This window comes from Sciurus vulgaris, assembly GCF_902686455.1.
Source record: "Sciurus vulgaris genome assembly, chromosome: 9".
In the NCBI taxonomy this organism is placed as follows: Eukaryota; Metazoa; Chordata; class Mammalia; order Rodentia; family Sciuridae; genus Sciurus; species Sciurus vulgaris.
This window is the reverse complement of record NC_136469.1, coordinates 36,348,612-36,420,700: the sequence shown is the minus strand read 5'-3', so window position 1 is coordinate 36,420,700 and position 72,089 is coordinate 36,348,612. Positions and strand designations below refer to the sequence as shown.

General features: G+C 36.6%; 1 protein-coding gene across 1 annotated transcript; it reads right to left on the bottom strand.

Annotated features, from left to right (window-relative positions):
• Nucleotides 1-13,669: 13,669 nt before the first annotated feature.
• On the bottom strand, nt 13,670-47,481 carry TMEM144 (transmembrane protein 144). Its single transcript, XM_079154586.1, has 12 exons — nt 47,210-47,481; nt 44,330-44,499; nt 41,920-42,042; nt 39,870-39,969; nt 37,655-37,735; nt 31,711-31,792; nt 28,213-28,289; nt 25,751-25,869; nt 23,329-23,448; nt 22,477-22,574; nt 19,391-19,444; nt 13,670-14,664 (listed from the first exon to the last, which is right to left on the bottom strand). The coding sequence occupies exons 2-12, from the start codon at nt 44,436-44,438 to the stop codon at nt 14,581-14,583; spliced, it is 1,047 nt and encodes a 348-aa protein (XP_079010712.1). The 5' UTR covers nt 44,439-44,499; nt 47,210-47,481; the 3' UTR covers nt 13,670-14,580.
• Nucleotides 47,482-72,089: the final 24,608 nt, after the last annotated feature.

Sequence of the window (72,089 nt, the reverse complement as noted above, 5' to 3'; positions counted from 1 at the left end):
AAGTTATATTTCTTTTAAAATGTCCTGTAGAAGAGGGTTAGCAATGTGGTAAAGAAGTGATAGGGGTTGAAACTGGGTTTAAAACTTCCTAAGATTCTGCAAGACTTCAGAATTTTTAATTTATATTTAAAATTTTAAAAAGTCATGTAACCCTGTATTTCCATTGCTGTGTAACAAATGATCACAAATTTAATGGATTTTAAACAGCACAAATGTATCATCTTAAAATGTAGGGCAGAGTTTGACACAGCTAAAATCAGGGCCTTGTCATGGCTGTGTTCCTTTCTGGATTGCTCCTAGAGATGGCCATGTCCCTTGGCCATGTGGTTGCTTCCTCCATCTTCTCAAAGTCCACAGGGGGCTTTAGTCCTTGTTGCACTGCATGTCTCTGGCCTGTTTCCATCATTATATCTCCTTCGTGAAATCTCAGTTCTCTTCTACTTGAGACACTTGAGATTACATTGTGACCACCTGGATAATCCCCATCCCCAAAGCCTTGATAACATGCTCAAGTCCCTTTTGCATGTTAAGATCAGTCTTCACTTTGCACATACACCCATGTGGAGATATATATGTATATATATATATACATATGCATCTCTAAATATCTACCATATATTATATAGGTGTATACAGATACACATACACACACCTGGGTCAGCATGTGACTTGTGAGTTCCCTCAATCAATATTTTGTGGACTTTTTTCCTGTGGTGTTCTTCAACATGTTCCTGTTTTCCACAAGGCCTAGTTTGCAGTACCTGGCTGTCTTTTCTCTTCCAACATTCACTTACACAGCCCACTTGTTGAGCTCTTTAGTATGTGACTGAGAGGAATGAAGGCACATAACCACAAAAAGTCCTATAAAGGATTATTAATAGAAGCGGAAAACTGGAAGTAACCTTATGTCCATGAATAGCAGAAAAGATAAAATTATGATATATTCATAAAATACAATTGAATACTACTAATTAATGACAAGGAACAAAGGATTAAAACATGCAACAAAATATTTGAACCTCAAAAAAATTATAACTTGAAGAGAAAATGTCAAACACCAGACATATAATATTTACCTCATATGAACAATCAGGATTTACCTATATGAACAATCAGGATAGGCAAAATGTATGATGATGGAAATAGGAACAGTGTTTTCCTGGAGGGGGGTGTGTGTGTATGTGTGTGTGTGTGTGTGTGTGTGTGTGTGTGTCAGGGGTAGGATGGGATGTCGGATGGTAACTTGACTACAGAGGTTTATGAGGGAAGTTTCTTGGGTGATTGAAGCCAGATCTTATAACTTGCTTGTGTTTTGGTAACATAAACACAAATCTGTAGAAATCTATCAAAGTGTCTATTTATTCTATACAAATTGTGTCTTTTACAGAAAATGCAATATTCAACTAAAACGTTTCTCTTTGTTGGAAAATTGTCATTGTCTTCCTGGTGTCTGTTCTTGGGTGAGGCAAGAACTGCACATACCTAGAGCTCCAGACCTGCACTAATAACAAAAACTCTGTCTTCTCTATTTCAATAATTTGAAGTGGGAGGTCTAATCAAAGTGGTTTTACAAGTCTTGACTTTCCCAGATGTGAATGTATTGTTGTCCCAATTGCTTCTAAGGGAAACAGGACTGACTCTAGCATCTAAGATCTGGAAAAAGGAGAGCTCTGATTGGTACCAGAGACCAATACTGTGAGAAGGAAGGTGGAGAATGAAGAGATCCCAGTACAACATGTAAAATGGGTTGTAAACAGGAAAGACAGCCTTATGTAACCAAAAGGAATGGCCAAACCAAAGGGGGAGAAGTGAAGAAGGGACTAAATGTCTATGCTACTCTGATTGAGGGTGATGCTGTGGAAGAATATTGATGGACATAAAAATATGTCCATAATGCATTCAATAACAAAATGATATACCAAAATAATATAGGTAGTGCAATGCAGGTTTTGCCACCAAAGTGTTTTTATATATCTGAGTAGAAAAATTCTGGAAGGATTTATATCAATATATTACAGTCATCTTAGATGAGCTTCTTTGAACAGCAGTTCTAAAATTTTCTGACTTGAAACTTTAAAATAAAGAGGTATTAAATTATTTGTCCCAGGTTTCACTGATGGTGAGTGTAGGTGTCTTAACCCAGTGATTTTCCTACTGTTTACTGACTATGGTAAATTAGCCATTACTCACAAAAATATTCTTTGAACCTGATTTACGTTAGAACCTCCTATTGCAGCTTGCTCTTGGTCTTCTCAGATGTTTGTCCCTTGGGGTGAGTACACAGGTATTTGACCAGTGCCTTTAGGGACTCTCAGAATTATTCCTGTTTGATGGCAGATGAAACAGTCTCAGTGAAGATATTCACTTGCACACGTAACATGTTGAGCACACTGCCTGGCATTTGGTGAGCCTTTTGTGAATGTTAATATATTATCCTAGAACTCTTCTATAAAATAGGACCAGTAATGGAGCATGTCTCGAAGTTGCTGTGAGAATTCAGTAAGATAATGAAAGCAATGTTCTTAACACACCAGGAATCCACCACGTACAAAATAAAATATGGTTATTATTCCTATCAACCCATTTAGTTTTCATAACAACTCTATGAAGAAGGGTAACATTATATTCTACATTTTATAGATGAGCAAGGCAAGGCTAAGAGAGGACTTGCCCAATAAATCTGTAGAAAGAAAAAGATAGTAAAATATTTTCCTGCCTGCCTTTTCCCTGGCACATTACTGGAGCCATTGACAGATTTCCACTCTGTTCATTGGCTCCAATATGGAGATGAAGAAACTTTCCTGTGGCTGTCTATATGCCGAAAAGGAATTCAAAACTAATTAAGAGCGGTTTGCATGATTATACAAGATCAACTTTCCATGTGTTCTTTGCCTGCCTTCCTTTTCTACATCAACAGAAATTTCTAGTAGTTGTTGAAGAGGTTTCACTTCAACTTACATAAAACAGTGCTTCTCTAATCCATGTTCTATCAACATGCAAATTTCACAAAAAGCCTCAATAAACATAATCTTCAAAGTTTTTCCCAAAGTCTCTCTCTTACGATAGAAATTTTTGCACCAAATATTTTTTTTCAACATGTCTTACTATGGGATTTGTCTCAAAATTTATGAAAATCTAATTTATATTATAGCAAAACATTATATATATTTAAAATTTATCATGGATAAATTGACCAGTAATCTCATAACACTGTGCTCAGTCAAGTAAATGCCAACTGACCCGACTTTTTTATCTTTCAGGAACTACATATTATGTTTCAGTTAAGAAACACATTATTGTATATGGAGAGAATATTATTTTTTTTCATACTGGACACAAGTTTCTTAAAAAGTCTAACCATGTTTTCTTGTGTGCATATGCTGGGATAGAACCCAGGGCTCTGCACATGCTAAGCACATTCTACCACAGAGTCACACCCACACATTTTATTTATCAGGCCCCTTTCTACCCATACTTCTCCACGTCTTAAATTGCCTTTGAGATAAGTGAGCAAATTTCTAATTTATCTCAGGTCAGCTGTGATCCAGGGAAAAACTTTCAAAGAACTGAATGTTCCTTTGTTTATAAAAAAGATTTCATTTTTACTATAGGCTTAAACAGAAAAACATTCCCACAGAATTATATTAAAAAACAATGTATTTATGTGTTTAAGCTCAAAATATTTTTATGGCTCAAGAAATGACGACTATAAAATGGCTTATTATGTGAATGTTCACCACCAGGTTCCCTCAAACATTTGTAGTACAATAGAGAAACAGATAAAGAAGATTCTTGGGATAGAGCAATATCTGCTAAGAGCAGTTACAGATGAAGATCAGTATTTTCTTGTTTTACATGGAGTTATCTTTAACAGCGCTAGGGAGGCTACGTTTACCCCAGAATCAATGTAAGTGAAAGAAGGGCAAGTCATAGCACACATAATATAATACTATTTTAAACAAATTTTCACTATTCTTGGGATCCTTAAAAGATAGGAATGTAACTGCCTTTCAAAAAGGTAGCTTGTCTTCAATAAGGAAAAACATGACATGAATTCCCATACACAGACTTTAATAGTAGAAAAAACAAAAGCACCAAGTCCACCTGTATGTCTTATTTGCTAGAAAAATCTGATTGTCAATATTAGGAAACTTAAACAAAACCCAAAAAGACCCACAATATTTTTCTTATCTAATTTCAGCCACAAATTTTTCTACTCAGATATCTGCCAAACCTGTTTTACACAACACTCCAGGTCATCTAGATTCTTTCTTTCTTAGAAAATTAATATGAACCAGGCACTTGTGGCACACACCTGTAATTCCAGTGGCTTGGGAAGCTGAGGCAGGAGAATCGTGAGTTCAAAGTCAGCCTCAGCAAAAGCAAGGTGCTAAGCAACTCATTGAGACCCTGTTTTTAAATAAAATACAAAAACAGGGCTGCAGATGTGGCTCAGTGGTCAAGTGCCCCTGAGTTCAATTCCTGGCACCAAAAATAAATAAATAAATATTTAAATAAAAAAAAAATTGACATTCTATTTCATTGCATAGAGGAAAAGATTATGCCCCATCCTGTCCTATTTAAAAATAAAATGCCCAGTTATGTTAAGACAAAAAAGTCATTTATTTGAAATCATTTTAACATGTAGCTTTTTCTACTTATTGTTTACCCTGCGGTGTGGTCAACCTCTTTATCTTGGCAGGGGCTGCATCTGTGCGCCTGATAGTTTCTTAGAGATGTCACCACCAATCTCCACACATTTATTCTCACATAGTTCTGGAGTCCAAGAGACAAAAGTCAATGTGTTGGAAAGGTCAGTTCCTTCTGGAGGCTCCGAGGCAGAATCTATTTGGTGCTTCTCTCCTTGATTTTGGTAGCTGTAGCCATCCCCGGCATTCCTTGGCTTGTTGCCGGGTACCTCCAATTTCTGCCCCCGTCTTTATGTTTCCTTCTTCTCTGTCTCTCTGAGTGTTTCCAATCTCCTTCTTTCTCTGATAGAGACATCAGCTACTGCATTTAGAGCCTACTGTAAATTCAGGGGTTCTAATGATACCGCTCTTTACCGGTGACGAGTCCTGCTTCCTCAGGTGTTGAAATATAATGTCAGAGAAGCACGCCGAGGCTAATGTAGAGTGGAAATGCAGCTTTATTAAAGAAAAGTAAAGGCAGACTTCTCCCGGGTGGAAGAAGGGGACCCAAAGGCAGAATCCATGGGATGAGCAAATCCTGTCCTTTTTATGGGTTTTGAAAGAATGGACATTTTTTAAAGCTGTCTGTTTTATCTCAACTCCCTAAGGTCTCCCTCCCAGTAATGGGAACAAAGCCCTTAAAGCTGTTCCAGGAAACAGCCCCAAACAGAGAGTAAAAGAGTAATTGGAGCAAGATAGTATTCAGGCAGTTAAGACACCAGAATCTACACCGTGTTGTAAAACATTGTGAAACATGTTGTATGTTATCAGCAAACCCAGACCCCTTTGAAATTTCCTGGCAGCTTTGTTCCCCATTTTTCCTTTTTTTTCCCCCCCTTTTCCCCCTTTCATGTGCGACCCCTCCCGATGTGTGGTTACTGCCTTTATAAACCTACAAGATTTTCTGCTAGGGACTCGACTGGAGTTGGGTCCCAGCGCGCTGGAATAAACACCTCTTGCGGTTTGCGTCAAGTGACGCCTCCGGGGGTTGATTGGGGTTGCCGTCGATCCATGGGACAGAGTTGGGGTTTCCTTTTTGGGGGCCTTACAGTTTTATTCTCCCATTCTTTTCCCCTTATCTCTTTCCTTCCTGCCTGCAGGATTAGGCCTGGTTTTGCAGGTGAGATGTAAAAAGTGAAAAGCGGATGGGGCAGGGGGAGGGCCAAAGTGATTCCGGCGGGTAAGGGCCCAGGGGGCATTCATCAGCATCTTCCTGCCTGTAGTCTCTGACAAGGGCAGGTAAATTTGGTTATCAATGGGTTCTGCAGGTCCTTGACATCCCACGGCAGTCTCCAACCTCCAGAGGCAGATGGCTTTCATGACCTCCATTTCCTAGATCTGACCGCATTCCCTATTTCTACACTAACTGCCTGTCTCCAATTCTGGCTTCACTAATCTCAAGATCCTTAATTACATCTGCAGTGATCCTATTTCCAAATAAAGTCACACTCACAGGCACCAGGAGTTAGACCAGGATATATTTGGGGAAGGGATATTATTTGACTTGTTATAATGCCTAATTATTTTTTGATGTTGTTGATGAAAATGTGACCAAAGAGATACCGGAATGAAAATATAGCAGAACGCTAATTGCAGGACTTCTGCCTTTGTTCAAGAAGGAGTTTAATACAAACCAGACTTCTTCTATTACCTTGAAGAAATTTTAAGAATGAGTAAAATAAGCAAGATTTTACATTAAAACCTCTTATATAAGTACAACAAGAAAGACCACAAAGAGAACTGCGTGAGTTGAGAATTTGGGAAGGCCAAAGCAGGTAGAGAACATAAGTACCAATGCCCGTCTTGGAGATCAGGGCTGGGTTCTTGTTCCCTGGTGTTGAAGATAAAACACCTGAGAAATGCTGAGGCAAGTGTAGAAAGCAAGTTTTATTAAGAAAAGGACAAAGAACAGACTTCTCTGAAGAAAAGGGGACTCAGAGCTGGGTGTGGAAGGGGGTGCATCTTGCTTTTTTATAGACCCCAGAACCCCTCTTTTAATTATTGCCTTCTCTTTCACATCTGTATTACCCAGGGCAGGGACAAGGAGTTAATTGTTAGCAACCCAGAGTGCCTGGGGACACAATCATGGAGGTTAACAACCCATTGTTTTCTCTTTAATAACCTGTCCTCCTCCTCTCTAGACCCCCATCATTCATTACCTACTGACTGCCTGACCTTTGTACCTGCCTAGGCCAGGTGTTGCTGCAGGCAGATTGCTTTTTGGCAAAGAAAGCATGTGGAGGGTCAGTACAGTGAGCCTATTTTATAGAATTATTCTCTTAACTTTGTGGTCCCACCTTCCTCATCTATCTGTCCCCTAGCAGTACTAGAATGAGGGTGGGGAGAGAGAAGAAGAGCAAGGAGGGTGGAGAGAGAGAGCTCCAGAGATTTGCAGGGGGCTTCTCAAATCTTCAGCTGACTAATTATCAGCCATGTTTGGGAGGGAAATGCTGGAAACGGTATAAACAACTCCCTGGGAAAGGAACAGGTGGAAATGGTCCCCTCAATGGCCTCGAGCTTAGAAGAATTCAGACTTACTACAGCAAAAGTAAAATGAAAGCAAAGCAAAACAAAAAAGCCCCCAAAACAAAACAAAACAAAACAAAAAAACCAAACACCGAACTAAACAAAGTCACTCATTCTACATAAGGCATCTGAGTTCCTGGGTATATAGCAGGGTAAACCATAGTGGTACCAATTAGCACTTTACTGATTGCTACCCACATTGCACATGATAAAGCTCAAGAGCAAACCCTGAAAGGATCAAATTATTTTTATATTAACTATATTGGGTCCAAGAACAAAGCTCAAAAATACACATACGAAAAACAATTAGCATTCCAACAACAAAATTCAAAATATCTTGCACAAACAATAGTTATTTGTATACAAAAAGGCAGGAAAATACACCCATTATGAGGAGAAAAATCAGCTTGTAGAAACTGACCCAGAAATGGCATAAATGATAAAGTTAATAAATGACATTAAAGCAGCATTATAAATATACTCCATATTTTCAAGAAGATAGCAGAAAGCATAAACATCAGGAAGAAACACTGAAGATATAAAAAAGACCTAAGTAAATTTCTAGGAGTGAGTAGACAGTGTCTAAGATAAAAAACACGAATGGGATTAATGACGTGTTGTACTGTTAAGAACAGGGTGATATCTATGCAGCTAACTGTCTTAATCACCAGGATGCAGGTAGTTGCAACTGCACCCTCAAGAGCCAATACAGCACAAACAGGACTGCTGGGTCCCCATGCTTATCGAGGTTGTTAAGAGATATTTGTCTGAGGAATGTGCAGCTGCCTAGAAACCTTATCTATCAAGGACAGGGGGGCCTAACCCCGACTCATCTCCTGCATAGTTCACCCCTTCCCTCCTCCCTTCTTCCTCTAGGACTGTTCAGTTCTGGTGGGACCCAATGAGAATCAAATAGATTGGCAGGACCCAACCAGAGGAGGATAATGTTTAGCTGTTCAAATGTTAACCAATAACGTACAGGTCTTTGTGTGTGAATGCTTGGAAATCTCTTAAATAGAGGGCTTTCTCGCCCCTCGGGGCCGCTCCCTCCCCCTAGCCATTGTATCGGTCTGAGGGGCTGGTTGCGGTCTAGGCTCAAGCTTGCTTTAATAAAACCTCGTTGTGTGATTTGCATTACTGTGTGTTCACTTTGACTCTCTGGGGATTAGTCGGAATGAGACCCTAACAGTGCACTAAAGACAGAGCAATAGATACTGTTCAAGATGAAGCAGAGAGAAAATGACTGAATGAAAACATAAACAGAATCAGAGTTTTGTGAAAAGCTTGGAATGGCCCAGTCCATGTGTACTTGGAGTTCTGGAAGACGGGGTAGAGGGAGAAAAATAGAGCAAGTATTAAAGGAAGCAGAAGAATTAAAAGAGAAGAGCAGAAATCAATGAAATAAAGAGAAAAACACAATAGATAAAACTCAAGGAACCTAATTTGCTAAATATATCACAGACTTCTAACTAACATATTCAGTAAAAAGAGAAACAAATTACCAATATCAGGAATGAGAATGTGGACATCACTAGACAGGAAAAGGATAACAATAAAATATTATGAACATTATGCCAATAATTTTTATGATATACATGAAATAAATTCCTTGAAACGTTAAAACTATGAAAGCTCACTAAAGAAGAAATAGATAACTTTAACCACCCTAGGTTTATTAAGGAAATTGAGGCCTGTGTGGCCTCACAGGTGAATTCTACCAAACACATAAGGAATAAGTTATATCAGTTCTTAGATTCTTTGAAGCCAGTACTACTCTGATATTATAGACAAATAATCCTTGTGAATACACAGGTGAAAAGTTTTAAGTAAATGTAGCAAATTAAATTCAATGATATGTACTAAGGATAGTAAGGATTTTAACATATTATATTCAAAAATAATTTTTTTTGTAGTGGGGATTTAACCCAAGGGCACTTAACCACTGAGCCCTTTTTATTTTTTATTTTGAAATGGGGTCTTGCTAAGTTGCTTAGGGCCATGCTAAATTGCTAAGTCTGGCCTGGAACTTGTGATTCTCCTGCCTCAGACTTTGAGTTATTGGGATTATAGGTACCTGCTACTGAGCCTAGCCAAGTGATATTTTCAATAGAAATAAAAGGTTGATTTAACATTTGAAAATCAATCAATATAATTGATGATATTAAGATATGAGTATTTGTTACAGTTTGGATCTGGAATGTCCTATAAAGGCCCATATAGTAAAGGTTTGGTCCTCAGCTTGATGCTATTGGGAGGTGGTGGAAACTTTAAGAAGCAGGAATTAGTGGGAGGTCTTTAGGTTATTGGTGGGATGTGTCCTTGAAGAGGATAGTGGGACTCTGGCCCCATCCTCCTTTTTGCTTCCGCATCATGAGATGAACAGTTCAGCTCTGCCATAAGTACTCTGCAATTGCCATCTTGTATCCCCAAACAGAGGTCTAAAAGCAATTGGTCCACCTAATCATGGGCTGGAACCTCTAAACTGTGAGCCAAAGTACCTTTTTCTCTTTGTAAGTTAATTATATCAGGTATTTGTTTATAGTAATGGAAAACTGACTAACATAGCATCTCAATGAATGATGAAAATTCACAACATATAACACTCATTCATGATAAAAACTCTCGGTAAACTATAAACAGAAGACAATATCCTTCATCTGATAGAGTACCTTTGAAATCAATCTATAGCTAACATTTTATTTAATGGTGAATAAGTATATGCTTTTCTCCTAATATCAGGAATGAAAAAATGGTGTCCCCTTTTATCATTTTTATTTAAATAGCAGTGAAGGGCATTACCAAGGGAATAAAGCAAGAAAAATGAAAGACCTCAGGATTGGAAACTAAGAAGTGAAGTACATCATAATTGCTTACTATAAATATATTTAAAAAACTATTAGAACTAATAACTGAGTTTAGCAAAGTTGCAAGATACAATCTGTGCTTTGTTTCTCTTGAAATAGAAAACTTTTCTATGCTTCTTTGGCTGCACCATAAGTAACTAATTTGACTAAAGCCTTATTTTATAGATTATCTTTGACCAGTTCCCCTCACAGAGTGCCTCATGGCATTCTGTAATTTTTCTTTATAGTTCTTCACGATGCTAATATGATTTCTTTGGGATTTTCTGATTAAGTTTCATGAGTGCTTTGTTGATGTACATCAATGCCTAGTCTTTTGCATAGCTTCAGAAACAAAACAAACAAAACACCTCCTAAATTCAATAAATATCTAGAGTATGATTCAGTCTATTACTAAGCATCTGATTCACAAAAATCACTGGTGGGAACTCAGTGACAGAATGCATGCTTAGCATGTATGAGGCCCTGGGTTCCATCCCCAGCACCAGAAAAGAATAACAACAACAACAGCAACAACAACAACAAAAACATTGTCAAATAAGTTCTGCACAGTGCATTAGTTTTTTGATGCTATACCAAAATACCTGACATAGGGTATTTATGAAGAAAAGAGATTCAAATAGCTCACAGTTTGGGGATTCAAGTCTAAACAGCATAGCACAGGCTCTGGGATGAGGGATACCCTTTGGCTGTGTCACCTGATGGCAGGTGGCAGAAGGCAATGTGTTCAAGCAGATCTTGAGTTGCAAACAGAGAAGAGGGCAGAGACAGTCTTATACTTTTCTAATAGGCCTCTCCTGAGAACTATCAAGGGAGCCCTCCAAAACTACTTCACATCCTCCATGAACCAAGAACCTCCCATTAGGCCCCATTTCTTAAAGTTTCCCTCACCCCTCATCAGCTCCTCCCTGGGGACCAACTTTCCAGTACATGAACCTTTGGACAGGACACAATTAAACCAAAAACAAACCTTAGCATATAATAACTTTTATATGAACTTTTTAGATGTTTCTTGATGGAAAAATAACAAAAACAACAAAACTTTTTTTCTCTTTTGTCATGCACTGTGCTAGGTTCTTGAGATATAAAGATGAATAAAACAACTTCTCTCAAGGAATTCTCAAGTAATTTAAACTCTCACGTGCATATGGAATTGATATGATGTTCACATATTTTTGGAGAATAGGGAGATGATAAAGACTTCTTTGCTGGAAAAAATATTTGAAATCAGTTTCATACAATCAACATTTAATGAGTGAAAGAAAGAGTTATACATTCTTTAGTTATGTAAATAGGACTGAGTGTTTGTAAGTACCTTGCTGGTAAGAGGTAGACAAAAACATGGTCTGAGTCTTAGGAGGACCTGAGGGTCTTGAACATCCATGTGGCTGTTGCAGTCAGTTAGACTGTCCTGCCCATCTTCTCCACTTGGGAACAGTCTCACCTTCCTTTCTAGTGATTGATTTCTTTAGGTCTTGTTGGAAAATCTCCATTTAGAAATTGGATTTTTTGTTTGCTTTCATGAAATCTTGTCAATATGAACTGTGTTAGAGATCTTATAACTGGAGTAACAAATGATGTATCTTAAACTCTGTGAAAACAGATCTAGTCACCAACCTTCTGGATATGACTTAGCATTGACAAGTTAAGCGCTCTGAGTCAATAAAAGGGAGAAAGCCTAGTTCTTACTATTTTTTGCCAAAAGAAATCCACTTAAATAGATTAATTTAAAGCATTTCCTTTGACCACCCTAAAAAATCATAAAATTCAATGGATATCCATTCTTTTTTTCTCTAGGAATAGAAGATAGAATATTGTCTAATTTTAAAATACAATGTTCCCCCTTTTCAAAAAAAGGATATGTTCTAAGATTTCTAGTGGATGCCTGAAACCATGGACAGTACCCAATACTACATACACTATGTTTTTTTCCTGCACATATATACCAGTGACAAATTTTAATATATTAATTAGGCACAATAAGAGTAATATATGTATATTTTATTTTTTGCATTAGTATGTACTTATATAAAGTATATATTATTTTGATTACTGAGAATTTACCTAAATGGCATCATGCTATTCAAGTTCTGCAGCAACTTGACTTCTTTACTCAACCTGTTTTTCAATATTGACATAGATAGGCTTAGTAGTTAGTAACTCTAGGTACAAATGTATCAGTACCGTAGGAATAAAAGAAGGTTGGTAGCTCAGGGAAGTGCTGTACCATTAATCCTAAAACTTATTAGGATTTTGTTTCTAGAGTTGGAAATTGCTACTGAAAACCTTATTGGGCTGCTACTTCCACTTATTGTAGTACTGTCTGTATACACAACATGGCAGGGGGTATATCATACATATAAGGCTGCCATTTGAGATAAAGTAAGAAAACCAAGCTAGAAAAAGTTCAACACAAGAATCTGGCTATACTAGGCAATGCAAAATAAAACCTCAAAACCTCAAGAGAGTTATTTACTTCCTTAGGTGAACAAACAGTGGGGATTTTGCAATTGTCCATTTAGACCAACTTCTAAAGGGTAAGTCATTTGGCAATCATTTTTAAAAGGGTTTTTTTTTCCTATACAACTCTTTTTTTAAATTATTTTATTTTATTTAGTTGTCAATGGACCTTTATTTTTTACTTATTTATATGTGGTGCCGAGAACTGAACCCAGTGCCTCATGCGTGCTAGACAAGCACTGTACCACTGAGCCACAACTCCAGCCCTCCTATACAATTCTTAATAACAATACAGGTATTGTCTGGCAACAGAATGTACTGTAGTTGATAATAAGTTGCTTTCTTTTTTCCCCATTTTTCTTCTGCAATTATTTCATGCTTAAAATTTAGAATACAAATTCACAATCTTAACTAAAAAAAATTAAAACCATCCAACATAAAGTTCTAAAATATATTTAAAGATGAAAAATAGCTTTGTATTATGTCAATTTATTTAAAAATTATCAGTATAATTTAATGACATTTCAGGTTAAAATTAAAATGGGTTTAAGAAGTTAACAAATATTTATTCGCATTAGCAATTCAATAATTATACAGGGACTCTACTGTCTTTTTTCACATGGAAGAACAAAAAGTAATTCGATGAGGGGTAAAAAGGGTAGTAGCTTTTACAAGGTATTTTCTAATCCGTAGACATTTTCCCTTCAAACAACATTTAATAATAATAGCTAACAATTTTATAGTGCTTGCCAAATACCAGGAACTCACAAACACATTTCAGATTGTAACTGTACAATAGACAGGTACTAGCCTTAAACCCACTTTGCAAATAAGGAATGTGGTAACATGAGCTCAGGAACTTGTCCAAAATCAAATGACTGAAATGAATCAGAGATGGGACTTAAACTGGTACAGGTTGTCTTCAGAGTTTATGCACTCATACAGAAAGTTATTCTGTTTCTTTAGCACAAAAAAGTAGTGTGAGAGCAGGTGGGAGCAGGTGACATTTACATTCGAACAGGAGTTCTATTGTGTTAAGGGTTTGAAAAATCATGTTGATGAACACTGTATTAGCAGTTCTATTTCCAATTTCCTAAGTAAATAAAACCATTGCCATGTCATTTTCTTTTGTCCACTGGAAACCACTAGTTTAAATAGAAATAAAACAGGAAAACCTCCATTTAAATGATTTTGGATTAATATATTTTAGGAAAAAAATTATACATTTAAATGAGTGTTGGTCCCTTTAAATTCCCCCATAAGTTAGAACCTTACTTTACCAGCTCTAGACTCTCCCCCAAATTCAGAACTTGCACATATGCAATAGGTGTGCAGTTAAAAGTGCACCTGTGTGTATACTTGTGTATGTATGCATTAAATTTTATACTTGTCCTTCATGGTGGAAAACTTATTCTCTGAAGATGGATTTTACTTGGAGATAATCAAGGTATTTTAAGCTGAGATGGGCAGATGATGTAGAGGTGAACAATATTAATTTGAACTAAAAATAAGTTTTGGTTAAAATAATAATAGTTACCCTGACATTTACCTTTGCTAGCAAAAGAGCCAAATATTCTTGCAATTTAATTCCATAAGGTGAGTCTTCTCCCTCCCACTTCCCCACAAGGCATTTTTTTTTTTTTCTGTTTCTCTTCATTAGTAAGTTAGAAATTTGAATAATAACTTCTTTGTGTATGAACTCCATGCTGTTTTCTAGATTATGCAACACTAGGCATACTTGTGTTAAAAGAAACAGAACAATAAAAAAATCAGCACTCTTAGATGTAAGGCTACTTGAATATACACATTTCAATCGCTGAGTAAAGTCCTACCTTCATTAACAGTTCATCAGAAGAATTTTTCACTTTTATACTAGACTGAAACCCCGTTTTCCTTCATTTTCACATTTGTGAGGGGGAAAATATCAAGAGTGGTTGAGATTCATTTGTTGTATGAAAGTGAAGCTCTGTTCTCCGCATAATCACTCTCTTGTCCAGTAGGGAAGTTCGCCTAACCACTGCTGCCATCTGCTGGTCTTGTTGTATTTAGGTTTTAGAAAAAGCCGTGCATAAAGTTCCACTCAAGATGATGCAAAATGCAAGTATCATTAATAGATAGTTTCGCAGACCCTGAACAAGAAAAAAGAGTAACAGCAATGAAGTAAACAATCACATGCACACACAAAAAGGCAGAATGCCCCCCAGTGCGCATCCAAGGAATCAGTGAGGAGCATGCACTACTCGAGTTCCTGTTAACAGCCAGGCCACACCACACAAAGGCCTAGGGAGGCTGTGTGCCCTTGCAAAGATCCCAAGGGGTACGGAGATTTTCTGTCTTTACTATTCCTCAGTCAGATCTTCTTCGAGGGAGACCCAGAAATGGCAGCTCTAACTGGGCTATACAGGAAATAATGTCAGGGTGGGATAGGCCAGGCTGACACTATATGCACATCACTTGGAATCCTGGCTGCGCTGGGGAACTCTCACTGCAGAGGGTGGCTTTTGTTTAGTCTCATTCTGCCTCCTTCTCTTCTCTTATGCTTCCTTAGAGGTCTTCAGTTTACTGACAAAATGGGGAGATCAGAGGTAAATTTGTGTACAGACACAGACAAAGCAGAAATGATATCCAGGACGGGTAGGATGTGGACTGCCAAGGAAGCTGTTCTTTACTATTTCTAGCTCTTATTAAACCTAATATTGAGTAATATATAACCCAGAAAACCAAAATTATATGTACCTCTTTTTTCAACTTAACAAAGAATTGGGTCAGAAAGATTTAATTTCCCTCTGTTTCACTGTCAGAAAGAGATCTTTGAAAGCTGGTTGAACCATCGGATTCTCCATGTCATCACTCCCTGAAGTCAGTTTAATCACAACTTATATAAGAGAGAGACAACACACTAAAGCCTTGCTAGGTACAGAGCTGCTAACTTAAACACACATATACACTGGCCAGGCACAGTGGCTTGCATTTGTAACCCCTCAGGAGACTGAGGCAGGAGGATTGCAGGTTTGAGGCCAGTCTCAACATTTTAGTGAGACCCTATCTCAACATACAAAATTAAAGGGTTTGGGATGTAGCTCAGTGGTAAATCGCCCCTGGGTTCAAGTCTCAGTAACAAAAACCAAAACCAAACCAAGCAACCACACACACACAAATATTGTACCGAGGCAAGATGTTTCCCAATATCTTTTTCTTAGCTTTCAAGAGTTTGACTTCTCCTAGATACTAATACAAGAGCAGAATAGGCACTCAATAAACATTTGTTCAAAGAATTAATATATTCAGGTGATTTGCAAACGTACTTTGTGAATTAGAAATTGATGCAATTATTTAACTTCAAAATGGGGCTTCAGTTTTAAGCACTCTACAACCTAATTATGTGAACATTTTGCTAAACTCTATTTTATTATCTACAGAGTTAGAAGAATAATATTCTCAGGAAGAAAAAAAAAATTCACTTAAAGATTAAGAATCAGAATCTACCCAAATTGCCTAGTCTCCTACAGAAAAAGATCAATTATATTTGGGCAATACCAAGTTTTCCTTTATTGAAGTGAATATGAATTCCTGGAAAGTATACACTAAGAACCAAGAAAAAGTTTTTAACTTTAATTTCTGAAGCAGTTGTTACATACTAGATTGTCTCTTTCTTTATCTGAGAGTAGCTACTGATGTATAAATTGTGGAAATAATTCTTTGCATTGGTACTACTGTAAACATATTAACTGAAGTGTTTTAGCAAAAAATGTGATCTATATCTTTCCTAACAATGTAATTTCTGAAATAAACTTCCCAAGAATAACAGAAATCAAATACAAAAGGGCATCAGAAGTGCAGAAATGTCCAACTGATGGCCTTAAGCTAAAGAAAATCATTAAAACTCTTTCACATAGAAGGTGCTCTGACCTTAGCCTAAAGTCCTGGCAGGTGTAGGTGGAATTTCAAATATTTCCTAAGGACTGCTTCAAGATACACAGCTGGCAGGAGCTAAAAACCATGAAGATAAAGGTTTTGCTTTTGGTTTCTTTTACAGTTTAAACAGTTTTGTCTTGTTTCTAACAAAAATACTTTAAAAAAATACTTGAAGGATTTTGGGTCTAGTATTTAGTTGATGAGTTTTTCTTAAATTGCATGTAGAGGGCTGGGGAGATAGCTCAGTCGGTAGAGTGCTTGCCTTACAAGCACAAGGCCCTGGGTTTGATCCCCAGCACCGCCAAAAAAAAAAAAAAAAAAAAAAATGCATGTAGAGTATTTAAAACTTTAAAGATCTGTCAAGAGGTAATTAGACATCTGCATTAATGATAAGTACCATTGGACATTCCTTAAAAAATACTACTTTTAGGGAGTCTTATAAGATTTTTTTTTAACCCAAGAAATATCAATAATGTTCTCTTTGCTTTCAGCGTGGTTCTCTCTCCCTTTTAATACCTATAATTTTATCTTAGTCATTTTTTTATAGACAGAAAAGAGCAGATAGTCATTTCTATATTTAAAAATCCTTATTTTATAAGAAAATTGTCCTTATTAATCTAAATTGCATGTTTTTCAAAATATGTGTGTGTCATTTTTAAAATCTTTATTTTTTGCCTATTTTTATATACATACTAGGCCAAACTTTAAAACCTACTCTGGAAATGCAAGGCAGGGCTCCATTGGGACTTTATAGGATCACATTGAATAGAATTGAAGAGAACTACCTAATTATAACAGTGAATTTTCCCATCAGGAATATGGCAAGTCTCCCATCTGCTTTGATTATCTATGTCCTATTGTAAATTTCTGCAGTAAAATAAAATCCTTTATAAATCTGGCACATTTCTTGCTATTTTTCTTAGATTTTGTGTTTTTTAAAATAGTTACTAATGACATTGATTTTCTTCTTTTTAATTGGTAAGTGGTAGTATATTAGAAAACTATTGATTTTTTTCTATCATAAACCTTACCAAAGTGATCTCATTGGATCTTTAGATTTTAGCTCATTATCTTAATTTAAGAAAAAAAGTTCATATAATCTGCCAGAGATAAAATTTTCCTTTCCTTTCCTGTACCTATTCTTTTATTTCCAATTCTTGTCTTAACAAATTGGCTAGCAAATGCTGAATAATACTGGTAGTGGAGAAATCTTTGACTTATGACTTATAAAGAACTCTTGCTTCATGCGTTAGACATGTATTTTCTGTTGTTTGTGGTGCTGATTATCAAACCCCAGGCCTTGTGAATGCAAGTAAGTACGATACCACTGAGTTACATTCCCAGCCATGTTGTGGCTTTTTGATAGACATTCTATACTAACTAAAGCTCTCTCTGTCTCTCTCTCGGTTATTAGGAAGTTAATATAGTACATATTGTCATATCCTTTTCTCTGCCTATCTGGCATTGTAGCAAATAACATTAATTGATTTGCATATTTTGAATTCTCCTTGCATTCTTAACGTGAACACTAGTCATGGTACAATGGTCTTAAAAATTACTTCTCTATTTAGTCTGAGGCATATTTTTGAAGATGCTTTTAATATTGTTATAGACAATGAATTCCTGGATAAGATGCTAAAAGCATAGGAAACAAAAGCAAGAATTGACAAATGAGATTACATCAAATTAAAAAGCTTCTGTACAGCAAAGGAAACAATTGACAGAGAGAAGAAACAACTTACAGAATGGGGGAAAAATACATGAAAGCTGTTAATCTGACAGAGGATAAATACTCAGGATATATAAAGAACTCAAAAACAAGATAAAAAACAAGTAATATAATAAAAATGGATACATGATCTGGATACTTTTTAAAAGAAGAAATACAAATGACCAATAAATATATGAAAAACACTCAAAACTTCAGCCATCAGGGAAATGTGAATCAAAGTTGAAATGAGATTCCATCCAACCCCAGTTAGCATGACAGTTATTAAAACAAAACAAAACAAAATCAATAATAAAAAAAACCCCATTGACTCAAATGCAAATAATTTTTATTTATACAAGAGGCCATACACAATGTGACTTTAAAACATTTCATTTTAGAATGATCAAAGTGTTTTAAATATAAAATTGAAAAATCATTTAAAAGATGGACTAAGAATTCATTTATTTTATGGTTCCCAGAGATTAGCAAGATCAAATCTTAGTAACAGGATACTATATATTAAACAGAAAATATGGTTTATTATGCCTTGGCAGAGAGTCTTTGGTTTTATATTGTCATTAGTTAAAAATGATCATACAATTTTATTAACAAATAATCCTCAACTGAAGATTCTTTCCACTAATAAAGATAGATGAGAAAAGTTCGAAATTATTTTGTGATGAATCACATACACATTTACTAGAAATATTCTCACTATCACATTTGAAATGAGACTAGCAGCCACCTGTTACCAAGCTGCTTTCCTAAGAAGTGGCTGATTTGAACAGGCCTTTTTGGAGAGGCCTGGGGAACAACTTAAAGAGGCATGACCAAATTCCATTTTCCTCAAGGGACATTTTAACCTTTGGTATAAGAAAACTTTCATCTTGTTTATCTACATTATTTCACACTATGCAAATTTCTCTCTCTCATATTTTATTAGGTTATTTAACTCTAATTTCCTTCAGGGAAATGAAAGCCAACTAAAGAATTTTTCTACTCAGAGTGGAAGTAGAAAGGTGTATGATAATTATTATCAATTAGTATTTTCTTTACTGTTTAGATATTAGAACATTTTAAACAAATGGTCTGTCAATCCGTTCATGTGTTGTCTACCTTAGGCCTTGGCGTCACATGCAGTTTTCAGAAGATAACCCAAACATAATATTACATACCCTTCTTACCTGGTCGTAATCCTAGTATCTAAATCAGTCCTTTCTTATACATACCTGTATTTCCTTAAAAATGAAAACACCCCACAATGCAGCTATAAATCCTGGACCCTTAAATAAAAATAAGAACTTTAATTAAATTGGATATTTTTGTTACACGTGTACTCTATGTAATATAATAAGTTAAGATAATATAAAAATATTTTCATGGAAAACTATAATCTCAATCCTAACTTTATATTAAACTAAACATCAAGTAACATGAAATAAAAAAAAAATCTTTTTCTTCATGGTGTTTTAAAAAATTGTTTTGATGATGCTATATTTTTTATCATAGCATACTTCTTCTTAATGTGATATGTTATTTTAACATGGAAACAGCTTATTCTTATTTTTTCTATTGAAAAATAGATACTAGAAATGGGGTTAACAAGATAAAGTGCACCAACAAACTTCTTTCTTTGCCATAAAATTCTCATAACTCAGAAAAATTTAACATGTTATTTGGACCTGGCAAGCAATGTGCATATGAAAGTAGCATGTACACAAATTAAAAAAAAAAAAAAAGTTACGCCTTTAAAGTCTCACGAATGCCTAATATCAAACACAAATAAGTGCTGTATATAGTTACAAGGAAAGATTTTTTAAAAAATGTAATGAAAAGAGAATGCAAAAGGAGAAGGGAACATTGACCAGGAGACAAAGACAAAAGTGGAATAATATAGGAAAAAGGGAATGAGAAGAAATGAGATGAAAAAGAATGATTCTGCAAAATGAAAACTTGAAGCTATTCAGGTTTGGTTTAATTTGCTTTCAGTCAACAAGGAAAAGGAAAAAGAAGAGGCATTTGGGTTAACCATGGTCTTTGTGGAGAAGATGTGTTGCATCAGCATGCTTATGGTCCTCTTGGAACCCAGCAGGCGCTCTGGAATAGTTTCAAAATAAATGATTCCAAAAAGTTCTCCACCATCATTCCTCCACCTGTCTAAATGACTGTGTCAACAAAGTCTGATTCCATTCTGGCATAGGAGTGAAATACTTTACTCTGTGTTTATCAGCATCTGCAAAGTCAACATCAAAAGGGCTACAGAAATAGGTCAAAGGAACTGCCTTTTGTCAGTGATGCAAAATCCTGAGCCTTAAAATCCAAACCAAATGAGAAGCATATGGGTCTTTCAGGCACCTTCACACTGTCTTGAGACAGGATGGAGGAAACAGTAGAAGAGATGTAATATTACTGCTATGCCAGTCACTCAATAATTTGTATCCTCTTTTTTCCCTAAATTCATTTCCCTTCAGAGAACATAGAAGACAATACCACATGTGTCACTGTCCTTCAAAGCCTTCTGTCTGATAATTTTCTAAATATAAGTTCAGACATGGCCTGAGAGTTCCTGTAAGGAGTAATGTGCTTTGTTAAAAGCATGCAAGCATAGATCAAAGTCAGTACAGACTCTTGCTTCTGGAAAACAGCAGTCAGTTGAATTTTCTACCTAAGAGCATCTTAATTGAACATATGACTATTTTGAAAGTTGGCAGTATATCTTTTCCTTTTGTAAATAAATTCAAATTACATGTCAATTCTGCAAGTAAATAAGGCTCAATCAGCCTTTGACAACAAGGTGGACTTGATTCTATTTTAAGAAGTTGAACCCTGTGAATAAATTGATGTGGCTTTTATCACATAAGACTTAGGGCACAGATAACAGGTCTTCATCCCTGCTAGGTGTTTTCCCTCCCTCCCTTCCTTCCTTTTTGTTTCTTAATTGAATATTAATTGCTTAAAAACAAAAGAGGCGCCACTGTCAAGGAACTTACAATCTAGTCACTCCTGGAAGCATGGATACAGAAAAGTGGAAATACCTATACCTGTGATGCTGGGATTTTAAAAGTATATTCTTGACTAAGTAACACTGACTGTATCCATTATTGTCGAAGTTGTGTGTTGGGTGTATTTGAAATACTATTTTTCAAAAGTTTTTAAAAATCCAGCTTTACCAAAACAAAAAACAAAACCAAAACCAAAACTAAAATCAAACAAGAAAACCAAAGAATATAGACTCCCTAAGGGTAAGAACTGAGCCTTTGCTATAAGCAAATAAGGCTGCCCTTGAACAGAGTGGGAAAGGTAGAACAGGCAGGAACCTAGCAGCAAAATAGAATGGAGATCTAGTCCTTCCTTGGTCCCACATCCTGTTTCAATATGTTTAAAAAATATTCAGCTTCCTAGGTTTTCCCAAGTGTGCTACTACTACATTTTTATGCAAATTGTTTGTGATGACAGAAGCAGGAAGGCAGTTGCATAACTGTTGAGCAATCTAAGATGTCTAGAGGACACATAAGAGCCAACTTTAAGGCATTCCTGTGATCTATCAGTCCTAGCGCCATAATGGACCTGAAGCAAACTCTGGATTGGATTCCATACTCCTGGCAGACAGTGGCACTGTGTACTGGAAACTCTGTACTTAGATGTGTTCAGATTTCCACTAGCCATATGACTTAGGTAATGCTCTTAGTTTTTGCCTCAGTTTTCTCATCTTCAAGATGGGGATCATCCTATCAAAACTTATCCTGACTATGTCTAAGAAAACATTTTTTGTCTTTCTATGATCTAATTATGTTTTACATTAATGGCACCTAGGAAATCAGATGAAGCAAATTGTTTTAAGTATGCCATGATGAATGTCATCATCCAGAGATAATACCTTATCTTAGTATTTTCTGAAATTTGTCCTTAATAATAGTGAAGCACCGAGAAGTGTCTGAAGTGCTTTCAGTTTCAAGGTTATCAGAAGATTTAAGTGGAATGATATACATAAAACCATTAGTTATAAACCTATTATACAAAGAGATTGATATTATAAATAGCAATTTATGATTTATCTAAGATGACAGGTAAAGTGATCAAACAAAAACTGCAAGGATATTAAAGATTAAGCATTAGCAAACCTGTTAAAATGAGATTATAAATGTTCCTTAACAAGGACATGAAGATTAGAGAGAGGAAATCTATCTACCTGAATCTGGACATTTTATTCCAAAAGAGATCAAACTCTATGACAGGCCTTAATGATTCACTAAGAGTGCTCAGAAAAATTAGATTTGATTTCAAAAACAGAAATTTGAACAGTTTGTGTACTTACGGCAGTGATTATTGGAAAACTGACCACAGCACTTAGAGAGTGATTAGCAATGAACCAGCAGCAGGTAGCTATGGCCCAAAGCACTCCTGAAAGGAACCCTGAAACACACACAGACAACACTTATTTGCAAGCCATACTCTGCTCCTGAAAAATTCACTCTTCCGACACAACAGGAGCATCAAAGTGCACAGACAAATGCATTCCTATCAACACTGTTGGTCACTATGGGTTTTTGAGTCATGTTTTATGGGTCAATTTAGAAACCAAATTATTTCTCTGCTCTTGACTGCTGCGGGTATAATGATCAATCCTTTCCCTTTATTGACATTAAATAAAGTACCCAAAGTAGTAGTTCAGGTAGAGATTGGGTAGTAGAGAGAGGCCTAGGGAAGTATTGGATCTTAACATTTCCTGAAAAAACCATTTACTCTGAACCATAAACATAAAGAAGAGGTGAAATTCAGAATAAAGCTAGAGCTAAGGGGAAAAAATCATAGCAGTTAAGTGAAAATACTAGCTGCAATTTTCACAATACTTTGGGTAGTCATTAAATATTCTACCATTTTCTAGAGGGTAGTACACTTTAGCAAAAATCAATTGGGCCTTCAAAATAAACCTTTAATTTTATTAAAAATATTTTATTAAAAATATATCCCCAACAGAATTATAGCAAACTCTGTTAAGTGAGAAATTATTATTATTTTAACAATCAGTGCGCAACGGGTTAAGAACAAAAGTATGTGTATTTTCAATACACATTGTTTTGAACTGTGTAACAATTATTCAAGCTAAATTGAGTAGAGAATGATATTTTCACAGAGTAATAAGATTTTCCATAGTTGATATTCTCACCTGGCAAGACTGCCTCAGGATATAGTTTGGGACTATTTTTCATGGCTACACAGTAGGCCAGAAAGTAGACTGTACTCGTAAGAAAGATGCCGCTGAAGTGTGCGAAAACATAGTCTAAATCTGAAAATACAGATCATAAAACTCTTACACATCATTTTAATCACCCCAGGTATACTTAGCCTGAAAATAAAACAAACTCCCCAAATTGACCTTACAAGTATTAACTATATTTTAATCACCCTCGGGGTTTTACATGTGTTTGTGTGGAACTTTAATGAACATATTCAAAACTTAGAAATATTAAGTAGCAAATTAGTTACTATAATCAAATCTAAATAGCAAGTTTTTTTTTATGATTATCTTGGAAAGCTAAATCAGAAACAACGAATATTATGTAACCGTGATGTTAACACTTCCCTTTTAAGAACAAGTATTTGGACCTCATTTTACTAGTGATTGGCAACTGTAGCAAATCTTCACCTAGACGGCAGTGGGGGTATGGTTAAAAACATCTGGGAGGGGCAAAGTTGATGTGGTCTATTGATCAATCCAGAGACCAGCATCTCTGTGGTGAATGACAGTTACACAGAAAGATAAGCCAGAAGTGGAGCCACACAAAGGGAAGGAGTGATAACACCTGATGGTGCTGATCGCTGAGAAACCCTAATTCCACTGACAGGTTAAACAGATGGCCCTCTGGCCACACAGATGGGTGCACTACATGTTTTTGGCTGACAAAGTTACTTTGGATTCAATGTTTCTGTCACCTAAAATTTTGAAATAGATGAGTGGGCTGTGTTTGTGGACAAATGCTTGAAGGACAGAGTTTGTCTAATTTTTCTTAATCTTAAATTATACTGCTGGGTCATACAAGAATAATACATCCATATATAGACCTCCACAAAAGACAACATAAAATAGCAATTAAAAGCACTGACTACCTGGTGCAAATCCTTCTTCTACATTTAAAGTGAGACTTGGGCAAAATTACTTAATGCCTCTCTGACTTAATTTTTATTGTTGTAAAATGAGGATAACAATGGTATCAATTGCTCTGAGGGCTAACAGAGTTTTTGCAAAGGACTTACAATGGATAATACATATATGTTTGTTAAATAAATAAAATAAAAATAATGCCCCCTAGAATTATTTTTAATAAAGTGCGTTCCCATCAGACTACATGCAAAACTGTTGTAAGGAAGATCTCTAAGGACCCACTGTTCTATTTATGTAAAGAGATTGTCAAGGCATTGTTTATTATGTCCCAGTACCAAGAACAACTTTTATTCTTGAACAATCCGTTCTTTTTATCTTGTGTTCACTGAATCCTGGGACTGATCTAATTTCCCTCATGGCTATAAGAAATCTGAGAGTCACATTTATGGCTCATTTATTGCAAAGGGGTAAGTGTAGTAGAAAATTTTTAGACTCATTCCTGGTTCCATTTATTTCCTCCCTCTTGCTTTTTTCCATTTTCTTCTAGTTTCTCCTCTGTTATCCTGTTTTGATTAGTTTTTATCCTCTAAAAATGAAAAGAATAAAATATGAAAAAGTATTTGTATAATACCTTAGCAAAAGAAAGACAGAAGTCAATAAATGGCTCAGCACTGTATATGAGGCTAAATATAAAAAGGAAGGAAACTGAGGCATCTTCCTAAAGTGCTCTGTTCTAGTCAAGTTCAATTCTCTGCTGCTTCATCAATCTTTCCTTCCTGACTTGTGCTCTCCAAACTTCTCCCCTATCTGAACACAGGTCATGTTAATTTTCTGCACTGTATAATCTAGAATTTTATTTCATTTGTGTTTTAATTCCCTTATCATTTCATAGGTGTAAGGCATATTGTGGCACGATTACAGAACCACATAGTATCTTCTTTCTTCTCCTTCTGAGCCTGAGCCATTGCACGCAGTGTTGAGTTTACCCCTGGGAAATTAGTTTTACCATTAAATAGTGAGATATTATCAGGAAGCATTATGTTGAGCTTTTCAACACACCACCCTGTGCTTGAAAAACAATATCTTCTGACTTAATAGACTGTACTTTGACCTTTACTTGATTTAAAAGTATTATGTACCACACTTTAGCCTTTTCTAAAAAAAGCAAAAGAATACATATTTTCCCAGCGAATGGAAAATATCTCTAAATCTTACTGGAAAGCCAAAAACAATGTGCTAAGATCCCAGGAGTTGAAATGAACCCTGACTACAGCTGATTCTATTTGTATGTGAAAGATCACATGAAAATACTCACAGTCCTTTATTACTTTTAGTCTTTAGTACTTTTTAAAATCACCATTCACAAATGAAAAAGTAAGATCAAATCTATATACTAACATCTATTATATTGAAATGCTTTTCATATTCTTAAGACAAGTAGTATTAATGAGCTTGCTTATAAAGTAAAATAACATTTTACTCTCACCATACTGGCTCGCCCCTGCATATATGCTGTCATTTCTTTTGCTGTGGTCCTTAATATAAATGATTGGCACAAAGGTAGACCCATAGAGTATTCCAGATATCACTGCAAGACTGCAGCCCCTTCAGAAACAAAGATAATTCACCATGAATCTCCGCCCAAAGCAAGATTGCTGTCAAACATACAAATGGGATTATAAGTAAAGCATAATTCAAAATGCAGATCACAAGCACTTCAGCAGAAATCACCCATCTATCTTAAGCTCTGTGATTGGCAGAAGTCAAAGGAATACCCTGCAGTGTTAAGTGGCATGAGCAACCAGGAGTGGAGGCACAGACTGCTGTCTAATTTTGGAAGTACATGAATGGCAGAAGTCAGAGTGGATTATTGCTATAAACTGTCATTCCACTCTATGAGAGCATTGCTTCTGTTGTATTGTGCAGTCTACATAAATAAACTTGACTCTTCAATTAAATTATGAGGCGTTTGTAGACAGACACTATGCCTTATGCCTCTTTTTAAAACACACTATAATATCCAACATAGAAATATGACAGATGAAGTACTAAGTACATTTTTGTTGAAAACAACTCTTGAGACTCACAGACTTGTTTATAAATTCTTTGAATATGGCATGGTCAAGGGGAAATGCCCACTTAATCCAATAATCCAGATATTTCAGGTAAAACATTCCCTTTTTATAAGAAGAAAATGTTTCATATTAAGCATGCTGATTCCTCAGACTTGGGCCCTGTTTCCACAAAAAAGGGATTGCCAGTGATTTTGGGGAGAGGTCATTAATATGTTGTAATAATCCCCTTAACTTAATACAAACAGTAAAAATTATTTCCTCCTAAGGAAATTTAGGTAAAAATTATTTTCTCCTAAGTCTAAAATCAAGGTCTTATTCAATTTTAATACTCCTCAATTAAGGAATCAATGTAATCAATTTCATTAAGGAATAGGAAAAAAAAAGAAAACCAAAAAAATCATTAGATTTTTAGATTTTTTTTCTCACATTGAAATCCCTGAGTCATGTGAGAACTGGTTTTCACGGAGTATCCCCAAAACAAAGAAGACATAAACCAGGCCGGCCTAATTATAAGGTAACTAAAAATCTTTTTTTCTTAACAAATATCCCCTTAAATTGTAGGAGACGATTCATGAAAAAAAAAAGAAAGAAAGAAAGAAAATGAGTTTGGAAATATTTGAAAAAAATCCTTTTATTTGAAAGATTTCATTTTGTGGAAAAATAGCAACATATTTATTTCTTCTACAGCTTGCTTATTTGTTCATTCTTTTATTCATTTTATTTGTCGAAATATTTATTTCTCTGCCTATTTCCCACTATGAAGATATTGTATATACTATCAAAAGAAAAGATTTAGGCTGGGAATACAGCTCAATGTGGGTATATAGCTCAGTGGTAGAAGCTTGGCTAGCATAAACAAGGTCCCTGGGTTTGATCCCCTGACCCTCTTGTGTCTCTCTCTCTCTTCTCTCTCTCTCTCTCTCTCTCTCTCTCTCTCTCTCTCTCTCTCTCTCTCACACACACACACACACACACACACACACACACACACAGATTTATTTATTTATTTATTTTGGTAGTAGGGATGGACTCCAGGAAACTTAACCATTGAACCACATCTCCAGTCCTATTTATATATTATTTAGAAACAGGGTCTTGCTAAGTTGCTTAGGGCCTCACCAAGTTGCTGAGGCTGGCTCTGAACTTGTGATCCTCCTGCCTCAGCCTCCAAGCTGCAGGGATTACAGGCATGAGCCACTGAACTGGGCTATATATTCTTTTGAGTACAAAAAGAGGTGTCACCACACAAATTTCAAAGCAGCCATGAATTGTCAAATGCAAGTTGAATATTGTTATATATTTTCATATATTTTTGTTAGTCCAAAAATAAAAAGTCAAACACAGAACTTAAAAATCCCACCACCATAAAATAAACAGGTTTATGTTGAACCTAACTCTCTGAGTCCTCATGATCAAGACAGTGGAGGTAGGACTCACATAGACACAAAATATTCCATTATATTTGATAACAATATCTTGGTATTTTAAACCTAACACGTGAGTGTGGGGTGGGCATCCTGGGCACAGCAGTGTTAGAGAAGTGTATTGCCTAACTTGATCATGACTACTGAGAACATGTTGGTTATCACACTCTACCGCTTTAACTTCAGGTGCAAAGTCTTGCAAAATGAGGTGTCCTTTGGTCACCTGCTTATTGATTAGAGACACTGCAATGGCAGTACTCACTGAACAGCCAAGTTCATGGACCTCTGTACTTAAAACCCAGCAGGGGACAAAAAAACCTTGCTCCAAGGAGCTAGAAGTCACAGCTTGTGTTATTTCCTTCTTGAACTCAGATGAATATCACTTTACTCTGGCTACCCTGCTTTAACCAAACATGAGACAGAATAACAAAGAAGGAACCTCTCCTTACACTATGCGGTGGTGTACTGTAGGGAGTTTATCCACCCAGGAATAATCAGGACTGGGATCTTGAGTTGTGTTGATCGCCTATTGGAAACATTGGCAGAAACCAAAACAAAAAGAACATTCAAGTCATAATCACGCTGGTGACAAAAAGATTTCCAGTGGTTTCCTTTCCTCTCTCAAATATACCTTAAAATATGAACATGTTACCCACACATTTTGATAGCTTGATCAGTTCTTTCTGATTCTGCTCCCTCTTTCCTTCAGAATGGTTTGGCAGTTGGCAAGTTCTCCATTTACATTTTTCACAGAATAACATATGGCTATTTTGTTATAGCTATTGAAACTAACAAAGGTTGCTAACTCTTGTGGCTCATTTGTATTTTAACAATCTGTAAAAATATAGAAGCCAAGAAGAACTTGGACTCCTAATATGGAAATGCCTAAATTTAGTTTGTTTATATCAATTTTAGAAACAATTAATAAAATATTTCAAGTCATATTTCAAAATTAGTCTAATATTCTAAGACAGGAAAAATTATGAGTAAATTCATACTATTTCTACCATTGAGTGTGATTTTTTGTCCTTAGCTGAAGAGACCTTGATGCTATGTCTACACTTTTGGAAGAGATAAGAAACTAGATTTGAATTCTTTGTCATGTGTTAATGAGTTTCCCTTTCTTTTACTGAAAGGGCTTATGATGCATGGCTGCATACTGACCCACCCTGCTCAACACATATCTTCAGACAGCTTGTTTGTATCCTTCCACCTTAGCTAGGAAAATCTACTTAGCCTACTATGTATCTCTACCAACTTGTATTTCTGTTACTGTATTACTTCATTCCTCTCTTGAAGGATGGTGTTCAAAGGGTGGTTGGTTTGTTATTAGGATCCTTAAACTGGGCAACGAACTCCAGACACCTCCCATAACAAGTCCTCCACTCTCCCTGAAACACATCCCTGATTAGAGATGCCTACGAATTAATGAACCTCTTCTTTCTTATGCTTAAGCAAATTATTATTCAGCAGTAGTGTCACACCAGCCATCTTAGTTGATAAAAGTTTAACAGGGGATTAAGGAAAGAAGAAGAAAAGTTGATTTTGAAGTATGGAATAGAGTCAGCACCTTACAGGAAAGCAATATATCAGTGGAGTATGGGGGCACTGAACTCAGCGGGCAGCTTTGGGCCAATGGAAGGAAATCCTTGAGACACGGGGGATTAGTTTCCAGGTTCACAGCAACAGGGCTTGGCCCTGAAATAACCTTTTTATATGTATGCAGTGACACTTGTAGGCATCAGGTCTTTTAAAAACGGTGTCCCTGTTTGACTCAGGTTTGCTATTCCAGATTAATTTAGATTTTTCAAGTTCAGAAGAGTGGTTCCTTATATATTTTGTCTTTGCCTTTATGTAGAACAGGATAACAGAAGAAAAGAGAAATGGGAAGAATAATCAAGGGTAACTTCTACTTTCACATGATGTTGTTGACCCATTCATTGGTTTCCTCTGCTCTACTCCTACTTTAAGACCTCCACACTATTGCTTTTCTTTTTCTTTTTTCTTCATTCTTTTTAGATATACATGACAGTAGAGTGTATTTTGACATATTATACACACATGGGGTATAAATTCCTATTCTTGTGGTTGTACTTGATGTGGAGTTACACGGGTCATGTATTCATGAATGAACATGGGAAAGTTATGCCCAATTCATTCTATTGTCTTTCCTATTTCCACCCCTTCCCTTTTCTTCATTTCCCTTTCTTTATTCTATTGAACTTATGTTCTTCCCTCCCACTCTCCCATCCCATTGTGTGTTAGTATCTACATATCAGAGAGAACATTGGCCTTCAATGTTTGGGAAATGGCTTATTTTACTTAGCATGATAGTCTCCAGTTCCATCCATTTATTGGAAAATGCCATAATTTCATTCTTATTTATGGCTGAGTAATATTCTATTGTGTATATTTATCACATTTTCTTTATTCATTCATCTGTTGCAGGGTACCTAGGTTAGTTCCATAGCTTGGCTACTATGAATTGAGCTGCTCTAAATATTAATTTGACCATGTCATTGTAGTATGCTGATTTTAAGTCTTTTGGGAATATACTGAGGAACACAATAACTGGGTCAATGGTGGTTCCATTTCAAGTTTTCTGAGGAATCTCCATACTTTCCATAGTGGTTGCACCAATTAGTAATCTCACCAGCAATGTATGAGTGTACCCTTCTCCTGATATCCTTCCTAACATTTATTGTTACCTGCATTCTTGATTACTGCCATTCTGACTGGACTGAAATGAAATCTCAATGTAGTCAATGTAGTTTTAATTTGCATGTCTCTAACTGCTAGAGATGTTGAATATTTTTTCATATATTTGTTGATTGCATTTTTTCTTCTGTGAAGTGTCTGTTCAGTTCCTTTGCACACTTATTAATTTGGTCATTTGTATGTTTGGTGTTAAGTTTTTTTGAATTCTCTATATATCCTGGAGATTAATGCTCTATTTGAGGTGCAGATGGCAAAGATTTTCTCCCATGCTGTAGGCTCACTCTTCATGTTCTTGATTGTTTCCTTTGCTGAGAAGAAGCTTTTTAGTTTGAATTCATCCCATTTATGGATTCTTGATTTTACTTCTTGCACTTTAGGAGTCTTGTTGAGGAATTTGGTTCCTAAGCCAACACGATAGAGATGTGGGCCTACGTTTTCTTCTAGTAGGCTGAGGGTCTGTGGTCTAATTCCTAGGTCCTTGATCCACATTGGATTGAGTTTTGTGCAGGGTGAGAGATAGGTGTTCAATTTCATTCTGCTACATATGGATTTCCAGTTTTCCCAGCACCATTTGTTGAAGAGGCTCTCTTTTATCCAATGAATGTTTATGGTGCCTTTGTGTAGTATGAGATAATTGTATTTATGTAGGTTTGTCTCTGCATCATCTATTCTGTACAACTGGTCTTCGTGTCTGTTTGGGGCCAACACCATGCTGTTTTTGTTACTATAACCCTGTAGAATAATTTAAGTTTTGGTTGCAGGATCCCCTGTATCACTTTTTGCTTTGGCTATTCTGGATCTCTTATTTTTCCAAATGAATTTCATGAATGCTTTTTCTATTTCTATGAAGAACATCATTGGAATTTTAATAGGGATTGCATTAAATCTACCCTATGCTTTTACAATTATATTTACATTCTTTTTCAGATTTTAGGGCTTTCTTATTGTACAGGTTCATAAATTGTTCTCAAATATGGAGATGCATTTATACATCTCCTAGTAGGCATCTACTGTTCATAAAAATAAATCAACCTCTGTACAGACTGAGGAACTTTACTGTGCAAATACCAATTGATCACTACACAGACCTAGTCACAGCAAGTAAGCTCAGCTATTCTACGCTAACATGAGTGACCAGAAAACTCCACCTCCTGATATGGGTTTCAAATTTGTTGTTTCCCTTCCATCTTAATTTCATGTTTCAAACCGTTGTCTCTTCTGACACTCACCGGCTCTGTCATTAGTGGGGTGGTATCCATGGAACATGTGCCATTGGGTATTTCACTTTTGATGAACAAGAATATGAAGGCACTGTAAAGAAAACACATTTTGCAATGTTTATCATAATGTGTCCTCAGGGAGTTGCCTGATTTTTAAGCAAAAACACCTTAAATCCTCAAGTGCCTACGATATGAACATTACTTCCAAATTGCCACTGCAGTGGTCCTGCTGTTTCTTTAGAGCTGCCTTTCTCTTTACTGTCTCTTACTTTTTTTGGATTACAATAGATTAATAGCTAAACTCACCAGCACTTGCCCAAATCAGATCTTTCTCCTGATTTGCTTGTTTTAGTCAATGACCCACATTTTATTTTTATTCCTGCTAACTTTGGAAATGTATTTATAAGAAATATAAATTAAAACAATATTGAAATAATACTTCTCCTCTATTAACATACCCCCAAAGTGTAACAGCATGCTCAGTTGACAAACTATAAGGAACAGGTGCTTTTACACCTGTGATGTGAGTGCAGAACTCATACAAGTCCTATAGAGGAGAATCTGATGCCATAGCTGCCACACTCCTGCCTTACCAATTCTGCTCCAGGCCTTCTAACATAGATACACTCACGCTCAGGTGAGGTAACCTATATGATCAAACAATGGAGTACTATGCAGCTGTAAAAAAATGGGATGATATCCATGGTCTAATATAGAACTATTTCTAGGATGCATATTAAGAGATAAACACACAGCTAAACCTAATGATGTTTTCCACCGTCACATCCCTATCATAATGTACTCTCTACCCTCATCCAATATCTTTATAGTAAATGCCTCATTTAGTATTGACTTTTGAACTATGCAAATGTTAAAACGTACTAAAATATTAAATTAAAAAAACAACTTCGATATGCTTTGGATATTCCTATAAATGTTTCTAAAATAAACTGGCATGGTTCAAAAATTGAAATGAAGAAGGAACCTTTCAAAACAGATGTGAGGTTGAAATAGGGTAGGCAACTGGGTGAAGAATAGTGAACATTATATGCTAACTTTTGTATCAAAATTTAATAATTCCTTAGTTCAATCTTTTACTTATAATGCCCAAATGATTCCATATCCCCTTCCAAACGAAACTTAACTTTCCTTTTTGATTTCTATTGCTCTCTGTATTATGCTCCATCCCTACCTATCTCAATGTAATGCCCCATATGAACTTCGACCTCTGACCACTCCTAGCTCCAAGCTATTTCCCTCACCCCAAGCTTTCACAAACACTTGCTCTTGCCTTTAAAATCTTTCCAGTTAGTCATATTATATACTCTCCTCTTCCTATCCAAACTGAGGAAGAGCTGGGGTGCAAATTCTAGAAGAGAACTCCCTCCCCACCAGGCCAGGGCACACTGAATGGTCCTCTTCCTTTAATTCCTACAATACAGACAATAGTTACCTTAAAATCAAAACCATGTACCACAATTCCATGTAAGCTTTTTTTCTAAAGATTTTCAAATTCAGTAGAAGGTAGGAACCACATCTTATATCTCCTTCAGGGTCCTCAAAGTACTTAGCACTCAGTCGAACTGAATGCTTAAATCCCGACTATATGTTATATGTAAATGAGTTATATATGTGTGTATTGTGTATATGTGATCATGAACATTGAATTTTCAAGACTAATATTAGACATTGCAAATGAATTTTCCTCTGAAAATCACACAATGAAATCCTCTACTTTTTATACACCTGTTTTTCTAATGAATGGTATAGAATGACATGTTAGAAATACTTGAAGACTACAGATAGGTACTTAATTTTTTACCTAAACAATGGATGACTCTCCAACAAATTACTCAACCTCTCTGTGCCTCAACATTTTTCATCTAAAAAAAATGGATATGCCTTCTTCACAGAGCAGTGATGAAAATTTTACACAATTATGAGCATACTTTTTGGCTCATGGTAATAACTCAAAACATGTTAGCAAAGAGAGAGCCTTAACTACCAAATGGATGGGAAATGAGCATGATAAAGAAATCAAGATGACCAATGACTTTGAGCCTCTTTGACTAATCCTAGGCACAAGAAGAGATGAGTTAGAAAGAATAATTCCAGCTCAATAAGGTCAAGAGGAGATGTGATGACAGTAAGTTAAGAGAAAGTGTTGAGATTTACTCTATGTGTATGGACATCTGATCAAATCAATCACATGAACATTTGGGTTGCAGACATGAAGAAATTGGCACAGTGCATCAAACAAAAAATCCCATGAGCCTGTGAATGCTGTCGCAAACATGTGGAACTTAAAAAGATGAAGACTAGTGTTTTACTCAGGGGTGCATTTCTCCATTCTGTGGATTCCCTAGATTGCAATCTAATATATCACCCTTGGAGTAAACTCATATATGTATGTAAGTGTGTGCGTCTTTACATCAACAACTGTATTTAACAGGCATTCATTAACCATCTCTTACGTTTCAAACGTGGTTTGGAAAAGCTGATGATGGTGAGAGCATTGCTGTACATAGAAATCATGGGTCTTGCCTTCAAGATCTCACAGTTCAACATGCTGATGGGAGGCGTGTGCCTAGAATCAAAAGATGTGAGAGGCCATTTCTCTTTGGTGGCTGCTCCAGTGGTTTCCAGCAGTGCTAGCTCAGAGCAGAGGCAATGGATCCTGCAATACCAGCTGGGCTGTGTTCTCCAGGGTTATAGATGATGTTTCCTTCCCTCTTTTGCTCCATGGGGTCAGCAATGCCTTCTATTAAATCCTCTGCTATTTAAAATACTTAGTGTGGCTGGGTGCAGTGGCACACGCCTGTAATCCCAGTGGCTCCAGAGGCTGAGGGAGGAGGATTGCGAGTTCAAAACCAACCTCAGCAACTTAGCAAGGCTCTAAGCAACTCAGCGAGACTCCATCTCAATAAAATAAAAAAAAGGACTGGGGATGTGGCTCAGTGGTTAAATGACCCTGGGTTTAATCCCTTGTACCAAAATAAATAAATAAATAAATAAAATAACTAGTGTGGTATTTGGTTATATAGGTTGTCACAGAGAGAAAATGTAAAGCCAGAAATTATTTATCCTATCCTTTAAAGATTGGACTGCACAGAGGATCCAAATAATTGTTTTAATTTTAAATAGAAAAGCAACACCCTAAACCAGTGCAACCATATTCCAAGTTTCTTTACACTAATCATGAAGCTCTGAGTTTATTCAATGAATGCTCTTCAGAACAAACTGATTTAAAAGAATTAAAGTAACGAAATGACAGATTTTAAAAATTCCTCCCTGAACAGAAACATAGCAGGGAACCTAGGTACCCCACAGGAAGAGATCACTGCATTTCCCTGCAGTGGATTCAGGTCTGAGCCAAGCTGCAAGAGCTCTCAAGTACTCTGTCTGTTTTAACATAAAGCTAATCATAGCAATGCTACAATTAGGCTTTTTTTTTTTCTTGCAGTACAGGGGATTACACCTGGGGTGCTTTACCACTGAACTTTTTGTTTTTCTCCTTTAAAAATTTGAGATAGGGTCTTGCTAATTTGCTGAGAAGGGTCTTGAACTTGTGTTTTCCTGACTCAGCCTCCTGAGTTGCTGTGATTATAGGTGTGCACCATTGTGCCAGGCTTGCATTAGGATTTTAAATGTTTCCCAGAAGCCCATGTGTTAAAGGCTTGGTCTAGGAGCCTGTGGTAGGGGAGGTGGTAGAAGCGTTAACAGGTGGAGCCTCGTTGGAGGAAGTTAGCTCCTTGGAGGCTTCTCTGGAAGGAGACTTTGGGAACTGGTCCCTTTTCTCTCTCCACCCTGAGGGAGCAACTTTGCTTTCCACTCCTTACTTTGCCTGACCACAAACCCAAAAGCAACAGGGCGACTGAAACCTCCAAATCCATGAGCCAAAATCAACATTCTCTTTCCAAGCCGATCATCTCAAGTATTATTTGTTAAAGTAACAGAAAGCTAACAGAATCATTCACAAAAACAGTGATTAAAATGAAAACTGGCTAACATAAAAGAGCATTAACTATGTACCTAATATATTCAAAGCATTTATCCTCTTTTGTTTCATTGAGTCCTCAAAATGTCTCATGAAATTGGTTTTATTATTATTCCCTCTTTATTGATGAAGAAACCAAGGCTTGTAGAAATGAAATGATTTTTCCAAGGTCACACAGGAAGAAGTGGTAGAACATAAATAATTAATTTGTAACTTTAGAAAATGCACTCTTTCTAACGGAAGAAGAAACATTGAGAAAACAATGTTTAGTGAATTGGGTAAACTAGGTTTAAATTACCATTCAGTTAAAACTAAAGCATGCTATATTACAATTTAGGGGTGTAAAGAAATTGCTTTTGAGAGAGCTATTCAAATTCAGAATACTGTATGAGTTGTATAAAATACATAAAATTGCCTCTAACTAAAAAGTGTCCAGAATCTACTATTTTATAATAATCTACATTATTTCTCCTCCAGTTGCCCTCAGACTACTCTCCAAGGCAACGTTTCAATGACAAAGAGATTGTTCCTGAATGTGGCTGGGGAAATGCCATCATTGCTGGTGGAAGGGAAATATACTGTTCTTTCCCTGAAGACTAAAAAAGTAGTCAAATCTTTCTAGGCTGTGCTATTCATTTTGTGAAGACTGACAGGGAATATAAACGGAGCCTGGAGAGGACTGGGACTGAATTTAAGGTGACCTAATTCCTGTTAGAATTTTATTGAACAAACACCACCAGATAGAGATTCAAATTCATTTTTATCCTGATTCATATAGTGCGTGCAACTAGGCACAGCTATATCCAGAAACAGGTAGCCAAAAGAGCATGTGTTTTCACAGGAGAGAGAGTAACTAACTAGGTTAAGAAGAATAAGTGAGAAGTCAGAAGTAGACACGGGCCGTAGAGTGAGTATTGTAGTCCCCTTTATAAGAGGGACCAAAGTTTCCCTTACTGGTCTGAAAATATTAAATGGAAACTTCTAGGAACAAACAATTCACAAGCTTTAAATTGTGCACTGTTCTGAGCAGCAAGATAAAATCTCCTGCTATCCCATCATGTCAAAAACCATGGGGCATAAACCATCTCTTTGTCAATGTATCCATGCTGTATATGCTGCCCACCAATTAGTCACTTAGTAGTTGTCTTGGTTATCAAATTGACTATCATGGTATTGCAGTACTTTATTCAAGTAGCCCCCCCCCCCCTTTTTTTTTAACTTAGTAGTGGCATGGGCAAATCAGATATGCTGAAGAGAAGTTGTTTGTAAGTTGTTTCCTTTAAGTAAAAAAGGCAAAAGTTCTCTACTTTGAAAGGAAAGAAAAATAATTGTGAGCTGGTATTGCTAAGTTCTATGGTAAGAAATTGTGAAGAAGAGAAATTTATGATAGCATTTCTGTCACACCTCAAATTGCGGAAAAATTGTCACAGTGTGTGATAAATGCATATTTAAGATGGAGAAGGCATTAAATTATAGGGTTTGGTACTATCTGCAGTTTTAGACATCCACTGGGACTTTTGGAATATATTCCCTTTGGATGAATTAGGACTATATAATAAACAGAAGAGAGAATCAATGACTATTTCAGGGTACCAGGAAGCCAGCATTTATTGGTATAGCATGTTTGAGTTAGCAGAATACTTTAATATACCTTGATTCTAGTTTATAAGCTACATATTATGATTTTCAACAAATTATAGATAGTGGAACTGGGCTTCAAAGAACTTATATGACTTTCCCAGTGTTTCCATTCTTGAAAGCTACTGATGGTGTTCCAGAACCCAGAAGTATGTTGCCCTCTAAAACTGGTTTGTCATTGTAAATTAAGAATATGAGGGAAAAAATCCTGCAGATTTTATGAAATGCAGGTTTAAAAAAATATAAACACATCAGGATCCTTAAAAAGCAGTTTAAATGTTTGGAAGAATAGTTAAAACATTAGAAATGGCTATGTACCTTACTATTGAGAGCCCAGCTCCAATGTAATTTAGCAGTGGTTTTGGTACTTCTTCTGCATCCATTCCAAACCAGCCAAACCTGGAAATTCAGAGTCACATCAAATTAGATATTGCTGAAATGTCGTACCATATGGTTTAAGAGCATAGATGTGGGGCCAGATTCCTGGGTTCAAACTCTAGCCCTTATTCTTTTTTGTTTTTTTAACATGTTCAATACAGCTGCAATTTTTAAAATTATTTATTTATTTTTAAAATTTTTTTACTGACCGCATTTTGATTCATTGTATACAAATGGGGTACATCATTTCGTTTCTGTGGTTGTACACGATTTAGATTCATACCATTCATGTAATCACATATGTACATAGGGTAATGATGTCTCTCATTCTACCATTTTTCATACCCCCCCTCATTTCCTTCTACATGAAGTTCCCCCATTCTTCTCTCACCCACCACACCCCCACCCCCATTATACATTCTCCATTTATCACTAACTCTAACTTTGGACAATTTTCCATGTTAAAAGTGGGGAAACTATTGTACTTATAGGTTTGTTATAAGCATTAAATGGATTACCACACCTAAAAGTACTACTACTACCTGTGTCTCTTTTCTATTAAGACTTAAGAGGGAGAAAAAAAAATAGTTTGAGTGGATAATTGAATACTAATTAATTGGCTGCAATTTTACATAATATTTAGCATTTTTTTGAATGCTGGGTATTGAACCAAGGGCCTTGTGCATTCTAGGCAAGTACTCTACCACTGAGCAAGCCCTTGTATAGTATTTGAAACATATTTTTAAATAACTTGGTTAAGAACTATTCTTTGCAATCACTTTAAGTTCTTCTGCTTTTTTTTTTCCTTTATGCCTTGACACTATGCTGATCAGTATGAAAAATCACTGAGAACCATAAAGGGGCAAGGGATGGGGAGGCAAGAAGAAGCAGAAAGTAGTACATGTAAATATTGGGTGGTAATGGAAAAGAACAAGGAAGAATGCTCCTAGTGGATGTTAGTAAATTTGTTTGTTTTCCTGGTTTGAGGTGGTAAAATGCTTTGGACTGTGAAGAGAGCCCCCCAATGTATGGTGAGAGCAACATTCTTCATTCTACTCGTTTCCCAAAATTTGTCTTGAGTGTTCACATTATGTTGATCAATGACACTGAGTTTGGCCCATGCACACTGTATGATAGGAAGCCTCCCTATCCAGCCAGACCTGGCTACTGACTATTTGAAATGTGGCTAGTACAACCAAGAAATTTAATGGCTACTTGTATCAATGTATTGAACTTAAAGTTCAATATACGTAGTCTGTGGATTGTGGCTACTCTGTTGGACAGCACTATTCTTAAGCTAGGGTTCAAAACTTTTTCTTAAAGGGCCAGAGAGTTACAGTTTCAAGTTTCGCAGGCTTGATGTTCTCTTGCAATGACTCAGCTTTGCCACTGCAGTGTAAAAGCTGCCACAGATCCAGAAGTGGTGGCACACATGCCAGTAATCCCAGTGGCTCGGGAGGCTAAGGCAGGAGGATCACAAGTTCAAAGCCAACCTCAGAAACTTGGTGAGGCCCTAAGCAACTTAGTACAACTCTGTCTCAAAATTAAAAAAAATGAGAAGGGCTGGGGATGAGGTTCAGTGTTGAAGCCTTCCTGTGTTTAATCCCTAGTTAAAATAAAAAAAAAAAAAAAAAAACAACCACAGACAATATTTAAATGGATGGGTATATGGGGAGACTGGGCCACAGATTGCTAACCCTGCTGTAAGGGAAGAAAATGTGCTCTAGAATTAGAAGGCTGGGTTTGAATCCTGGCTAACTAGTCTGTGACCTGCACGACTCAACCTCTTTGAGTATTAGCTATCTTACAGCACTTAACCTTACGTAACTATGAAAATAAAATGAGGATGATACATAGTATGTGTCCAGTAAATTGTCAGGGAATATGAAAGGAAAATAAACATCAGTTTCTCCTTTCTCCTTTTTTTTTCCAGATTTAATTCTTTCAATATTTTTGTTTTGACTTTTTTGCTCTATCTTGACCAAGTATCTAGACCATTTATTAAGAACTTAGAACAAATAATTAAATGTGACATTTATTTCTGTGAGAATAAGAATTGTATGGTATTCTCTTCAGCAAGCCCAATCCTTAGCACTTGTCTTACACTGGATATGGGTTCAGGGAATCTTAGTTGAAAAAGTTTGACTTGTGTTACCTTGAGCTTACCCAGCCAGTTAAAGCGTTAAATGATCCCCAGATTAGGATTCCAAGGCCTAAACCAATGGTTTTTATAATTGGGACAACAGCAATGTTCCCTGTAGATGCAAAACACAGAAGAAATGTGTTATTTCCAATACAGAAAAAATACATTTATAAATTAAATTCGTACTTATTTCAACTTCATCTGAAGTGCATGGAATTTGTATAAACTTAGTAAAACATAATTCCTCATTTTAAAATAAGATAACTACTTTTTAGCATTAAACTTACAATTATGATTGCTAAAAGAACTAGACTTACAAAAAATCCCAAGAAGATGTTGAACTAGCTTCTTGCCTAACTGTACAGATGTTCCTCATCCTTTACATGGTTTTCTATTCCAGGGCTATTTGCAGAGGATTAAATGATAAAACTATACTGACGATTCTCTTAGAATCAATCTGGGGCCAACCACCAGAGACATCTTTGATTCCAATCTACTCTTCTACCTTTATGGACTTGTCTTCCAGGTTTCCGCATTTACCTTCATTGACTTTTCTTCTAAATTTCCTCATTTATTACCTTGTGCTCTTAAGAGTCAAGCAAGGTCAAATCCATGATCGCTTTTTCTAGTTCTTAAACCATCATTAGCATGGCCTCAGTCCTGAAGTTCAGCCTCCTTCTAGAAGGTTTCCTCTTTGGACATCCAAGATGCCTTCATCTCCCGGTTATTCTCCTGTATCCCTCTAGTTCTTTTTCCATCTGTTCTTTCTCATCATGCCTTCTGAACTAAATGCCTCCTAAAGATTTCACTGTGAACATGTTCCTCTTGCTATATTCTTCATTGGGTACTGCACCTAATTTCATGATGTCAGTCATCAACCAGAGACACATGCTCCCAGTATAATAGCTCCAGCCTAGACCTGCTTGAGTGTGAAGTGTTATGCTGATAAGAAGTTTGCAACCAGCTGTGCTCTACTGAGGGAACATCAAATCTTCAAACTCAGAAGATCCCAAGATAAACCCAACATTTCCTCTTCCAATATGTTCTTTCCCTTGTCCTCATGTGTCAATAATAACATCTTCCTTATCACCTACAAAAAGTCCTCCATCATCAATTTCTCCCTTTTCTCTGTGCTCCATATCCTATCAGTTGCTATGACCTATACTATCCCAATCTGTAACATTTCCCCAAATTCAGCTTTTCCTCACTGACTTCCAGTGGAACCTGCTGAGTGAATATAAACACTTCTGAAGTTGTAAAGATCTACAGGTTGAATGGATGCTTGCTCCGTTCCTCTCTCCCCATTCAACATGATAAACAATCATACAGAGGTATAAATAACATATAATAATATAAATTCCAGTGGAAATTTAAAGGTTAATGCTTTTGGTCTTCAACTTATGAACTTAAATCATTGAATCCCTGGAAGATTCCAATTTAGTGAGTATTCAGTTAGCTTTAGCATTTTAAAATTTGTGTTTAACAAAACTTTCTCTAAAGACCTATGATTTTGCAATTCCTTTTGTTAAAATGGACGAGCTCACTGGGATGAATTTATTTTGAGAAAGGAACCATTCCTGTTTGGCCCAGAAGCTAAGATATAAATTCTAGTCACATAATTTCAGGTACTGATAAGGCAAATAAGATTTTTGTTTCATTTTTCTATTAACTGATACTCTTAAAATGATCATCTTTCTGTATTTGTCTACTTTTAAAAATAAGTTCTAAAAATGACCTTAGTAGAAACTACTATTTAATAAATATTTTGTGATAAATGGCTAGAGAAAGGCTAGAGCACGTAATAGGTGAGTTATGCTTAAAAAGATTGAAATATTTTAAACAATAATTTTCTATCAGGAACTTAAAAGTCTTCAAAAGGAAGAAATCAGGAAATGTTTCCAAATATGTATTGAGTATCTGAAAGGAAGAAACTAAATAGTTAATTTATATTATCTACAAGTAAGTATTATACAAAATTGCTGTTTGTGCTATTTCTTTGATGAGTTTGAGACTCGTTTCAATCATTATTAAATGATTATACAATAGGTTATATATACATTACCTGTTGCCCAGATGCAGCCCCCAAGCATTGCAAAAGGCCAGAACTTAGGGCAATGTAATATTAGGTTGACCACCAAGGCAACCAACCAAATGGCAGCACAAAGAACCCACTGAAGAAACATTCCTAGAAACAAAAGAACTTAGTGTTAATGCACCAAAATGATTTGAGTAAACTTTTGCTTAGGAACATGGACGAGACACTCCTGTAGGCAAGGCCACAGTTTATTAAATGTCTATGCAACAGGCACTTCGCACATTTGATTTTTACAACTATTCTGCATCATAATTTACGCTAACTCAAAGAGAAAATTCCAGATTAAGCAATTTGTCCAAATAGCTGCTAGTCGGTAGATCTGAAATTTAAACTCAGGTTATATGATTCTAAGCCTATACACAGTACAATACTGCTTAATATTCTTCTTTTTTAAACTATCAGACAAATCAGGAATTCTCAATCATAGAATGTTAGCAAGACCAAGTCTTTATTTCCATTCAGGTGTGACACCAAGTGCCATCCACCAAAACATGGCATTAAGACTTCAGAATAGCATACAGTGACTTAAAACTTCAGGAATGATTTGTGCCAATTCTGGGATAAAAATAAAGTCACTTATGGCCACAAACTGGCCTCATCTACAGTCTAATGCCTGTGATAAACCAGAAATTACAAATCTGGAGAATAAGCCTTCTAGATCAGGACTATTCTTCTTTGTCACACTGTGAGCTGCTATTTGCTAGTGATCGAAAGATCACCTGGTGACAAGAGATGTATGTATCTGTACATCTCTGAAGCTGCTGCACCATCAAGGATTTAGGGATTTAAGAAGATAGAGAAAAATAGTTGACATTGCAAGAAATAGTGAGGAGGCAGTGATAACGTGTCACTGTTGACCCTCGGGATGATTTTTGCCTATTTCTATTTGCTCTCACAGTGAAGGAGAGGGAAAAAACTGGCTTCTGATTTCTGAGGCAACAAAGTAATATCATTCAGATGACAAGGAACTTCATTGTACAAATTCCTCACTTTACAAGTGAGAAACTAATAATGAAAGAGCTGAGATTTGCCCAGGGCTGAAAGTGTGCTCCATGTGTGAGGGCCTGCGTTCAATCTCCAGCACCCAAAATAACTGACTAAATAACTAAATTGACTTATTAAATTAAAAAAAAAAAAAAAAAAAAAGACTTGCCTCGGAACACAAAATTAATTGCAAAAGACCTAAAATCCAGGTCCTCTACCTTTCCTGCCCTTCCTGCTACCCCATCTTTTTTTTTTTTTTTTTTTTTTTTTTTTTAAGTAGTTTCTATTCCTGTTTCAAGTCCAAAGAAAAAGAGAAGAAAGACTCTGGAGGAAAAAGATTTGTAATCCTATTTTCTAAGCAGTATGAAGACAGGAAATTAAGGAGATAAATGCTAACAGAAAGTGTCTTCCTAATAGGTCTTCATCCCAATATCCTCAATTCCTTCTGGCTTCTGTATGGAGGGCATTAGATAAAAATAACTCTGACTTTTCCTTCTCTAAAATAACACATCAGTGTTAAGATGAAATGTGCATTATTAAAAATCACTGCAAACTATTCAAAGTTATGCAAAAACCATGCAATACGAATCACAGAGCTTTTAGGGAAAATGGGGTTTGGGGAAAGAACTTTGGAAAACTTCATCAGCAATGTATTAAAAAAGAGTAGTGACCTAACAAAAATGACAGTTGGTTCTAACTGGTTAAATACATGAATGTTACAATAAATACAGCACTCTAATTTGAAAAAGACTAGAGGTTAGCTAGAGGAGCAGCATCAGAAGACAAAAGTACTGTGAAGTTGGTGAATAAAGGGTTGTGCCCCCAGATGTGTGTGGGTGTGATGTGTAACACATGGGGTGAACTGAAGAAGCTTGTAGATGTTTGAAATGTGTGTGTGTGTGTGTGTGTGTGTGTGTGTGTGTGTGTGTGTGTATGTGTGCACATATGCATGTGCATGTACTTTGTCTCTTACTACACATCTTTTATTCACCTTGGTGCAATTTTCTGTGTTTACCTCTGAGTTTTCTCAGAGACAAAACTGCATATAAACTAGCACAAAATGCTTGTTATACTCAACATTGTTCTTTAACACATCAATCATGTTGGAAATTTGTGCTTTCAAAGCAAATGTTAGTAGAATTTACTGTAACTTACTTCCTTTGTAAACATAGCAGATATTGTCTGAAAAGCTTTCCTGGCAGTACCTAGCCCAGTTTTACCATAAAACATAATCTCAAGGGTGATCCTATACTAACTCTCAGATAAACAGGCATGGGTACTGTCAAATGATGTATGTTAAGCTCTTTTCATTATTTTTATAGGTATAATTTTTTAAAACGACCAGAAAGTGTTAAAAATAATTTTAGGTTAATAATGTGGAGAAAATAATTACCATCACCAGTATCATATTTTTTAAGTGGCACAAAATTTGAGCCAAACAAAAGTATCGCTACAGAAGAGGAGAGGTAGCCAATGGCTAGGTTTGTTCCATTATTGATCATGGTTCCGGTTGTGCCAGAGAGGGCTGGTTCACTTTTGGCTCAATATGCTTTTCAAAAGTCTCTGAAATAAAAGAAATAAAAAATGAAATGAGAAGGGGTGAATCTCTGAACAAATTGTAATTAATACACAATATCATCAATCAAAAGTATGGACACTAAAATAACTTCTTGAAGATGATTAGGATGTTATACAGTTATATAATGCTCACATGCTATGATCATTCATTCATTTTTTTTATTCTTACAATGAATATGTTTTATCCCTACCTTACAAGTTTAAAAATCCAACTTTTTCTTGCAATTTGACTTCTTCCAAGATCTGCTGCCAATTTTTATTACATTATAGAAAAATTCTCCTCTGTAATAGATTAGTATAAGGAAAAGATTTGGAGGCCTAGGACTTGGTTTACTTCAATTGGTTGTTGTGGACAATCAAATGCAAAAACACCTGCAGGGACTCCCAAAACTCCTAAGTGCTTTCTAAGCAAAAGCTCTTGTTTTCTTTCAGACATCAGCTTCAGGGCACATGAGGTTGTATTGTTGCTACAAACTCAGGATTCCCTAGGGGGAAAAGTAGTTTTCTTTTTATCACTAGTATGCCCATTTTAAGTATTAGTCTAAATAGTTCATGTGGGTGGGTGTATAGTTCAGAGGTAGTCTATGCTGAGCAGGTGGGAAGTCATGGATTCTATCCCGGCGCTCAAAATAAATATAGTTCATGAATCTTTGTATGATTATGACCTTCTAAAAAACGAATAGATAGAAGATGTGCTTCAAGAATCTTGTAAAGTCAAAGATCAGCAACGGTGTGTTGTGCAATACTGTAGGCCAACAGAAGTGTGTGAGCCAGCTAGTTAGTTGTCTGTGTTGTGCAATCCAAGAACCACGAGGCACAGCCAGATAGCTAAATTTTCATTAAAATTAGTTAAATCAAGTAAAATAGAGAAAAATCAGTTCCTCTGCCACATCAACTACATTTCAAGTGCTTAATAGCCATGTGTAACCATTAGCTACTCTATTGGACAGTGCAAGTTACAGAATTCTTCCATCATTGAAGAAAGTTCTAGGGGACAGTACTGCTACATTTATTAACAAATTTTGGCTCTTCAATGAAGAAAAGAGGCCAAACTGCAAATAACCAAGAGTCAGACATTTTTTACAAGAAAACATTTAGAAAAGACCACTAAATATAATTCACCTTATTTAGTTGCATGAACCACATGAAACACACACACACACACACACACACACACACACACACACACAAAGTATTTTTATCAGTCTTTCCACAATACCACTTTATATTTGTTTTTGTACATTGACCCTTTGGAATAACCTTGTGGAATAGAATTCCAAGATAATCCATTTTTCTTTTTTTCTCCAAATTTAATGTTACAGTGATAACAACTTGTTGATATATTTTGAATAAAAAGCACACTGGAAATCACCTTTCCTTGTTATTTTGTTTTAAAAAAATGATAAATATTTAACAATCTATGTAATAATTTTACTGGCAGGCTCCAAAAAAGTTTAAGCCCTTGAAGTGACTTACATGCACTACTGCTCAAGGATCAAATATGCAGAGCTGCTGAGATATGATACAGGAGCTAAAAAGGGTCAGAGAGATGTATCTGGGAAAGCTATCATGGGACTAGAAAGACAGAATTAGGTGTTAGATATGAATTTTTTTCCATTTTAATTAAAAAGAAGCAAAGCAAAACAAAATCTTTGTAAGTACATTGATAAAAAGAGAATGACTAAACTTCAAAAAGTGACAAATTATTTTATTGACAGACAGTCTTATACCTCTCAGATTTCACCCTGGATTGAAAGAATAATTTGAAGTGCTAATCAGGGTACATGAACTGCATTTTGACGGTTGTGTGACCATTCATCAGTTAGAACTTACAGATAAATGAAGTTTATTGCATATAGCTCTGGTATGTTTCAAAAAGCACATGATCTAATTTCAATGTGCATTGGTAATAACTTCTTGTCTTTCAGAGTCTACCTCTTTCTAATCAATGAAGGTTTTGTGGAAAAGAAAAGCACCGTCACTTTTTCTAGCATATTGCTCCCAATTGCTTTTAGTGTTAATCTCAAACTATATTTATTTTGATTCTGGGATGGAATTTCTCTTTGTAATTTTATTTTTGCTTTTTTTCCTCTTTAAAGTTTTTGTTATTTTATTTTCTAACTGGCACAAAAATATAACAATTGTACATATTAATGGGTTAAGGTGATGTTTCCATCCATGTATTCATTGTGTAATCTTTAAATCACATTAAACATATCTTTCTTCAAACATTTATCATTTTCCCATGATAAAAACTAACAAAATTCTTTCTTTCCTTTGAACTACTTTTAGTGAAACGTGAAACCAAACATCATTTTATACAGTTTACTTTTAACTGTCCACTTATGTTTATTAAACTATACATGTATTTTAATTTTACTACTTTCACTTATTAGTAAGTATTTTTCCTCTGTGTTTTTCACATTAATTTAAACTTCTAATCAGCCCCTTCCACCTTTGTTAAATTAGTACTTGGTGGGTTCTGATCTGTACTGCTTGTTCTACTGCGAAGATTTCATTTTTAGTTTCATGGTAATTTCCTCGAATCTCCCGCAAACCTCTGCTGGTCTCTTGGTTAACAGTGCTTGCACGTATTTATTCTGAGCCTGGAGTTTTCTTTTAAACATCAGCACGTTTTGGAAAAGTGGTTCCCGCTCCCCACAAGCCACCCGGTCCTCCTGGAGTCTCTACTCACCGCGTTCGGGCTGCGCTGGGACTGCCGGCCCATTCCCCACGCCCAGCCTACTCGCCCGAGGTACTTCCGGCCGAGTCGGTTCCCTCCCCGCCCCCGGCTGGACCGGCGAGACTTCCAGCACCTGCCAACGGAGCCTGTCACCGGGCTGCAGGTTGGGACAGCCTTTTTTCTGCTGCTGGACTGGAGCTGTCAGGTGACAATTGAGGAATCGTCCAGCCCTTTGTCATTCAACCAGCAAACCAGAAAAGTTTTGTGTATAAAGACGTGATTGTTCAGAGAAGGCTGGGCACGTCACCCCAAGCTCCCAGCGTTATTTGTGTTTATGAATAAAACAAAAGACTGTGGAATTTCACAAGATTGTAAAATAGTACCCCAAGCTAACCTTTTTCCCCATTGAACATCAAAAAAATTAATCAAAACTATTGAGGTCCCTAGCATCTCCTGTGACACAAATTTCACTTGTAATCACTAATCCTTTTTAAATGCATTCAAACCTTTGATTTGTATATTTATCTGATATGTACAGAGAGATGAAAATGCAACTTTCTAGTCTTCTTAAGCTTGGCGGCATCATATTGCAATGACCAGGGAGGGATGCGGGGTGTGTGTGTGTGTGTGTGTGTGTGTTTGTGTGTGTGTTGCTGCTTCTTCTTTTTAAAATACTAGTCCCATACCAGACCAACTAAAATAGAATCTCTGAGTGTGGCTCCAGAATCATTTCTTTTTAAGACTTCCTTCAGGTGACATTAATGAGAAGTCAGGCTTGAGGATTATATTCTAGGTCTATATTTGTCAAATTTCATTGCCTGTAATTGCCTGAAGAGTGCATTGACATGTTGACATCTTTATTTAGATTTTTAAGAAACATTGCTTTAGTTCTCTACTGTCCAATATGTAAGTAGCCACTAGAAACATGTGGTTATTATTTAAATTAAAAAAAATTAGATAAGAAAAAAAAATCCAATAGTCCACTTGCATTGGACATTTCAACTGCCAATAGCCACATATACAGATTATAGAACATTCAAGCACGGTACAAAATTTACTGGAAAGCATTGTTCTAGACAGCTCTGGGAATATAGCAGTGACTGAGACAGAGTCCTAACTTCATGTAGGTTCCAGTACAACAAAGGACACGAACATGAACTTTAAGTTCACAAAGGGGAAGTACTGAGTTCTATCTCAGTCTAAGTTTAAGGAAGGCATCTTTGAAATTAAGTGACATTTAACTGAGACCATCCAGGGGTTGATAATGGTTATGCAGTTCGCAACTAGAAAAAAAAAATTTATGATGGTTCAAAGATGAACTTGGGATTTGTTTTTTGATATTGCATAATCATAGACTACAGTGTCAGATAAGCAGATGGGAAGTCAAAGTATTATTTCATTTAAGGGATTAAAAGAAGCTAAACCTTTTCTCTTGAAGGAAAGGATTAACTTAGTAGTTCAGAAAGATCTTGAAAAAAATAAAGTCCCTTTGCCACACAGACGAACTTACATAGCACATCTCTATTGTGCTTTTGGCTTTATTGTGCTTTGCAGATATTGTATATTTCTACAAATTGAAGGTCTGTGGCAACCTGGCACCAAGCAGGTCTATTGGTGCCGTTTTTCCAAGTATATGCTTATTTTCTTTCTGTGTCACATTTTGGTAATTATCATAGTATTTCAACCTTTATTTTTTGGTATTGGGGATTGAATCCAGGGTCACTTAACCACGGATCCACATTCCCAGCCCTCTTAAAATTTTTTTAAATTTTTTTTTTTTTTTTTTTTTTAATTTAGAGACAGGTTCTCACTAAGTTGCTTAGGGCTTCACTAAGTTGCTGAGACTGTCTTTGAACTTTGGATCCTCTTGCCTCAGCTTCCTGAGCCACTGGGATTACAGGCATGCACCAGTGTGCCCAGCAGACTTCAAATTTTTTTTTTTTTTTATTACTTTTGTATCTGTTATGAGGGTCTGTGATCAGTGATCTTTGATGTTAGTATTATAAGTGTCTTGGGGTACAATCAACTGCAACCACCGAACACAGGGAGTTTAATCGATAAATGTGTGTATTTTGACTGCTCCACTGTCTGGCAGTGCTTCTCTCTTCGGATCTTCCTATTCCCTGAGTCACAACGATATTGAAATTAAGGCACTTCATAACCCTGTAATTGCCTCCAAGTGTTCAAGCAAAAAGATGAGTTACATGCCTCTCATTTTAAATTAAAAAAAAAAAAAAAAAAAAAAAACTAGAAATAATTAAGATTGCTGGGGAAGGCTGGTTGAAAGATCAGATAGGCTGAAAGCGAGTCCTATTGTGCCAGGGTAGAAAGGTGAATGCGAAGGAAAAACAGTTGAAGAAAATTAGATGGGCTACTCCATTTGCATTTCTTCCCTCGAGAAGTATTTCTTCAGATCTTTTGTCCAATTTTTAATTGAATTACTGGTTTTCTTATTGTGAAGTTTCATTAATTTTTGTATATTCTGGATTTTTAACCTTTTTTGGGTGAATAGTTGCAAAATATTTCCTCCCATTCTGTAGGATGTTTCCATATTCTGCTGTGTTCTTGGCTATGTAGAAGATTTTCAGTCGAATGCCACCCCATTTGTCAAGTTTTCTTCTGTGTCTTGTGCTTTTGGGGTCATATCCAGTAAAACATTGCATGGAGGAAAAATTATTGTCTTGAAATATTTCCCATTTTCTTATGGTAGTTTCAGAATTTCAAGTTTTACATTTAGAGTTTTGATCTACTCTGTTGAATTTTATGAAAAAAGTTCTCCACATCTTTAAGTCATCAGAGAAATGCAAATCAAAACTACACACACACAATGGAATATTATTCAGCCATAAAGAAGAATAAAATTATGGCATTTGCAGGTAAATGAATGAAACTGGGGAATATCATGCTAAGTGAAATAAACCAAACCCTAAAAAAACAAGGCCTGAATGATTTCTCTGATAAGCGGATGATGATACATAACAGGGGGTGGGAGGAAGGCAAGAATGGAGGAAGGATGGATTGTATAGAGGAAAATGAGGGTGGGGAGGGCGTGCGGGAAAGGAAAAATAATAGGATGAGACAAACATCATTACCCTATGTACATGTTTGATTACACAAATGGTGTGACTCTACTTCATGTACAACCAGAGAAATGATAGATGTATACCATTTGTGTACAATGAGTCAAAATTAAAAAAATGACTACAGTGATATTTCACCTCATCTCAGTTAGAATGGTCTTTATAAGAAAAAGAAAATGCTGCCAACGATATAGAGAAAAAAATAATTCTTATACACAGTTGGTGGTAATATAAATTAGTACAGCCACTGGGGATAATAGTATAGAGGTTCCTCATAAAACTAAAAATAGAACTGACATATGATCCAGCAATACCACTCCCAGGTATGTATCTAAAAGAAATGAAATCAGCATTCCACACATATCTGTGTGTCGTATTTATTGCAACACTATTTGCAATAGCTAAGATAGGGATTCAGCCTAGTGCCCATCAACAGATGGATAAAGAAAATACGGTTTGTGTACCTAATGGAGTATTATTCAGCCATAGGGAAGAATGAAATCATGTTATTTCAGGAAATTAGATGGATCTGGAAGACATTATGTTAAGTGAAATAACCCAGATACAGAAAGACAAGCACTGCATGTTCTCTTTCATATGTGGCAGATAAAACAAAATTAACTTGAAAATACACTAGCGAATACTAGGAATTGGAAAGAGTGTGAGGGAGAGGGGATGGTGGATAAGAATTTGATCAGTTCATGCTTTCTGCATGCAGGAAATACCAAACTGAATCCCGTTCAAATGTATAATTAGTATGCATTAGCAATTTTTTTTAAATTAAAATGTGCTATCGTGAACAAAAGAATGATAATGTGAAATAGCCTTATTGCTGATATGGAGAAAATTTTAATGGTCTAGGTAGAAGATCAAACCAGTCACAACACCAGCCACGATATTCCCACAAGACAAAGTCCAATTCAGAGCAAAACTCTAACCCTTCAAGTCTATTAGAGAGTTGAAAAATTGCATAAGAAACATTGGAAGTTAGCAGAGGTTAGTTCCTGAGGTTAAAAAGTCATCTCCATAAACTTAAAAAAAATTTGCAAGATGAAGCAGAAGTGCTGATGCAGAAGCTGCACCAAATTATCCAGAAGACCTAGCTAAGAAGATCAGTGATGTTGAATCCTTATCTTGGAAGAAGATGCCACCTAGGACTTTCATAGCTAGAGAGGAGAAGTCAATGCCTGGTTTCAGAGCTTTAGAGATGGCAGGCTGGCACTCTTGCAACTGGTGACTTCAAGTTGAATCCAAAACTCATTTATAATTCCAAAAATCCTGAGTCAGTTAGAAAGTGTACTGCATTTGCTCTGCCTGTGCTCTAAAATGGAAAAGTGAGTCTGGATAATAGCATGTCTGTTTAAACACAGTTGACTGAATATTTTAGGCTCACAGTGGGGACCTATAGCTCAGGAAAAAAAAAATCTTTACAAAATGTTACTATTCATTTACAATGCACCTGGTCACCCAAGAGCTCTGATGGACATATGTAATGAGATTATTGTTTTCATGCCTACTAACACAGCATCCATTCTGCAGCCCATGGATCAAGGAGTCATTTCAACTTTCAAGTTTTATTATTTAAGAAATACATTTCATAAGGCTTAGCTACTATACATCACAGTTTCTCTAATGTATTTGAACAAAGTAAATTGAAAACCTTCTGGAAAGGATTCACCATTCTAGATGCCATTAAGAACATTTGCAATTCATGGCAGGAGGTGGAAATATCAACATCAATAGGAGATTAGAAGAAGTTGATTCCAACCTTCATGGATGACTTTGAGGGGTTCAAGACTTTAGTTGAGAAAGTAACTGCATATATGTTGGATGTAACAAGACAATGATGAGGAGTCGCTGGTTTTGGGTAAACAAAGAAAGTGGTTTCTTGAGATGGAATCTACTCCTGGTGACTTTGCCTTGAACATTGGTGAAATGACAACGAAGAATTAAGAATATTATATAAACCTGTTTGATAAAGCAATGGCAAGTTTTGAGAAGAATGACTCCAATTTTGAAAGAAGTTCAAAACTGGTAAAATGCTATCACATGGAGAAATGCTACTGAGAAATCTTTCCTAAAAGGAAAAATCAGTTAATGAGGAAAACATCATTGCCATCTTAAGAAATTCTCACAGCCACGTCAACCATCAGCACCACCATCCTGATCAGTCAGCAGCCACTGGCATTGAGGTAAGACCCTCCACTAGCAAGAAGATTTCTACTCACTGAAGGTTCAGAGGATCATTAGCATTTTTAATAATAAAGTATTTTTAATTAAGCTAGATATGTACTTTTAAAAACATAATACTATCGAGCACTTAAATGGCTGCAGTAGAGAGTAAACATAAATTTAATTTGCACTGGGAAGCTAAAAAGTTCATGAGACTCACTTACTTGCAATATTTGCCTGATGGCCTGGAACTGAAACCACAATATCTCTGGGGTATGCCTGTAGATAAACACATACACAAACTTGTTTCCACAAATATAGGGCCTAAATCCAACTTAGAATTGTTTCACTCTGTGATCAGAAGAGACTTGAAATATCTTGTAGTTTATTATTGCTTCAGATTCATATTGAAAAACAGACTCCCACTGTTGAGAATTTCCTAAAATCTGACAGTGAGTTGGGGTTGTGTCAGACCTGGGAATGTTTATTATGGAATATCTCTGTGCAGTGCTTTATACATTAGGCCCCAGAGGAAGTTCAAATATGAATAACACAGCTTATATTCTTTTCTTTCAATTTTTTTTCATATGCATTAATGACTAAATATAAAGGTTTATATATTAGAAGAATATTGTAAAGGATCCAGGTTCTAATTTTGGCTTTATCTACTAACAATATTTCTCTAGAAAAGTAATCTAATTTTCTTAATCTCAGTTTTCTTATATTTAATATGGTAATAATAAGATCTGTGTATCTCATCCTGTGATCAAATGAGATCATGTATATAATTATATTATTAGGATTTATTGGTTTCTGCTCTGACATTTGAAGAGCTTGGAAATTAAGTCTTTGCTTCCATTATAACAGCAAGAAAATAAGCTGAACAAACCAAATCAACAACTTCTTAGAAAATTGAGGTCATATGTTGAACCATCTTCCTGAAAAGTAAGGAGGTAAATGAATAAAGAATCACAATTTACCAGAGAAGCAAAAGATGCTGGAGCCAGTAATAGGCTGGGGTACATAAAAAATAATGAGCAAATTGTGCAGGCAGATTGTGCACGAGCTAAGAGTTGAAAACTCTGGAAAGGTGGGGCCCAGTCTTGGTGGGGGCATTCACAGGTCTCACTTTCAGAAGCCCCATCAGAGTCTTAGGAAAAAAATTTCTTGCTTCTGGCATGGGAAAGAACCATTTGAAATACACCCACATTGTTTTGCTTTGTGAAACGAAAGCTTACCCTCAAGGAAAACTTCACTAGAACTTTATCTGAATTATAGAAAGGGCAATTAGATAATTTGAGACCCTTCTAGACTCTTTTAACATAGGAGGAGGGGGGAAAAAAGGAGGGAAAGAGGAGGTTAAAAACTCTTCTGAAGGTCACAGCCCTGGGATTTTGGACAATGAAAAAAAATTCAGGTTTTATCATAAGATTATAAAAATATTATCCATTCCTCAATATCTTATGACTGCATTAATATTGCTCTGTATAATAATTGAGAGAGCCTCAAGACACAGACTCTATTTAAGGACAAGTTTGTAAGAAAATACAAAGACAAAGGGGAGAAAATAGGAATATTAAAATATAGACCTGTATAGATGCAGCAAACATTAAGCATGGCTAACTTTCGTCCAGGTAAACATAAAATCTAAAAGTCTGTTTACTTCATTTCTTGTTATCTGATCCATCATGGCTGGCTTTCAGCAAACAATTGCAAAGCATGCTACAAGCAAGAAAAAAGTTTGACAAAGCAGAGCAGTCTAAGATATGTCAGGGAGTTTGCAATGATCTGTCTGTACACTTAAATCTGCCTGATTAATATGCTAAGAGATCCATTAGAAAAATTTGGACAAGGTGCAAGAACAGATGTGTAATATAAGGAAAGAAATGAGAACTCTAGGAATTGAAAGGCAATGCTAGAAAGCAAAACAACCACAAAGGTATCAAATACAGGTCTTGGGAATATCAGGAGGAAAAGAGATAAAGAAACAATATAAGTGTTAGTGGCAGGAAATTTTCCAAACTTAATGCTAGACATCAATCTATAGATCCAGGAATCTCAGAGAAAATCAGGCGGGATAAATAAAAATGAACAAAAACTATATTTCATATTCCAATTGCAGAAAATCAGACAACGAGAAAACATAAAGCTAGAGGAAAAAATGCACCTTACTTACACAGGAGTATGGATAAGAATTAAACAGATTTTTTAGAAACCAGACAAACAGAGAGTGACATGAAATATTGAGAATTGTTCAAGGAAAACTCTACCAACCTAGCATTCTGTATCCAGGGTGATTAGCCTTTCAAAGGAAAAGAGAAATGAAGACTTCTCCAGACAAGCAGTAACGAAGGGGATATGTGACCAGCAGAACTCTCTTGGAAAAAATGATAGAAGGTCTTCATATAGAAGAACAATGATAAAGATCAGAAACTCCGACATGAAGGAAGAACAGAAAAAGTATAAGTGAAAAACATCTTGCGTTTTTCTTTACTAATGTAAGAATAACTGTTCAAAATAGTAATAGTAGCAATATGCTGGGTAGTTTTAGTGTATGGATATGTGAAATGAGCAACAGTAATGCTTAAGAGGCAGGAGGGAGGCTTTGGGAATAGTTTATTAGATGGTGCCTGTACTACCAGTGAAGCATATAGTGTTATTTAAAAGTGAACTTGGATTATTTAAAAATGTCAACCACAAATCTAGGAAAATTCCTAATTTTTTTTTAAAAAAGGATGCATATTGATGTTCAAGAAAGGAGAGAAAATGGAATCCTATAATAAAATACTCAATTAAAACTAGATGAGTCAGAAAAAGAGAGAGAGGAAGACAAAAAGGAAGAAGAAGGAGGAGGAGGAGGAGGAGGAAGAGGAGGAGGAGAAGAAACAACAACACAACAATAACTAAAAAGAGTAACTAAAAGAAAACATTTACTATAAGGGACATTTTATTCCAACACTATTAATAATCACTTTAAACGTAAATGGACCCAACTATACGTTGTCGACAAAAAAATCCACTTTAATTTTAAAGGCACACATCTAAAAACCATGGAGAAACATATACATGATACCATTAACCAAAAGAAAGGTGGGAACCTATTATAATTTCAAACAAAATATATTTCATACCAGGAGATTATCAGGTATAAAGAGGGTCAGCATATTCGGATAAAAGAATAACCCCTCCAAAAAATGTGAAGGTTTATGCACCTCACAGCCCACTGTCAAAATATGTAAGAAGAAAACTGGTAAAACTGCAAGGGGGGGTGGTTATAATGAGGGTCATGACTATTCCTCTGTTTGTAATCAATGGATCCAGAAAACAGATAATTAGTAAGGATGTAGTGACTACATCTGGGTCCAATCCATTGATCAGACTCAAGGCACTGTACAATAGAGTGAACTGAGTGAACTCCAATGTAAATTTTGGACTATAGCTCATAATAATGTATCAATATTTGTTTATCATTTTCAAGAAATGCAATATATTTTTTTAAGGATTGAAGCAGACTAAGACAAGATGCTAATTATAGGGTAACTAAAAGAGGATAGCTGTGTGGGAACTTGGTCTTATCTGCTCTGCTTATCTGTAAATCTAAAACTGCTCTGTAGTCTATAAAATATTGCTTTAAGTTTGAGATTATTTTAGAAGGGTTAAACTATTTTTTCAGCCTGGGGAAGTAAACCGACCAAATCTTACCTTGTATCATCTCTATCTCTATCTCTATCTCTATCTCTATTTCTATCTCTATCTCTATCTCTAGCTACATCTGTACATAATTTCCTCATTTACTTAACTATATACTTAAGTCATTTGATTATCTGCTTCAATAATTTATCAAATATAAGAGAAGTACTTATAAAGTGCATTGTCTACTGTCAAGTTATATTTTTCTTTTTTAAAAGATCAAAGCCAATATTTTTCACATTTAATCTCTGAACACTTTTTTTTTTTAAACCACTTATGACCTTTTGGGGTATATGCGTGTGGGAGTTTTAAAAAAATCTAGGCTACTTGCTTTCCTCTCTTAGTTGCTAAATTATTATTTTACAGATGAAGTGATACTGCTTCCTATTTTGAGGATCTCTCTATACAAGAAGAAATTATAAATTGTGTGAAGGCAGGAAAAAACCTGCTGATTCATTTGATTATGTAATCATGCATGTTGTATTTAAAAGAACTCTGCCTCTGTTTTTGTAGAAAGGAGGGAATCAATTTAACACATAATTATCTTTCTTTTCTTCTTTCTCTTTTTCCCCCTAATTACTATCCTGCCAAAATCTTACAAATGACTTGGTATAGGAAAGAAATAGTTCTTGCTCAAGAAACTATTCCTTAGACCATAATTGATACCATGCATCATCCTATTTCAGTACCAGGTCAAATATACCTCACTGTAAGTCTGATGAAATGGAGTCCAGACTGAGGTTGCTATCATTGCCCATTTATAGTTATATGCACAGAAGAACCTAGACAGGCACCAGGGAATCTTCCATGTTCCTGTCTTTACAATCAAAGTGTTCTTTGGTTCTTCACAGTTGCCAGCATAAGTTATTCCATTAATAGAGTGACTGCTTTTTTTGACTGGTGTATCAACAAATCTTCCTCTATGTAGCTTTGTCTTTGACTTCTCCTCATGCAGAGAACAGAGTTTCACTCTTAGCATTTGTTCCACAGCTGCCAATAACACATATTAATTAGGTCTTGCAATCATTTATAAGAGGATGTTATTTTCTCCTAGAGAATGTACTGTGTTTTCCCACTCAGGTTGTGCTCAGTCTGATCCTTGTTACTGGTTTGGTTTGGAACTTGCCTTGGGTTCTCTAAAGGCATCCAGGTGAGGGGCAGCTGTGCGATTTCAGTCACGTCTGGTGTGGATGAGGGAAGGGTTAACTGTCAGAGGATGGTGCTAGTGATAAATCAATTAATTATCAATAAACTTACCTAATCAATAAACACACAAGAGTCAATACTCTTGTCAAAAGGAAGGAGGTGTGATGGATGGGTCATACCAGATCTGGCCTTCAACAAGATGGAGAACCCTATCTTCACCTTTATTTATAGTTATACAGGTAAAGGGGCCAAGACAAGGAGGGGCTTCTTCTGTGAGGAACAGGATGGAGTGGAGTTAGGGGAGTCATTTGCCTAGGGAACTAGCATATCCTCAGATGGTAAGCCACTCCCATACAGGGCCACCTACTCCCTGGTGGTCTGGAAAAGTCTCTATGGCTGCCAATTCCTGGGAGTTAGGCCTCTGTATCCTACAGCTCAACCAAGTCTGATTCTGCTAGGCAAGAAGGCTCCCCACAGGCAGCTATAGAAAAGGAGATACTTCTGCCATCCTCAATGGATGAGAACACCTGGAAGTTTAGGATTTTCTAACTTGTCCACCCAGTTGCCCCTGTTTCAGGGTACATGGTCCCACTGTTCCTGTTAGGGTCCTGACTTGAACAAATGAGACCAACTTCTCAGGTCTCAGCTGTTTCTCAACCTCTTAGGTTTGTGCCTGTAGCTCTGCTACTATTACAGTTCCATGCTGGGCCTGGTTTCCGTGTCTGCTTTGTGGACGTATGATATAAGAACACCCCTAACAGCACCGTAGAGGTCTTCTTTTTCATTCCGAACTTTGAGTTTTCAGTTTGCTAATCTGACTCTGTCATTTTGTTTATTTATCTGCAGGGATACCTACAGCTATTAATAAAAATCGGCTAACTCTACCATCTTTATTTAATGTACATTTTTCAAGAAGAGTCTTTATCACATCATGGAAGCAAACAAATTTACCAAGAACAACCTGACATTAGGAAAAATATGCTGTTTTAGTGAGAATTGATGATGCTATGTTGAAAGGGTTTCTGCCCTTAATTTTTAGGCAAAATGTTTTACATTAAAAGTTTTCCCCAAAATTAATAAAATTATTAACTCTTGTTAACTTTTAAAAATAATTTCACAAAAATTTAAAGTTTTATTTCTTAAAAAGTTCTCAATTCTATAAGCATAATAAGATAGTTAAGCTATATTAACAAAGATTGTATTAATCACCTCTTCTGAGCTTAAGAATGCATAATATGCTAATATTATTTGATAATTTATTTGTACAGAGACCTCAGGACAGGGGTCCTGAGACATGTTTGAGGAATGGCAAAGAGGTCACTATAGTTGGAGCTGAGGCGGTAAGAAGGAGAGTAATAGAAGATGAAGTTAGAAAGATCCTTGGAATAGGCAGGGTGAGGAGAAGACTTGTGGGCTATCAAGAGGACTTTGGCTATTCCTCTGAGGGAAATGAGAAGTCACCAAAGTATTTGATCACAGGATACATATTAATTGTCTATTCCTATGTAACAAATATAGCCACGCAAAATAGTAGCATGAAAGAACACTAAATCATGTATTATCTCCCACAGTTTCTGTGAGCAAAGAATTTGGGATGGGTTGGGTAAGAGTTGTAGTCAGATGTGGACTGGGGCTCTAGGCATCTGGAAATGTGGTTGGGCCTAGGGGTTGCACATCCTAGGTGGCTTACTTATGTGACTCCTGAGCTGGCTCTGGCTGCTAAGAGGAGCCCTCAGTTCCTCTTCACCTGGACTCATCATAGGACTGCTTGTGTGTTCTCACGATGTGGTGCTGGCTTTACACAGGGTGAGAAATCTAAGGAGAATGTCATTGTCCTTTGTGACCTAAACTCTGAAATCACACACACTTCTTCTGTGTTCTATTCATCGACAGTTTGTCTCTGATTCCGTGTGAGAACACCAGAGGGTGAGGGTCACCGGGGGCCATCTTGGAGGCTGACACCCAGGGAAAAGAAGGGAGAGGAGTACTGGAACAGCATCCTTGTATGAACACAAATAGCCTTTGTTATGTGCACAGAGCAGTCATCGGTGGTAATAGCAGTTACAGGAAGTTGGGAAGATGGGGTGGTGGGAATTTGTGCACATTCTCTTAACATTTTTTCTGCTTCTTAATGAAATAGGAAATAGATCATAAGTTGAGTGAGGACCTGAAATGAGGTGTTAGAGGTTCTTAAGTATTTAAAAATTTCAAATAGCTTTCAAGTGATGTAGTGGTCTTGCTCCCTAACTCTTGCCTTGTCATATTATAAAGGAGAATAAAAACATTTTTTTATTATTGTTCTACTGTAAGAGGCTCATTCTCTCTCTACATTTCATCATAAATACAGTTATTTCCTCTCATAGTTTCAAGAGCTTTTTATGTTTATAGCATGGAAACTTGTAGGCCATAAGTGTCCTTTGGTTTGCAATTAGACTACCTTGTTACTTCTGCTTGTGGAGCAGAATAAAATACAGAAAATTAAGGGTCCTCATAGGAGACAAAATATTTAAAAAAAATGTGACATAGTCTTGTCCTCTCCTAGTCAGCCAAAGATCACCAAGCACAAACCATAGACCAATTAAGTTAGGTTAAATGACTCATTGCAATGTGGACGACTGCACATCAGAAATGAGGGGTGCCTCACCAGATGAAGGAAAAGAAAATGAATACAGAACAGTGAAAGTTTATTTATTTATTTATTTTGGATACTGGGGATTGAACTTAGAAGCACTCGACCACTGAACCACATCCCCAGCCTTATTAGGTATTTTATTTGAAGAAAGGGTCTCACAGAGTTGCTTAGTGCCTCCCTTTTGCTGAGGCTGATTGAACTCGAGATCCTCCTGCCTCAGCTTCCTGAGCTGCTGAGATTATAGGTGTTCCCCAGCACGCCCAGCAGTTTAGATACAGTGCAAATGAAGTTGTGTTTTGATGGACTCAAAGCAAAGTAGGGTTATTTGGAAAGTGGGTCAGCATTAGTTTGGAACTCCAAAATGAAACTTAGGTTCTGTTTTCTTGGAAACTACATTAAGAAGTCAAATGTTTTGTTCAGGGACCCTCTGTCTGAAGGGGACTGGAAATCAAGGCAGCTTCACTGTGTCAGGGTTACTTAATTCCTCTAGATAAGAGTGGGACATTTAATTCTTACTAAAGTAATTTCAAACAGCGAAAATTTCCAATAGTTTATGATTTCACAGAATAAAATTTCTCAGTAAAAAAACAGTAACTGCTCCAAAAATTGGATTGTTAAGGTATTTTTATGGCCGTAGTGTGTATTTGGGAAAAATTATGTTTTCAGATAAATTTGTTCATGACTTTATCTGCAGCTCTGACTGATGAATGGCAGGAACATTTTTACTTTCTTAGTCCAAGAAAGTGTTTACTTTTTTTGGACATTATTACTCTCACTTACCATAGTTCAAAATATTGGTGCATAAGTCACTCTAGCTTCCTGGGAAATCTGAGTCACAACACATAAACAGCTTGTGTCTCACACTTTTAATGCCCAAATTGCAACCTCCCCTGCAGCATGTTTACCAGACCTCAGCATCCAAGTGTCTCAGTTAGGTTTGCCAGTTTCCAAGGGGAAGTCTCACACTCCCATTGTGCCACGTTCATGTTTTTTCTTGTTCTAAGCTTGCCCTGGCTAAGATGATGTCATCACAGTTGTCTGAAGAAGGCCTCCTGTTGATGCAGCTGATGGAGTGTTTGCCACCCCTTACGCCCATAGCTGCAGCTTCCCAGGGGAGCAGGGCATTGTTGGATTCTATAAGAACCTCAGAGAGTCTCACTATAATGACATTTGCACATTGAAGCCTTTTGCTCATGTTCTCTCTCAGTAAAACTGCTTCTGCAGTCTCCTGTGCTTTGTCTTCTGCAAGTAGTCCTTAAAACTTAAAAACAAAACCAAAACCAGAAGAAAAAAAAAATCAAAGAAACAAAAATCAACTGATTGAACATAAAGAAGGAAAACAAGAAATGATATTTCATTTCCAGAGATCCTACTCTGATTCTGCTTAGATAATAATCAAACCTCAACATTAAGCCTTAACCCATAAGTCATTACTTTTTTTGTAAAAAATTAAGAACCTGCTTTAAATTTAAATAAAAATCATCAATTTTCTAAAAAAAATAGGAACAACCTATTAAGGTCATTTAGAGTCTCCATGTTATTCTTGCCAGGAATGGAATGTAAATTATTACAGCCACTATCAAAATCAGTATGGAGGTTCCCTAAAACACTAAACATTGAACTGATATATAATCCAGCTGTACCACTTCCTGATATTTATCCAGAAGAATTAGGGCAGAATGCGGTAGCAATATATGCATGCTTTATGTTTATCACATCATAGTTTACAATAGCAAGGTTGCAGAATCAGTATAGATGTTCATCAACAGATGAATGGATAAAAAGTGTGCTGTATATATTCATAGTGGAGATTTATTCAACCATAATGAAGGATTGAATTATCTTATTTGCAGGAAAATGAATGGAACTGAAGAGCATTATGTTAAGCAAAATAAGCTAGACACAGAAAGACAAGTATCATATATTTTCTCAGATATGGAAGCTAGAAGGGGAAAAAAAAGAATTAAAAAGATGTCATGAAAGTAAAAGCAAAACCAATAAAATAGAGGAAGGGGAGCACAGGAGGGAGGAGAGGAGGGCAAGGGGTGGTATTGGGGAGTACTACTGATCAAATTATTCTATGTGCATGTATGAATATGCCACAGAGAAGTCCATCCTGTATAATTAATATGCACCAATAAATAAATTTTAAAAATAGAGTCTCTGTCTTATAGATGAGAAAAGACAAAAAGAAAGAAATCACTTATCCTGTCATACTTAAATAAAAGATTTTACTCATTAAAATTTTTCAATCTCTTAACCAGGCACCTGTAGTCCCAGCTACTTAAGAGTCTGGCACAGGAGGATCACTTGAGCCCATGAGTTTGAGACCAGCCTGGGCAACATTTTGAGTTCTTGCATCTCAAAACTGAACAAATAAAAACCTTTAAACTCTTGAGTGTCATTTTAGCAAGGGTAACCTATTACATAAGTAGCCCTTAAGTGCCCCCAATGAATATATTTGGTCTCTCTCACTTTGCTTGTTGATGACCATGTAATTTTCTTCAGCACTCTTCCCCAGTCAATGGATTTATAGGTGAGAATCACATCATACCTGTACTGGAAGGATAGAGAAAGGTCACCAAGGATACTGATGAGAGTGTTATTGATGAGATCCAGCAGGGGCACTAAGGGCGGAGAAATAAGTGAGGAAAGAAAAGCCCTGGCAGAAAAACCTTCTACAAGAAACCCCTCTCAGTGGTGTCAATAAAACTGGTCATAACTGATAATCAGTGAGCATGTACTACGTGCAGTCCTTGCACAAAGACCATTATTGGCCTTATCTTGTACAATTCTTAGAACCACTTAGTCAGTTACATGCTATTACAGATTTCATAGATGAGGACACCAAGGTTCAAGAAGTAACCTGCTCAGATCACATGGCTTATAAGTGGTGGCGTTAGGTCTGAAACCAAAATCTCTGATTTCAGTGCTTATTATTCTTAATTTACTTTCTGTAATATTGTGAGATATATGCCTTATTCTTGCCCCTTTAAATAGAACTGAAATATACATATAAATATCTGAAGTAGGTAAAAAACTACAATGTGTCTATGTGTCTTTACCTGCATGTTCAGCTGTTCTCTAGGCCTGCATCATCTTCTGCCAATCAAGTACATCCTGAGTTTTTGGTTTTTCATTTCTGAGCCTTCCAATTTTTACTCTGTTTCCACTGTCCCTATACTTTTCAGGTAAAATTCATTTTCAAACTTAATATTCTGAATTCTCCCTTTAGGATTTCACCTGGAAATATTCAATTTCATACACCAATAGTAAGAGAGAGCTTTAGAGTCGCTAAATAATTGCAAGGAAAAGATCAGATATGCTTGAAAAAATGTTCAGCTATAAGCTATGAATATAATATGGGACACTTATTGATGAACACATAACATAATGGAAATTTGACTCCCATGTAGATCAGAAATTTAACACAGGCAACAAATCCAATATGAAGATACAATGTAGTTCCTTTAGTTTTATTTTATAGTTGATTTTTTTTTTTTTTCTCTACTGCTGCTGATAAGAAGGAAAACTGTTAACTTTGGTTTAAAGCTCAGTCTGCTGTGCTAATTTAAACAAAGACTTTATTCAGTATTCAGCTTCTTTTGGCAAAAATTTAAAAAAACACACACAACTAATGCTCAGTTTATCAAAAGACCTCAGATTTCCCCAGTTATCTCCGTTGGGTAGTGGTTCTGTGTATAGGGGAAGGAACGTCTTAAAGGAGCTGTCTTATGAACACGGATGAGTCAGAGTCTTAAGACGCTAGATGCTATGTCTTGTGAATCCTCTACCTCTCAGGACAATGTCCCATCTAATATCTGTCTCTGCAGCTGGCATTCTTGGCTACTTACTGACTCTTGTCTTTTGCCCCCATCACTGCATGTAAACTGTCAAAATCACCCATGGCAGCTGTGTTCCTAAAGCCAATGATTAATTCTGCATCATTATTTATGTGACTTTTCTGCAGCATCTGTCACAGTTGATTTCCCCCTTCTCTTTGATGTTTTGCACTCACATGGCTTCCAGGACACTACACTCTTCTGGTTTGTCTCCAAAACTCTGAAGATTCTCCCATCTATCTCCTTGGATGATTATTTCTTTTATTCTTGATTCCTAAATTTTAAAGTTTCCAGATGACTTTTCTGAAATCCAGTCCTATCTTTCTAATAGTTTACTCATTATCTCCACTTGGATGCCTGAGAGACAACTCAGATGTACCCCAAAACAGCTTGTGCATAATTTTCCCTTTCTAATGGCAATTCCATAATTCCATGTGTTCATACCGAGGCAAGTCCATAGCTTTTTTTCTTGTCCAATAGGAAAACATAGATTAAGACTTTTGTTCTTAAGGTCCCTTTGTAGTTTATTACCCTTTCTCTTAATTCACGATGTCTACCTTTCTATAGTACACAAGCATATTAGAATGTGTAAATTTTATTTTAATAAACTGGAGACCTATCCAGGCATGGTGCTTGCTTATAATCCCAGTAGCTTAGGAGGCTGAGGCAAGAAGATCATAAGTTCAAGGTCAGCCTCAGCAATTTAGTGAGGCCCTCATCAATTCAGCAAGACCCCGTCTCAAAATAAAAAAAATTAAAAGATCTAGGGATGTTGCTCAGTGGTTAAGCACTCTGGGTTAAATTCTGATACCCAAAATAAATGAGCAACAACAACAACAACAACAACTGCACCAAACATAAAACTAGAAAACCCAAATCCAGAAACTAGAGATCTGAGTAACTTTGGGACAAAAGTATATACAGAATTTGAAGTTCATAGTCTAAGACCTAGTTCATCAAAATCAAATTCATAAATTATGTCTTATGAACTTGCGTGATAATTTCCACTGGCTGCACTTCCTTAGTTCTCTTTTGGCTCTCTATGTGGTCTCAAATTCAACATGTTTAAAACACCATCTCCTTGAAGGTGACACATTTTGCTATGTTCAGAATTGCTCTGCTGTCTGCTCTAACTTTGTGGCTTTCTTGAACATCAGCATTTTCATACATGAACCTACCTCACTGGCCCCCATTTAATTGATTCAGGAATGTCAACTTGACTCAGCCAATTATTTCAAAATTACAATAGATTGATCCATTAGGTGATACAATGTGGGTCAATTACAATCCTTCCTTAGATTATCTGAACTTGGAAGCATGGAAAATAAAGACAGCTCCCTTCTGGATACAGAACCTATGAGAAGCAACACTAGAGAGCTATGTGTGGTCACATTTCCAGCTATGTGAAGGAAAGCAGTCTTCAGTGAGAGTGAATGAAACCAACATCCAGAGAGGTATGGATGAAATGCAGAGGACTAGATCATGGTTATATTCACGTTCCTGGATCTCATTTTTCCCTAGGCTCAGTTAATTGGCCTTTCAGCAGGTATTAATGAAGAATCTTATACTTCATATTGTGGAAAGTCATTGCTAAATAGCCTAAGAAGGTGGGGGGAAACAAACTTATTTTCTTATATCGTTGGGAAGGATATCAAAGTAGCTAACATAATCAAAGCAAGAGCTGCAGTAACCAGATCTCCATTTATGCCTATAACTGATACTTCAGAAGTGTTTGCTTTCTTTTTTGAACCATCCCTCATTTCTGCTTATCTCAGCTATTAGTGTCAATCAGACTGCATGCTGTTAAGCATGATCCTAAATGGTGATACCCAAAGACAAAGGCTCTAGGGGATAAGTCTGTGCTAACTTTCACGGAAAAGTTTAAAAAAGACTGGTGTAGCTCAGGTCACATGCCAACCTCTGAACCAACCACTCTGGTCAAAAGCAGAGGGGTATCCCTGTCATATGCTACTTCTGTGGCTTAGGGTAGGTGAGCCATCCATGAACTAAAAACAGGAGAAGTTCAGGGACTATTATCAAAAAGGATGTAATACTCTCTGAGGATACAACACTCTAGCTACCACAACCTACTACACCACTTTTTGTTGGTTTAATTCTTTCTTGGATTCTGTGCAGCAATAAATATCATTTTCTGCCTAATCCAGTTGAATTACTTTTTCTCATTTGCAATCAAAATCCCGATGAATCCATACTTTTTTATCTTTCTTTTTCTTCACAGAGTCCTATTTTCCTGGATGGTTCTATATACTGAATCACTTTAGTTAGAAATGTGGAAATTTTTCCCAATTTCTCTGCATCCCTCCTCTCCATACTCCCAAATGTAGGAATCATTCTCAAGTTTTGCCTATTCCTTCTTCTCTGTACCTAATTAGAAATCCTGCGATGGTCAGTACAAACCTTACAATAGCTCTGCGACCAACCTCATTATCCCATTTCTTGTCACAATGGTTGATGCCTTCACCATCTTTTGCTTGATATGATTCCTTAATTAGTTTTCCTACTTTCAGTCTTGCTTCTTTACTATCTTCCACCCTGTGGTAAAAGCAAAATGGTCCTGTTATTTCCCTGAATAATATTTTCTCTTGGCACCTGGTGTCTTTAGAACAGAGTTAAAGTTTTGGTGGGTGAGGACAGGACCCTTCCTCAGTGTTTACTAAGGATACTTGTCTCATTGTGTTCCGGTCTCATTGTGTTCTCATTTGTGTACCGTTTACCTTGCTGCTGTGCCATCTTTGTACTGTCCCTTTTAGTCTTTGTTTTCCTGATCCTAAATTCTAATCTCATAATTAGATGTCCTTTATTTACTCTTAGACTCCTTGATATCCTGACTCCTTCTGCCTTTGATATTAACCAGGTTCTCAAACCTGGTTGGAGGTTTTAAAAAGCTCATTTCCTTGCCCCCCCCCCCCCCCCCCACACACACATACACACTGTATCAGAAACAATTTTTTTAAAGTTACTTCCCGGAGATTCATAAGCAGATGGTTTCATAAGCAGATGGTTTGTAGAAGCAGCCATTGAGAAATACTGTGCTTGAATATCTGCTCCTGCTTCATACCAGAGTTCTCTGATGGTTCTTTTCACTGTCTGAATTTCTTTCTGTAGCTACTCCTGAGAAGTTTTCTGATTGGCTTATATGACTTTGAAGTCTCTTCAGATGTACACCACAGTCGTCTTCTCTGGACCCTTGTGCCACAATGCAGAATCACCTATTTCAACTATTCTACTCTCTATAGTTTTGCAGCCCCTCCTTATTCTGCATTGTTTAATTTATTCCGTCTTTCTTGTTTCATCATCTATACACAATCTCTTATTCAGGCTTAAATTATTTTCCTGAATATTTTGGGTAGGCATTCAACCATGAATTCTCCTTCCCACTTGGCAACCTTGAACTACCATTGCTAGATGTACACTAGCACTTAGAAATTATTGTAAATGCTCTAGATGGTTCTATACTGCAGTGAAGGGCAGATTGTGTGGATCTGTTCCAACTTCATATTTAAAAAAAATCTCATTTGTTATTGAAATTGGATATGTGTGAATATTTGCACCACAGAAATAAGGAGACACAGAGAATGTCACAATTTTTCTTTCTTTCTTTTTCTTTTTTTTTTTCCTGGAAGACTAATTGTTAAACATTTATCATACACACAGGCTCCCGTAGATGACTAAACTGTAGTAGCCTTAGTGCCAGCCTCTGGTACTATGTATAACCCCTGCAGTTAAGCAGCATACATCTTGTACTAACACCAGCTGAAAACACAGGTGGACTGCATCTGGGCAGGTGGTTAACTAGTGGTTCTAGACCTTAAAAAATCCAACACTAAGTTCTCACAGCAACCTGCACAGTGAGAGTATCAGTAAACTGTGAGGAGCTGTGGGTTGGTTGGAAATAAAAGGTTGAAATAGTAGTATTAAGACATAAACACAAAGGACACAAGAAATATAGTTTGAGCAGGGGCTTGACCAGTGGAAAAGACCTGACAGGTCTGGTCCTAACAGAGAGAAAGCCCACCAACCTTTATTTTATAAGGAAACACATCAAAGGAATTTATGGTTAGAAAGGGTTTTCTAAGATAAACAAGAGGTGAGAGGCTGTGGGAAATTGGCCTGGTTGGGGTCTTATCACTTGCACAGTAATTCTTCCTCCTCTAGGCAGCTGGTGCTCCAAGGCTGTTAGGCGCACTGGTATCTCTTTCACCCAAGGCTAGCAGGCCTCTCTAAATTCAAAGCTATTGAACTCATAAATTCCATGCCAATCATGGAACTGGCCCCATTAACAGCTGCCATCAGCAAATGGGCGTGTACTTCTACACCTTTGCATGGAAAGATTCCCAGATGCCGCAGTCAAGCTGTCCATGGTTGTGGAGTTCGAAGCAATAATTAATTTGCTGCTGCTGACACTAAGCTCCTAACCCTGCTCTAACACTGTTCCTCTCTGGCAATGATTTGCCTCAGTTAATTCACTAAGAACCTGCACAAGTCATTTAAACAACCTGTGTATCAACTTTCTCATCTGTAAAATGGACATGCTGATAGTATCTATCTCACAGGGCTGTGTTGAGAATTAAATGAATTGTGATTGATAAAGTGCTTAGAATAATACCAGACACAATAATGATTTCTTGAAATACTGTGTATTTAAATAATTGCTGAGACCCAAACCATTACAGTCAGCCTTGCCTCCATCCCTTTTCTCACATATCATCCCTAATCTGTCAGGAAATCTTTTTCCTTTGACTTTTCAAAATATGTTTCTGAATCTGAACTTGTTTTATCACTTCTACCATGACATCCTGGATCAAGGCTCTCTCATGTTGTTCTAAATTATATTGATGTCCCAAGGATGATTTCCTCACTTTCACTCTTTTCTTTCCACAGTCTTTTTCTAAAATAATGAACAAAAGCGATTCTTTCTGATCACTTTTGGACCTTGTCTACTCCTTAGCTGAAAACTCTCCAGAGGTTCCCCACCAAAATTCTTACAAGGACCTTGTTTTAGTCTGCTTTCCTTTTCTGCTACGACCAAAAGATCTGACTAGAACAATTTTAGAAGAGGAAAGGTTTTTCTTGGGGTTCATGTTTTCAGAGGTCTCGGTCCATAGAGAGCTGACTCCATCCTCAGAGCTTGAGGTGAGGCAGAACATCATGGTGGAAGAGTGCGGCAGAGGAAATCAGGTCTGGACATGGCCACCAAGAAGCAGTGAGAGAGCTCCACTCAACAAGAACAAATTGTACACCCCAAAAACACACACCCCAGGAACCCACCTTCTCTAGCTATACCCTACCTGCCTGTGTGTGGCATCCAGTGAATCCCTATCAGGGGATTATTGTACTGGTTAGGATAAGGTTCTCAAAACCCAATCATTTCACCTATAAACTTTCATGCTTTTCATGCTTTCACCTATAAACTCACATGAGCTTTTGGGGGACACCTAATATCTAAATCATAACAGACCTACAAAGCCTAGGCTCAGCTCTGAGCTCTCCTCTGACATCATCTGTGACACTCCTTCACTCAAGCTAGTGTGCTTCCCTTACCCTTTCTTTAACAGATGAGTGAGGGGGTGCAATAGGATTGTTACAACAAAAAATATACACGAAAACAAGAAAGCGCATAGTGGAGGCTATGGTTTAAGTAGTGAAGATCAAAAAGGAAGAGTCAAGAGAGTGGGAGCAGTTTAGGGATTTCGTTCAAATCAAAACAGGTAAGAACAAGATCTGTACCCAGGCTTTTGGAAATAGTCTTGGTATGAAGAAGACAATAAACCAATTCCAACCAGAGCCCTGAAGAGAATCTGGCAACCTTTAGCAACCGTGAGTCCTAGGGACCTGCCAAGTGTGGTCTGGCTTTGTTGCAGAGGTATTCCAGTGTTAGGAAGTCTATGCATGTTTTGATAGAAAAAAAAAGTCTTTCCAAATTTGGCGGTATGCAGAAGCAACTCCATTAATAGCATTGATTTGCTTCTCTTCTAGAAAAATGATGAAATGGCTTAAGATCATTGAAAGCTGGGATGTGGCTAGGACAAAGAGCGAAACTGTGGCAGGTAGGACACGTGGGAGCGTCAGCCTTGATCTGGCTCATGGATACCTTCCTATTTATTTAGAGACAGAGAAGGCAGGGCCAAGAACAGATATATAGAGTGTCATCTTTAAAATATAACCCTGGACTAGGGATGTAGCTCAGTAGGAAAGCACTTTCCCAGCATGTGTGAAGTCCTGGGTTTGACCCACAGCATTGGGGTTGGGGGGGGGGAGCATAGGGCCAGAATTTCAAGCCAAAGAAACAGATAATAAAAAAATGAAACAAAACCGAAACTGAGCCTTTTGATCACTCAATTTAAAACATTAGACACTGGACTAAAAAAAAAAAAATTCCATAAAAAATTTCACAATTTATCTCTGGGACAGAATCCTAACTATTCATCCTAGAGCCTGCCTCATCTCCTGCCCCTTCTTTTTTTACTGGTACTGATCTCTGTTCATCGACATGTCTAGTCTGCACATATACCTGTTCAGCTTTGTTTCCCATCTGTTAGCTCATTGTTTCCTTTCTGTTGCTAAGAATTAATGCTCTGCTTAGCATTACGTGGCAGTGGCTCTTCTACTCACTCTACCTGCTTTGCTTAGGTCCATGTGCTTGAGGCTCGGGTGGATACAGTTGACTCTAATATTATAATCTTCCCTTTCCCCATCTGCTGGCCCCTTTGTTACATGTATCTGCCCATCATGGTGTCCTCTGGATCACATCTTTGGGTTAGTTCGACTTACCCTTAGAGATCTATAGGGTATTCTGTGCAAATATCTCACAATGTGATAGAAAATGGATCATAGCCTATCCATCCACCAAATAAAATATCCTGTTGTGCTGAAAAGGCCCAAACTTAGTCTTACTATGAAAATTTGTTCTACTTGAGAGTTTAGAACCAGTTCCATGATGAGACCTTCCTAAGAATCAGTTCTAAAATGTCCTAATAAGGGTGATAAAATTTTTGGTGATGGGTAATTTCTACTATGTGTATCTGGTGCTGTTGCGTCCCTACAGAATGTCCCACATAGCCAGTGTAGCCCCCCTGCCTAGTTGTTGAGAGAGCAGAAGCTGAGGATAGAGCAACTGCCACTATCTCCAGAGAATCTCCCTTGGCTGACAGGAACTGCCTCATCAAGTGTTGTCTGGGAAACCACTTGGTCTTTCCCTCATTAGTGTACCTGGATGAGATTTCGAGTCCAAATTTTTGTGCATGGTAAAACTGGGGGAAAGGATACTTCCTTCCATAAAATCACCATACACAATTCTTGGAGGAAGGCTACTAATCTGTGGTTTCGTGCTTTTGAGTAGTGCCAACTAAAATAATTCTTCCTCCAACCTTTCAATAAAATCTACCTTGTGACTTTGCATTTTTAGTCAATTCAAGCATTAAAACCTTTCTCTCACTCTGATTAAAGCATTATTTCCAGATGGGAGCTCTGAACATCTTCTCAGACAAGCTGTCAAACCTATGCTTCATCAAATATGCCTCCCCCCAGTAATGACTTGCATCTTTTTTGAGTAACATATCTGCAGACTTGTGAAGTACAGGTAGGAGGTAGTATGTTAGTTCCTCTCATCAAATTGCATTGATGTGAGACTCTAGAGAGAGGCATTGGATTCTGTTTCCATGGCAACTGCTTCACTGCTCAAGGGAAAAACAGGACAGCAATTGAAGTCTGTGTTAATGGCAGTTCTAAAAATAATCAGTAATGTGTTGAAATCAAGTGAAAGACCTAGGAAGCAATAGGCAAAAATTATAACTATGCAAGGTGGGATTGAACAATAAGGTATTGTGCAAATATTATTACACGTGTGATATGCTTTAGGAATTACAGGAATCGTTGGTGACAAATATATTTTTAAAAAGTATTCTTTTTTTTCATTCATTCAGATGACTGTTGAATATGGATTACATGCCAGTCATGAAGATGGACCTGAAGATGTAGAGCTGAGTCAGTACTGTCTCTGTGTTCCAGAATCTCATGGTTTTATTGGTGTAATATGCAAGAAAATCCACCATGATTGCCAAAGACATTCTGTTTGCCTGTACAAGAGACATTCTAGCCATTTCCATTGTTTAGCAGCTAGGAAATTAAGGATTTGTGTGGGATTGACTCCACAGTCAGTTCCAGGGATGATTAAAAACAAGGTATAAATCTGGATGACACTCTTATCTATAGAACTGACTTCTGCACAAAGCTCATAAGTCTTTGAGGCTTGTGAAATGTTTATCATCTCTTTTACCTGAACACGAAAGAGGGAGACCACAGTGCGTGCT

What these genes read in the sequence shown, in the direction of transcription:
- TMEM144 (XM_079154586.1), bottom strand. Translation starts at nt 44,438, where the DNA reads ATGATCAATAATGGAACAAACCTAGCCATTGGCTACCTCTCCTCTTCT. An exon ending in AAAATATGATACTGGTGATG is followed by an intron (nt 42,043 to 44,329) that starts GTAATTATTTTC and finishes TTTTGTTTCTAG; the next exon opens with GAATGTTTCTTCAGTGGGTT. An exon ending in CCCCACTAATGACAGAGCCG is followed by an intron (nt 28,290 to 31,710) that starts GTGAGTGTCAGA and finishes TGTTTCCAATAG; the next exon opens with GCGATCAACACAACTCAAGA.